Below are 72089 nucleotides of genomic sequence, written 5' to 3' on the forward strand. Positions count from 1 at the left end.
TGGCCCAATTCCATTACTAATATCAGATTCAAGCCAGAGCCCATTATCATGAAACAACCCAAACTTGAACCCATTAACCAATAATCCAAACCCGAGCTAGATCTCCTCTAACCCTTTTTCTCCACCCACAACCAAAACCCCTATTGCATCTTCATCAACCAACCCCTAATTCCTCACCACCAAACTCTAATTCCTCCTTCGTCTAGCCTACCGCGACACTGTCGGCTCCACTGCATACGTTGCCGCAGACTAGTACTAACCCCACTGCAGGCGTCATCGCCACAAATCGACACTAACCCCACTTAGTGAATTGTGTAGCTCTCCACCTCTCATCCTATGTTTGGGCCCCACCACTTTGACTGCAAGACTACTAATGCAATCAGTTCTTACTCTCTCCATCCTAACCATCATCCTTTCTTCATCTAGGTCTGACCAAAGGCACGAGGTATCCTCTTTCGAACAATCTTTCCTAGCATTGATACTTACAGCAGCATCAAGCTTTTATTGCTCAAATTAGTGCCACTATATAGCCTTAATCCTACACCGAGGTTGCGACTTCACCTAAATGGCAGGATGCAATGCAAAAAGAACTGCAAGCTCTTGAAGAAAATGGCACATGGACTATGACTCCACTACTAGCTGACAAAAAACCTATTAATTGTCATTGGGTCTATAAAATCAAACACAAGGCTGATGGCTCAATTTACCGATACAAAGCACGACTAGATGCAAAAGGCTTCACACAATAAGAAGGTGTCAACTATCAAGAAACTTTTTCTCCCATTGCCAAGATAGTCTCTATCAGATGTCTTCTAGCTTTAGCAGCAGCAAGAGGTTGGTCCCTTTAACAACTTGATGTCAACAAGGCCATTCTCCATGGTACACTTAAAGAAGAGATTAATATGTCTTCGCTGCTTGGGTTTCATACCCAGGGGATAGACAACATGGTATGCAAGCTACACAAATCACTATATGGTCTAAAACAAGCATCTTGGTAGTGGTTTGCAAGATTTTCAAAAGCTATTAGTTCAACCGGGTATGTACAATCCAAGGCTAACTATTCTTTATTTACCTAGAATATAGCAATTCTTTCATTGCCCTGTTGATCTGTGTTGATGAAATACTAATTACTGGAAATGATCCTGTGAATATTGCTACACTTTAGGGATTTCTTCGTTCTCATTTTCATATTAAGGACTTGGGAGATTTGAAATATTCTTTGGGAATTGAAGTGTCTACTTCTAGCAATGGTATCTATATCTGCCAATGCATGTATGCCCTAAAGATTATTGAGGAAGCATAATTACTTGGTACTACTCCCGCTAATATTCCAATGGGAAAATGTCTTAAACTCTCAAACTAGACATCACTTGTGTAGTTCATATATCGAGCAGGTTCATGTATCAACCCACAATGTCACTGATACGATCTCCTCTTTTAGGCTAAGGTTCGATCTCTCCTGATTTTTAGAGCTGGACAAAATCTGCCACGGAATTTTAGAAATAGATGCCGAAAGATGCCCCCTTCGGATTGTTCTGAGATTTTGATATGTTGTAGCTCCAGAAAAGAGCTTTCCAATAAATCAAGTTTTAGGCAAATCGGATGTGAGGACCTCAAGATATCGTATGATTAATGGATGAATATTAGGAGGTCTATCTTAGGATCCGTGAATGGAGGCACGAGATCCTAGATGATGGTGGATGGTGGTGGACCGATGTTAATGGGGTGGCACCGGACAATAAGTGGTGGTGGAAGGGTTATGGGTGATGGAAGGGTTAGGGCAAGTGATGGATAGATTGGAAGAAGGGGAAGAAGTGGGTCGCCTCTACGGGACTAGGGTAATTGGCCGGTCGAGGGAGGTCAGAAGCGACGTCGCCGGGGATCGAGAGAACAGGAGAGAAGAAGATGAAGGAGACAAGGAAAAATACTCAGTTCATTAATAATGACTCTATGGTTGCCATCCACATCTTTAGAGGCTAACCAAACAATTCAAAAATAACCCTAAATAGTACATTTTCACCGACCGCGTTTGAATGCACCAAATCGCGTTCAAACGAACATATTTCTCACTTTTCTGGATTTGCGATTGCAATGTAAGCGTTCGCAGCGTGTTTGAATGAACATATTTCTCACTTCTCAAGATTTGCGAACGCGATGCAAGCATTCGTAGGTGCGTTCGAACACACAATTTGTACTCTTTGGATATGCGAATCTGATGCAAGCGTTCACAACCGTGTTCGAACGCACTCCACCCGCGTTCGAACGCGACATACAGAAAACTTATTTTTTTAAGAATTAAATATTAAAGCAAGAAACAAAAACACCCATAAAGTATATCCATGCTTGAGACGTCATCGGTGAAGTTCGAATCGTATCAATCAACCACGCTTCCATACACCTTGTCCTCAAGGTGACTCAAGTTAAACTTGCCGTGTTTGGTGGGTCATCCTTAGTCGAGCTTGGATACTTGTACTCCTACTGGTCTAAGGTGGAATTTGGGTTCGTCTACATTGAGTCCACCTGGTCTCGGGTGGTCGAACCAATTGACTCAATGTTAGTTGAGCAATAAAAATCTAGTGCGTCCGATTGTGCTCGGGAGGTCGAGTTAGATGTAGTTTGTGGATCTAGATTAGGTTCTCCTAGTGACTCGAGATTGGTTCAACTAGCTAAACTGACTGTTGGTTGTGCTCATAATCATTTTGCCCACAGGATCCCAGTCAAATGTATCATCGTATAAGCAAACTTGACTTAAGTATTGTGCCTTCTTTGACTTAACTAAGTCCCCAAGTCTAGAGATGACTCACACTTGACTTGACCCCTTTGGCTTTTAGATCCAACCCAGCTCATGTTTAGCAATTCAACTTGGTCAAGCCCAACCATGTAGCCATCTTGAAATTCTAACCACTTAGGATTTTCAAAAAAATGTGAAATCCCTAATATTTCTCCTATAATTCCATCTCCATCAGCCATTGCCATAGGAGTTGCCTTGGCAGTGGCAGCCTTGGTTGAGGAGTGACCTCTTCCAGTAGTTGCTTTGGTAGGGTTCCCAACGGTGTGGCGGCAGTCAGCGACGATGGAAGGCCAAAGTTGGCCCAAAAAATGAAATCTTGATCTCCTTCTTCTCAGTCCTATCACAGGCACGGCAAGGAGCCTTCGGCCATCTAGAATATGAAAAGCTATTGGTGAGGTCCCTCTTGGGATGGTGGCGGTTGACTGTTGTGGAACATTGAGGTTGACAAAAATAAAATCTTCATCTCCTTCTTCTTCATTTAGTTGCAGCCATGGCAGGAAGCTTTCGGCTGTCTGGGTGAGAAAAGCAACAGCCCACAAGGTCTTTACGGGGTTGTCAACGGTTGGTGCTGCCGTGGGTGGAAGATCACGACCTTCTTCTTTGAGTTGTAGCTCGGCGGGGAGCTGCAACGTCATCGCCAGTGATGACGCTGTCACGGTCGATTGTCGATTGACCGATGAGAATGGTGGAAGGTCACTGGAGGCCATACGAGATTTCTTCCTAGTTGCCGGCTTGCCATAGTTGCAAAGGGAGCTGGTGTAAGGCAGCCCAAGTGCCGGAACTCGCGGTTCCGGATCATCTCCCTCACTACTAATGAGGATTCCTGATGAGGGATATCCAGCGGCTATGTGTGGTCTTCCTTTATTCAATAGTGGTTTGCACGGTTGTCGACACGTCGAAGAACTCTGTTCTAACGTCGAAAGAACCTTTCCAACCGTCAAGCTCGCCAGAGGAAACTGCTACCTTGAAGTTGGACTCTTCGTCGTCTCTGTAGGGATCGAAAAGGGTGTGGCCAGCCTTTCGCGGTTTGTCGGCCAGGTCTCCGGTGCATAGGAAGATGTGGAGGTTCCGAGGGCTGCTACGATGGTTGAGGATCCCATCGTAGCCGATGGCGATTTATTGCAACTGACCATGGGTCAGGGTGTAGAAGCTCGATCTTGCAGGATAGCCGAACTCTCCCCTATTTTTGTGGGGAACGGGGAGGCCGTGGAGGATGTTGGGTATGCTACGAAAGGCTCCCCATACTGCCTTGCGATTGCCGTGCATGTCGAAGATTTCGGCCACGCCCGTATTTCCTACATCATCTCCATCATCATCTGGTTATGGATGGCCATTTGTTCGGAAAGAGACCCCAACACGGCTTGAACACTAAACTCTTCCGTATTCCGATTTGATTGGATGGTTCCGTGGGTGGAAGTCTCGACAACCGTTTCCTCCCCCTATTTCGGGAGAATCTCTTCTTCCTCATCTCGCCGTGCAGCCATGACTCTAGTTGTCGTCATAGGAAGCATGTGTCTAAGGAACGGTGGCTCTGATACCAGCTTGATACGATCTCTCCTTTTAGGCCAAGGCTCGATCTATTCCGATTTTCAGATTTGGACAAGATTTGACACGAAACTTTGAAAATAGATCCCAAAATATGTCATCGTCCGATCGATGTGATATTTTGATATGTTGTAGCCATAAAAAAAAGCTTTCTAACTAATCCAAGTTTTAGGCAAATCAGATATAGAAATCTCGAGATATCGTCCGATTAGTAGATGAACGTCAGGGGGTCTGTCTTAGGATCCGTGGATGGAGGCATGAGATCCTAGATGATGGTGGATGGTGATGGACCAGCGTTAATGGGGTGGCACCGGTGAATAAGTGGTGGTGGAAGGGTTAGGGCAAGTGTTGGATAGATTGGAAGAAGGGGGAGGAGTGGGCCGCCCCTAAGGGACTGGGGTGATTAGCTGATCAAGAGAGTTTAGAAGCAACGTCGTCGGCGAAGAAGACAAGGGAGGCAAGGCAAAAACTCAATTCATAAATAATGACTCCATGGTTGCCATCCACACCTTTAGAGGCTAACCAAACAATTCAAAAATAACCCTAAATAGTACATTTTCGCTGACCGCGTTCGAACGCATTTATTTCTCACTTCTTTAGATTTGCGAATGCGATGCAGGCATTCGAACGCACATATTTTTCACTTCTCTAGATTTGCGAACGCGATGCAGGCGTTCGTAGGTGCATTGGAACGCATAATTCGCACTCTCTGGATGTGCGAATCTGATACAGGCATTCACAACAGCGTTCGAATGCACTCCACCCGTGTTCAAACACAACATACAAGAAAGAAAGACACCCATAAAGTGTATCCATGCTCGAGACGTCATCGGTGAAGTCCGAATCGTATCAGTCACAAGTTGGTTTCCAGACCAGACATCACTTGTGCAGTTCATATATTGAGCAGGTTTATGCATCAACCCAGAATGTCACAAGCTGGCTTACATATAGTTCAGTATATTAAAAATGCTCTCGGTCAAGGGTTATTCTTTTCCTCTAAAGTGATCTCAAATTATAAGCTTTTTGTGATTCTGATTGGCCAAGTTGTTCGGTTACTAGAATATCTACTTCTCGCTATTATATTTTCCTCGGTCCTTCATTAATTTCATGGAAGTCGAAGTACTAGAAAACTATTTCTCTATCATCAATTTAAGTAGAATACCAGACCATGACGGAACTTGTGAACTTTCTTGGCCTCGATATCTTCTTAAAAATTTGGATTTGGGATTGCTACATTCAGAACTAGCCCTACTTTGTTGTGACAATAAAGCGACACTACACATAGCAGCTAATTCAGTCTTCCATTAGCGCACTCGGCATATTGTCATTATGTAAAGGACAAGATATTTGATGGTTCCCCATCACTAGACTCATGAGCTCTATAAACCAATTGGCAGATGTTTCTACCAAAGCTCTTGGAAAGAAACTTTCATTGCCATGATTCGCAAGTTGGGAGTTAGAGACATTCACTCTCCAACTTGAAAGTGAGTGTTAGGAAAGAAATACTCTACAATTGGAATGAACATTGATTCAGGAAATCAAATCCTCCATGGATAGATTGTGTATCAGCTATATTAGGAAGATGCTAATCATCAGGATTTATTTCACCATGTATAACGTAATCATAGCCGTACTATAGATAGCTGTATTATGGGTAGACTTTCCTTATGGAAGAAATTCCTGCATGTATAAATAGTGGCAATGCCAATATGTAATGCAAGCCTCTTGGTATATACTTCTCCATTCTCCTTCTTGCTTTTGATAATCTTGGCCAGCTCAATAATGTCATCCAAGGACCCTTAAATTCAGCCTTAATGGTGATCCTTCCGATGATCTTGAAGCATCATGAATTTCTATACAAATGCTTACTCGATCAGTTACCATGCCACTACAAATCATGTTTGTACGAATTCAAAAGCAGCACAAAGATTTACCTCAAAGTAATTTATTGTGCATTATACTGATGACAAACTCTATTAGAAAATGAGAACAAAAGAATGAAATAAAACATGACAAACAACATCGACAGACTCAACGAGTCATAGAGCACGACGTCGACGAAACAATACACGTCAGAAAACAAATACCAAGTCATATATCCTAAGCAAGCCATCGCATATGCATGGCAAGTCGTACCGAAACTAGCTAGCTAGCTAGTTCACAACCTTGCACATTTTTCTAACCTCACCTTGATTTCCAGTAAGCACCCCGATGTGGCCCATCTTCACCATGGCAGCCCCAAACTTTGCCTTCCAAACTCTCTGGTGCCTCGCAAAGGCCTGCACCAAGGCCGTCGTCTGGGGGCTCCCTAGCAAGGCAACGTCGGAAGAGAACAAGACTTTGTGAGCTATCACATTCTTGTAGTATTGGTTATCCAATCTATTTGGTGTCACAATATCTTGATCCACAACCGTAGTAGGGCTCGCCGTCGGTGGGCATTTGCTCCTCAAGAATGTGATAAAGGATGGTTCGATCGATGGATCCTGGAGCGAGAGCGATGAGCAGTGGGAGTCACCGATGGAGTGTGCTCCGGAGAGGGTGACCAGATCGCCGACGGATAACCCTTTGGATGCAAAGCTAGAGATAAGCTGGGATAGATTGAAGAAAGGAGGGGGCAGATTTTGGAGCGCCTCAGCTGCGATGGAGACTCTTCCGTCTCGCCTTCCAGAGGGGATGGCGTACTTGATACCACCAAGGAATTTAGCTGCATCACGAGCAGCAAAGGCGATAATGTCCGCACAAGAGACGATGCCTGGGCAGTGGTGCTCGAGGGCAGCCTTGGCTTCATCAATCACATCGAAGCCATGCAAGCTAGGGTTGTTTGGAGAGGAAGTTTTCTCAGTGTTGGGGTTGGCTGGTGTTGGGTCAAGGAGTACAGAAGCATCACAGCCCTGGTGCAAAAAAAAAATAAAAAAAATATCAATGGCAATTAGTCTATTCATCTATACATGTGAATTCTATAAAGAATAAGAATTTAGTTGTAAAATATATATATATTTGTAATGTATAACTTACTGACCCTAACAAAGCAATCGTGGAAGAACATCCTAATAAGGGCGGCGCCAAGGCCAGGAGTCTTTGCCACAGCCTTGTGCACCACCTTTCTCACGATCTCCTCAGCCTTTGGGCACTTGCAACCATAGAATCCAACTTGTAGGGAAGCAGAGGAGGTGGGAAGCATGGCTTGGATGGCCAATGCAAAGAGAAGGCAAGAGGCCAAGAGAGGAAGCTGACCTCTATCTCTGCTCATCTTTACTATATATCTATGTATACTCTGATAGAGAGAAAGAGAGCAGTGAGGAAGAGCAGCTAGCTGATGATGAAGAGCTGCTCATGCTGATAGGTATTTATAGATGGGAAGGGTTGGGTTTGAGCAAGTAAATTAACCAATGATAAAATAAAAGAGTCTTCTCTTTTTTATGCCATATTAGGTGGAATAAAGCTAGAACGTGGGCAGCACAAGCTGGAATTTTGACTTTTTAGTTCTCACGAATGAGCTTGCAGAGCATTGGTTTGTTGAGGTTACAATTTTTATATCGTTTTTTTTTGCTTGCATGTATATCCTTAAGGAATCCTTCACTCGTTTTTATGCCCTTATATTTGCATGTTTACCATTCAAAACATATACTATTTGCATAGATATCCAACAGATTATTTTTCAGATTAAATTTGAATAATTAGTAGAAAAAACACAAAAATATCTTTGACTAAGAAAGTTAATAAAAACTACAGTAAGTATATTTTTATCTGTTTGTTCTAAATTATTTAAAATTTAATGCTTATGTAACTCAAAAATCATGTCTTTTCATATAAATAATACATATACAAAAATCATGTCTTTTCATAGATATACTTGTAAATATTAATTTTAGAGGGGCATATAAAAAAATAAGAGATTTTTTATGGGTTATCTGCAAAAAAAAAATTGTAAAACCGACATATTTCCTTTTTTACCAATAAAAGAATGAGAAAATTAACAATAATACCCAGCAGTTTGACTATATTATAAGTAAAACACTATCTTTTCTTTTAATTTATAAATAGGTCCTTTTATTTGGCAAAAGAAAAACCGAGCAACACCTCACTACATGATGAAATGAAATAAAACGTAAAACATTGCGTCTATTTCAAGTAATATTTTAAATTTTCTGAATTATACTTATCTCACTGATATTTGAGATTAAATAGTAGTTTCGAATCCATTGATCTTGTGGAATTTAATGCTTAGATGTTGATGTGATTTTAATCTTTTAGAGGCTCGATTAAATCGAATATATTTTGTTAGAAATTAGTATTCAGGTTTATCTCCATATTACAAACAAGATCTAAACCGAAAATTTAGGTAGTGGTATCCTCATTAGTTAAGATTCTAATCACTCTAGTTTCATCTAAATCATCGCGATGAAAAATTAAAATAAAATAGTGGAGATAGATCAGAACAGAGCAAAACGGTAAATATCCGACGTTGTAGTGGTCGTTAGAGAGTGGCAGACGACCAAGAGCAGTGGTAAATGACCGTATAGTAAGGTGAGTACTAGAGGAAGGTGATGGCTAGGGTTTAGAAGCTTTGGAGGTTCTACGCCTATGATCTACTCCTAGAAATTAAGATAAAGACGATCAAACAACTATGATAAAACGATAAATGCAATAATAAGAAAATAACTAAACTCAATTAATTCTCATGCCTAGAGTATTGGATGATTAACAAAGAAGCCCTGCCCCTTTATATATAGAGGTGGGGTGGTGTTCTACTTAGACTAGCTCTAAAGACTTATATGACTCGAACTATAACTTGTCTTAGACTAACTGTAAATGCTTATACGACTCAAATTAAGACTTGCCTTAGAGGTTTATATGACTTAATTGAACTTGTCTTATTGGCTTATATGACTTAACTAAACTTGTCTTAAGTACTTACATAAGAGATAAATATAACCTAGAGATAAACATAACTTAGCTAAATCAGTATTCTTTATTCTTCTCGGAATGTTTCTTTGTTTTACCCATAGATAGAGTGCGAATTTGGAGAAACCTTGAATAAGAAGGTTATAAATGAGGACGTTACCGATATTCTCCAACTAGTCTACTATTATTAAATATCCTTCAAATATTTTTTTCGAAACTGCGTAGAGCTGAATTAAAAACTAACAAATTTTAACCTAATAAGACTCTAAATAAAGTAAATAAACAGATAAGATAACTAAACTCAATCCATTAACCCCAATCTCTCCTTGATGTGATCCGATTTAACCTAGTTCACATCACTCCTAGTTATTTTAGTTGCTTAATTTTGTCAAATAATTAAATTAATTCAAACAAGAGCTTTGTTAGGTAGAAGGCTCCACTTATAAATAATAAAACTAGATAGCTTTTCTGTAATATACTCAAAATAGAGTATATTATTTATAATTTTCTGTACAAAATTATACAAAATTAATAAATCGAATATTTAAACCAAATTCGACGTTATGTGCTCAAGCTTCCCAATTTTATATTTACGACTAATCCACACGTATTGTAGTTTAGGTTGTCTTTTATAAATAAATCCCAGAAGGGCGATGAAACTAATATTATCTTTGCTCATTCTCCTAACTATGGTGATGTTTCTGGTTAGAGATTTCTCTATTCTAAATTACAGAATATTATTCTAGATTTACAACCAAATATGAAATTATTCTTACTCTATATTAGAAATATTATGCATGTTATTTGAATCTTATTATGCATAGATTTTACCCCTAATTCAACTAAAATTATTTTAATAATTAGAATTTAAAAAAGTTATAAAAAATTTAACTAGTCTAGTTTTCTGCTCAAATTAAAACTTTATACTCAATTTTCTTCTATCTCCTCTCCTACTAATCATCTTATACTTCTATCTAACTAATCATCTTACAGGAACGTGAACATTGCATACCTATAAGAAATAATTACACTTTAATTTAAATTTATATATCAAATTAAAAGTAATTCATGCTATATCAAATATAATTATTACACCATTATTTCAACCTACAATTAAATATTATATTTTTATACTCTAGATTAGAGACATGATTTAAAGAATAAGAAGTTGGAATAGCTGCTCTATAATTTTAAGATTAGCGGCAACCGACTAGGATCTTATATCTATTAATGTTCATGAGTATATTTAAAAAGAATAAGCGATGATTAAATATCCTCAATAATTCAACTTCCAGACTGTGCCTTTCTAATTTCAAGGGTCATATTTTAATTTGGAGCCGGTCAATGATGTCAAGCTGGAAATTGCCACTACTACCTAAAAGCTAGCTGGCATTAATTTCACTGATGTGAATCAGTTTAGATAAGATTATATCATGAGGAAATTAAGCTTGATGGATTGAACATATTTAATTTTAATTAATTTATATTTATCTTATATGTAAGCACTTAAATTAAGTCTTTTTAAGTTATATAAGCCACTAAGGCAATGTTTAATGAAGTTACTAAAACAAGTTGAATTAAGATATGTAAGCCTCTATAGCAAGTCCTAGTTCGAGTCCTATACACATTTAAGGTTAAGCCCGAGCAAGACTCATTGTACTCGACCTCTATATATAGAGACTATGCTTCTTTGTTTATAAATCCAAGCATTCAAGTATTGAAAAATTATTTTAGTTTTGAGTTTATCTTAGGAGTAAGAATAAGATAATATAGGAGTCGAAGTAAGTTAATTATAGCCGTTTATTTTCTTAGGAGTATATCTAAATTAAAACCCTAATTCTACCTCCAACACATAACCACCACCACCTCCTTGAGCCACCGTACCTTACGGTCATCCACCACCATCCTTGGCTGTTTGTCATCCTCCGACGACTGCCGCAATGTCACATATTCACTGTATTATCCTATTCTGACATTGCTCTACTATTTTAATTATATCTTTTCATCTAGATATTCGATTACATAAAACTAGAGCCATTAGAATCCTATATCATAAGGTTACTATCACCTAAATTTTCATAATTTTCTTATGTCCGGATCTGTCCAAATTTATTTCATAACATTAGTATCAGAGTTGACTCTCCAACCTTCATCCACTTTCTAAAGATATCTTCTAATCTACACATCCAATCTATGGGAAATTAGATTCATTAGAAAGATAGTTTCTAGGGCTACAAACTGTCTAAATTTCACATCGATCCAATAATCAGATCTACCAAAAACTCTCTTGATCCGTACAAATTTCTGTCTAGAAGCTGATTTAAATGGGGTCAAGTCAGTTTGTACCAAATTGGTATCAGAGTTGACATTCCTCTGATGATTGTGAACACATGATCCAAAGCTTACCCGATGATGCAAATCGAGTTAGATCAAATCGTATCATGAGGACATTAGGCTCAATGGATTGAGCTTATTTATTTTTTAATTGAGTTTAGTTATTTTCTCATTCTCGCATTTATTATTTTTATTATAGCCATTAGAACATCTTTATTTTTTTAGAAGTAAATCTAAATTGGAAACTCAAATTTTACTTCTAACCTATAGTCACCATAATCTCTAGTAGCCGCCCTACTCTACAGCCGCCCACCACTACCCTTGGACATCCGCCACCCCCCGACGACTGTTGTAACGTCAGATATTTACCGTTTTACCCTATTTTAATCTTTCTATATTATTTTAATTATATCTTTTTATCTAGACATTCGATTGACGTAAAGCTAGAGCCATTAGAACCCTATCTCGTGAGGCTACCACTACCTAAATTTTCATAATTTTTTTACATTTAAATTGATTTAGATATGGTCTGTAACACCTGAGGAAGCAACTATAGAGGATCAATAACTCATATCCATATGGACTAGTCTTATTCGGTGCCACTGCCACCACCAGCAACTGCTAGTGATGAACCACCTATGAGGAGCACTGAGAGGATGAAAAAGACTATTCAAACCTTGACAGCAGCCCTCCATACCTAGCACCACCCCTTGCATTGCCAGTGCCATCGGCCATAGTGGAACCGACTGCCCTCTAATATGAAAGTCTAAACCGTGAGGAAGGCAAAGTGCGAGCCCAGATCACAACCAAAGCACCACCTTTGGTCACAATAGAGATACTACCATCTCTACAAACTATTTCCACCATTGACACGACACTAGAGCGGTCCTTAGCGATGACCCCATCATCATCTTCTCTAGTCGCGGTGAAAAATAAAGGTCGAAACCTAGTTTTCCAGCCACATTGATTAAGACATTTTTGGTCTAAGCTACCACTGTCAACACCTTCCTTAGACCACCAACACTTGAGCCATAATCTAAACTGTATATACTAAGACCCTAGCTTGAACCACCGGCTAGGATTTGGCATGATCTACCCATGATTAAGGCAAACTATGGCTCAAACAAGTGGGCCCTAGAGTAGAACTCTTCGTGGAGCCTTCTTTTATATGGTAGACGAGACCCATATAAAGATCGAGGACACGTAGTTCGAGAGCGACAAAAGGTATGAAAACAACCATCGACACTTTGAGGATAAGGTAATCGAAAGCATGGTGGATTGATATAAACAAGATCAGATTGGATCGTATCATGAGAACATTGGGCTCGATGAATTGAGCATATTTATCTTATAATTAATTTATGTTTATCTCTTATGTAAGCCCTTAAGGTAAGTTTAATTAAGTCATGTAAGTCATTAATATAAATTTAATTAAGTAATGTAAGTCTCTAAGGCAAGTTCTAGTTCGAGTTGTATAAGCCTTTAGGGCTAAGTCCGAGTATGACTCATTATACCCGACATCTATATATAGAGGGGTTAAACTTTTTTATTTATGAATCTATCTATTAAGAAATTATTTTAGTCTTAAGTTTATCTTAAGGGTAAGAGTAAGATAATCTAGAGGTAGAAGTAAGTTAATTATAGTTGCTTATTTTTTTAAGAGTAGATCTAAATTAAAAATCCTAATTCTACCTTCAACTTATAGCCATCATCACCTCTACAAGCCACCCTACCTTACGGCCATCCACCACTATCCTTGGTCGTCCTCTATTATTCGACTGTAACATCCTGGTCAAAAATAAAATAAAATAAAAACCCTAAGTGAGCACATGCTCACCCACATCATCCATTTTCTTCCCTCCACCTCTTCTTCTTCCTTTTGGTTTTTCATCCCCTTAGATGCCACCTTCTTTTTCCTCCTCTCTCTCTCTCTCTCTCTCTCTCTCTCTCTCTCTTAATGCCAATGTTGGGTTTCTCTCCGATATCAAGCACTTGCGTGAGAGCTCCTCCTTCACGACCCAAGTTCGAGGTTTGTGGTGATCGGAGGGAGGCGGGATGGTGTTTGGGGCCGAAGGGGAGAGTGGGATGGCCAAGCTGTGGGGCTGTTGTGCTCTTGGCGTCGTCTTGGCCAAGCTTAGTGAGGACACCGAGTGCTGCTGCAGCCGAGATAGACCATTTGTACATGTTCTCGGTCACTTCGGTGGATTAGGCCGGTGTTGCCTCCAAGAAATTATAGCTCAATTATTCTCCTTTCTCAATTTGCCTAAAAATATATGTTAGTACACTGTGAGTATTTTTTATTGCTAAGACAACCTATTCACCATTTAAGCTCCTAATATGAAGTCATATGAGTTCTATTGTCTAAACTAAATTTTTGTGGTACCTATATCAATTTACTATTCATCTAAACTAGTTCATGCTCCTATTGTGATAGTTTCGTATCTAATGCCATAAATTCTAATTTGTCCTTTTAGGATTCTTTTTGGTTTTTATAAAGCATCTAATTTCAAATAGTGTATGTATGGCCCATGTGAATAACCAAAACCTTCTAGCTAAGGTGGTGGTGCTGCTGCCGAATGGATTCACTAGACTAAATTAGTTGCTAACATATTTGTATAGATGAAGAATTAATTATCATATACTGGCTGCTTGATCAAAACATTTAAGACTCTTTTGGAGTCACTTTCTTTAATTAGTTTATGGTTACTGCAAAATAGTCTCAAACCAAAATATTGAGCTATCAAAGTGATTTACTTGCATGTGTGATATTGATGTACTTTCCCATATATATATATTGATAAACTTAAGGATAATGTTTGCGATTACTTTTAATGATGTCTTAGGCCTTAGTACAGCTATAATAGCTCTACCAATTAATAAAGATAAGAAATCTTAGGTGGACCTACCCAAATGTAGCAGATGTCAATAAAATTATATAATTAATTAGTGTTAGAAATATGATACTTATGTTTTATTGATTTCATTATCAAGATGGATTCCATACCATGCGAGGATGATCTGTGGCCCAATTGGAGTTGATTAACTTGAAAACAATGTTATACAAGTAAATCCTTCTTAGTCAAAGAATAGTGTAATATTGATGTGATGTTTTACTTTATAAATTCATAACATGCAAATAACATGTGTGCAAATATTTATTTATTATTCAGCACAATTATATTTACTTTACTTTATAGTTTTTTATGAATTATTGGTGCATACTTGAGTATGATTACTTTAATGTACATGTCATATGATTGATGATATTGATCATTGCACTACTTGCATGTATTGCCATGTAGTTTAGCCCTGACTAGGCAATGTCCTACACTAACGCAACTCAGGGTTAAAAGTAGAGTTCTTTGTATGGTGCCTTTGAGATAAGCGGTCTACACTTGAGGTCGTTAACCTGAGTGGCATTCAAATAATCACATTGCCTCTTCAAAGAATAGACACCAGTGATATAAAACTATGATTGAGAGTTAAAAGTCTTAGACCTAGCAGTAGCCAATGATGTAGAGTCATGTCATCCGCTAATTAGTTGAGGGCTCTTGATTATCTCATTGTGGGCGGTGATGATTATAGAGAGAGAAATATGGACTTATGACTAAGGTCCTTAGTTTGTTACCCATAAATAACCAATCATTTGTAGCATCGCCAAGCATGTACGGGTGATATGAATCCTAGATGTCCTATTCCTTCTCGATATATGAGATGATTTATGAGCATGCACTTATAACATGGTGGTTAGCTCGATGAGTATATAATGATAATTTATAGTTATGGCTCTTTGGGAGCATGAGAGAAAGGATTTGATAGTTTAAACAATACACATCATGTGTTCTCTTATAATTACATGTGACTTATAGATATTAACATGATAGATGCACTATTATGATCATATTGATATATACGTACATTGTGTGACATCTTTTTTTACACTATTTTTAGATTATAGATATATATACTTGTTGAGATTTGTGCTCATGAGCTTTGGTGAAAATATTTTTTTCTGATTAGAAGATAACCTCGAGTTCGTGAGGAGCTGGTGAAAAGTTGTTATTAATCTCTTTCGTTTATTTTGTGGTTGTAAATAAGTTAGATGGATTGTAGCTTCTATGCGGGCATTTACTCTATTATGATGTATGGATATATATCTTGGAGCTTATTGTGGCCTATGTAATTTGGGTTCCTTTTGTTGTAATATTTATGTAAATGTAAGGTCTTTATCTTATTCTCGTGTAGAAACTTTGACCAACAAGTCACGTGAAAACCACATTGGTTCTACCTATGTGAGAGGCACATGTATTTTGTGGCGGGTGTTCCACCAACGATCGCCGCAATGTCGGATATTTATTGTTCTACCCATTTTGATATTGTTTCACTATTTTAATTATATCTTTTCATCCAGAATATGATTGATATGAAATAAAGCCATTAGAACTCTTATCTCATGAGACTGCTACCATCTAAATTTTTATAACTTTTTTACATTTGAATCAGTCCAGATATGTTCTGTAATATTAGTATAAGAGCTGGCCCACTAATCTTCATCCACTTTTCTGAAGATATCTTCTAATGTAGCCATTTAATCTAGGAAAAATTAGATTCATTAGAAAGATATTTTTCAGGGTTACAATATTTCTAAATTGCATATTGATCCAATTACTAGATTTGTTAGAAACTCTTTTTAAAGATCCGTATAAATCTTGTCCAGAAACTAATGCAAATCGAGTCAAGCCAGTTCGTAGCATCCACCAAAATAATTAGAAAGCCAGAGAGATGAGTAGTAATTAACAAATTCCTTAGAAATGCATTCCGAATTAGTAGTAAACTCATTTGTTGATAAATCCAGCCCTTTATATAAAGTTCCTTTCTTTTTTTTTAGCGAACAATAGGAAAAACTTAGTAGTGGTGTCTCCATCCTTAACCTAACTCACTCGAGCATTATTTTGTTGTTTAAGGCTAATTTGCTTGAGGAGGGTGACACACCACTGATTAAGAAGAGCAAGGGAATAAATTTTAGGCTCACAAAGAGGACTGACTCTTTCCCTGCACCTTAGCAAGACTAACCTCAAGCCGGCATAGGTAATTACGGTTCTAGAAAAAAGATTTTTTAAGAAATCCTAAGATTTAAATGTAAAGATTTCAGAGGAGAAATAGAACTATGTGAATGACTCAAAGAGATTCAGGACTCAATAACAATTTCTCATCGCTAGAACATCAAACCAAAAGCACTCGAAGTTAATTTAAAAGATAAAATAGAATTATTTATCTTTGTAGAATATTTATAACATATGATTATCAAAGCTAACAAATGCATGTAAGCAAAAATACTTGTATTTTCCTTGAAGTATGCAAATATGTATCATAATTTTTTATTATTTCTAACAAGTCAAAATAGTTTTTTAACTAATTTTTTTAATACTACAAGCCTAAAAATGGAACAGAATACGTTTTAACATTTTCAAAATTCGGTTTGCACTAATCTACTAATGAGAAGGTTAGCATGCTTGGTACAACTTAAGAAATTAGTGGAGATAAACCAATTTTATTATATCACTTCCAAAAAGTGGCCTCCCAGTTATCTTGAACGTGGCCTCAAGGATTTTCTGCGAATTGGTCGCAAATTCAAAATTAGGAAGTTAATTTGAGCACACAATGTGGAATGGGGATTAAGGATTAAGATATTCGATTTGTTAAATGTTTTAAAGGAGTGAAAAGAAAAGAGAAAATGGTACAACAACAAGCTAACGCCTGCTGCCGATCGACCACAACTCGTGAGACGTAAGAGTCAACTTTCATCTCGTGCTGTCACGTTCTAACTCTACTTCACATAATTTGGCATAAGAAAGAGGAGAATTATCTATCTTATATCATTGGTTTACTTGCTCAAACCCATCCCTTATCATCTATGAGCAGCTCTTCATCATCAGCTAGCTACTCTTCCTCATTGCTCTCTTTCTTCATATCTCTCTCTCTAAGAGCATAGGCCATTTATTTAGATTTTTCATTTTTTAATGAAATACCAAGAAGTAAGCATCAAATATTAAAACAATGGGAAATGAAACTCTAATGGCTTTATCCAATCTCCGATCTCCCCATATTACAACCTTTCAATAACATAAAAGGGCAAAAATAGTAATTTTGCCAGAATACGGTATAATCTGTTAGGAAAGAAATACTCTATAATTGGAATGAACATTGATTTAGGAGATCAAATCCTCCATGGATAGAATGTCTATCAGCTTTATTGGGAAGATGCCAATCATTAGAATTTATTTCACCATGTATAACATAATTAATAGCTGTATTATAGATAACTATATTATACTTAGACTTTCCTTATAGAAGAAATTCCTGCATGCATAAAAAGTGGCGATGCCAATACGTAATGAAGCCTTTCGGTATATACTTCTCCATTCTCCTTGTTTTTTATGGTATCAGAGCAAGGTTAAATCCAACCTATTGCTACACTCTAAGCTCTCATGTAGCATCTTCCTAGTAGTCATTCAATCTCCATGGCTAGCAACCAAGAAAATCCACCACCTGCTAATGTCGACAAATCATCTACCATTCCTAGTTGGTCAGATCCTTCAAGATCTGATATCTCAAATCCCTATTTCACCCATCACTCAGATCATTCGGGAATAGTTCTGGTCTCTAAGTCCTTAAATGGAGATAACTACACCGATTGGAAGAGGGCTATGACTCTAGCTCTAAACTCCATAAACAAACTTGGATTCGTCGACAGATCAATCAAATCTCCTTCAAAAGAAGCTGACCTTGAAGGATATGCAACTTGGTCGCATTGCAACGACATGGCCCATGCCTAGCTCATCAACACCCTCAATCTAGATCACAGATAGCGTCATCTATTATTCTACTGCTCACGAGGTATAGGAGGACCATTGTGAGTGATTCTCTCAAAGCAATGCACCCCTCATCTTTGAGATCTAACGAGACATAGCCAATCTTCGACAAGAATAGCTCTCCATCTCAGCATATTACTCGAAATTGAAAAGTCTATGGGATGAGTTAGCTATCTATTCTAACTTAATCGAAGGAGCACAAGCTAATAATTAATGCAATTCTTGATGGGATTGAACAACACTTACAATGCCATTCGTGGGCAAATATTGCTGATGAATCCACTTCCTACCATTCACCAAGACTATGTGGTAATTGCCTAAGAGGAGAAGCAGTGACTTCTCAGTACTTCACACGGCAAATCAGAATCAAGCTCCTCTGCCGCGATGGCTGTGAGAAATAGGAGAAGACCAAATCAATTTTCTGGCAAAGGAAAACCAGATTGGCATGACGATCACTCCTCTCACAACAACTGGCAAACTGGTGATCAATCCTCTTCGCAAAACAATCGCGACGATTGCTGAGGCTGGCAAACCAATCAACCTCTCTCTCCAAGCAATCACGGTTGACAGACTGATCGCTCCTTTCCCCAAAACGACCAAGGGCAGCATCGTTTGGGCTCTAGGAGAAATAGGCTCGAGTGCACTCATTGTGGAGAGATGGGCCATTGGGCCCAAACCTATTTTGAATTAATAGGATATCCACTTTGGCACCCAAAACAATTTCGGTCCAAGAGGAATATGAAGCCCAATCAAAATTCTACAGCTAACATGATCTCTAAGGTTGTATCTAAGGAGAATATGCCTATCTACATTATCAAGCATAGTTTCTGAAGCTCAACTTCAACGGATCATGTCAACTTTGAGTATCCAAAATGGGGATAATCACACTCATGTTAATGCAACAACCACTAAAGAAAAGACGCCACCGGTTTTGTCTAAACTTTTTTTAATCGATGGATTATTGATGGTGGTGCATCATACCACATAATATCATCTCCGTAGTTGACATTACATGAAGCTAAAAAATGCTCAATGCCTCCTGTATTGTTGCTTAGTGGAGAGAAGGTTGATATTATTGCAAAAGGGTCGATACCTTTAGATTCTGCCTTCTATTTACATGATGTACTTTATGTGCCCAAGTTCAAGGTTGATTTGATGTTTGTTAGTTGACTAAGAAGAGGACTAAATTGTTTTGTGATTTTTTTTCCTTTATGGTGTGTTTTGCAAGATCTAGACACGTGGATGATTGGTTTGGGTAAGAAGCACAACGGTCTATACTATTTGGTGGCATTAGCAAGGAAGAAACCATTAATCAAGTCCACTTCCACCTCCGACGACCAAGTAACCTGCAATCGCATCTCTTCTACCACTAACCTTGGGCATAATAGATTAGGTCATAGTTCACCATCTCATCTTGCCCTCATTGCTAAAAATTTCAAGAATATTTTCGTTTATTTGAGTAAAGATTGTCAAATATGTCTTTTGGCAAAACAAAGCCATACCTTTTGGTATTAGTTTACTTTCAACAAAATCTACTTTTGATCTTATTCATTGTGACATATGGGCTCCTTATAAACATTCTTCAATTTCTGGCACTTTCTATTTTCTTTCAGTTGTTGACGACTACATACATATTACTTGAGTTTATCTAATGAGACAAAAAGGTGAAACTAAATCACTTTTAAAATATTTTTTTAATTTTGTCATCACACAATTTTTCTCTCACATCAAAGCATTTCATAGCACAATGGTGCCAAGTTTCTTTCTATTCAACATTTTTTTTTTAAATTTATTGTTTTTCAACATTCATGTGTTTACACGTCCCGACAAAATAGGGTTGTGGAACGGAAATGCCATCATATTTTACAAGTTGCATGCATCTTATTGTTTCATGCTAATCTTCCTACTCATTTTTGGGGCAAATGTGTGTTATCTGCTGTTCATATCATTAATCGTCTTCCATCTCTATTCTTTCCTTCCAAACTCCATTTGAATGTCTTTATAATAAACCTCCTTTTTTCTCCCATCTTCAGACCATTAGCTGTCTGGGATATGGTACAAATCCTTGTATCATACATAAATTCTCTCCTCACGCCATTAAGTGTGTTTTCATTGGTTACCCTCTTGGTCAAAAGGCCTATAAATTATTCGATCTTACAAATCGACATGTTTTTACTAGTAGAGATGTTTTTCATGAAAATCATTTTTCCATATGCTTCTAACAATTCTACTTATTACATTCCTCCCTTGGACCACAATTCTGGCCCAATTCCATTACTAATATCATATTCAAGCCAGAGCCCATTATCATGAAACAACTCAAACTTGAACCCATTAACCAATAATCCAAACCCGAGCTAGATCTCCTCTAACCCTTTTTCTCCACCCACAACCAAAACCCCTATTGCATCTTCATCAACCAACCCCTAATTCCTCACCACCAAACTCTAATTCCTCCTTCGTCTAGCCTACCGCGACACCGTCGTCTCGACTGCATACGTTGCTGCAGACTAGTACTAACCCCACTGCAGGCGTCGTCGCCACAAATCGACACTAACTCCACTTAGTGAATTGTGTAGCTCTCCACCTCTCATTCTATGTTTGGGCCCCACCACTTTGACTGCAAGACTACTAATGCAATCAGTTCTTACTCTCTCCATCCTAACCATCATCCTTTCTTCATCTAAGTCTGACCAAAGGCACGAGGTATCCTCTTTCGAACAATCCTTCTTAGCATTGATACTTACCGCAGCATCAAGCTTTTATTGCTCAAATTAGTGCCACTATATAGCCTTAATCCTACACCGAGGTTGCAACTTCACCTGAATGGCAGGATGCAATGCAAAAAGAATTGCAAGCTCTTGAAGAAAATGGCACATGGACTATGACTCCACTACTAGCTGACAAAAAACCTATTGATTGTCATTGGGTCTATAAAACCAAACACAAGGCTGATGGTTCAATCGACCGATACAAAGCACGACTAGATGCAAAAGGCTTCACACAATAAGAAGGTGTCAACTATCAAGAAACTTTTTCTCCCATTGCCAAGATAATCTCTATCAGATGTCTTCTAGCTTTAGCAGCAGCAAGAGGTTGGTCCCTTTAACAACTTGATGTCAACAAGGCCATTCTCCATGGTACACTTAAAGAAGAGATTAATATGTCTTCGCTGCTTGGGTTTCATAGCCAAGGGATAGACAACATGGTATGCAAGCTACGCAAATCACTATATGGTCTAAAACAAGCATCTTGGTAGTGGTTTGCAAGATTTTCAAAATCTATTAGTTCAACCGGGTATGTACAATCCAAAGCTAACTATTCTTTATTTACCTAGAATATAGCAATTCTTTCATTGCCCTGTTGATCTGTGTTGATGAAATACTAATTACTGGAAATGATCCTGTGAATATTGCTACACTTTAGGGATTTCTTCGTTCTCATTTTCATATTAAGGACTTGGGAGATTTGAAATATTTTTTGGGAATTGAAGTGTCTACTTCTAGCAATGGTATCTATATCTGCCAATGCATGTATGCCCTAAAGATTATTGAGGAAGCATAATTACTTGGTACTACTCCCGCTAATATTCCAATGGGAAAATGTCTTAAACTCTCAAACTAGACATCACTTGTGTAGTTCATATATCGAGCAGGTTCATGCATCAACCCAGAATGTCACTGATACGATCTCCTCTTTTAGGCTAAGGTTCGATCTCTCCTGATTTTCAGAGCTGGACAAAATCTGCCACGGAATTTTAGAAATAGATGCCGAAAGATGCCTCCTTCGGATTGTTCTGAGATTTTGATATGTTATAGCTCCAGAAAAGAGCTTTCCAACAAATCAAGTTTTAGGTAAATCGGATGTGAGGACCTCAAGATATCGTCCGATTAGTGGATGAACATTAGGGGGTCTATCTTAGGATCCGTGAATGGAGGCACGAGATCCTAGATGATGGTGGATGGTGGTGGACCGATGTTAATGGGGTGGCACCGGACAATAAGTAGTGGTAGAAGGGTTATGGGTGATGGAAGGGTTAGGGCAAGTGATGGATAGATTGGAAGAAGGGGAAGAAGTGGGTCGCCTCTAAAGGACTAGGGTAATTGGCCCGTCGAGGGAGGTCAGAAGTGGCGTCGCCGAGGATCGAGAGAACAGGAGAGAAGAAGATGAAGGAGACAAGGAAAAATACTCAGTTCTTTAATAATGACTCTATGGTTGCCATCCACAGCTTTAGAGGCTAACCAAACAATTCAAAAATAACCCTAAACAGTACATTTTCACCGACCGCGTTTGAATGCACCAAATCACGTTCAAACGAACAAATTTCTCACTTTTCTGGATTTGCGATTGCAATGCAAGCGTTCGCAGCGCGTTTGAATGTACATATTTCTCACTTCTCTAGATTTGCGAACGCGATGCAAGCGTTCGTAGGTGCGTTCAAACAAACAATTTGTACTCTTTGGATTTGCGAATCTGATGCAAACGTTCACAACCGTGTTCGAACGCACTCCACCCACGTTCGAATGCGACATACAGAAAACTTATTTTTTTAAGAATTAAATATTAAAGCAAGAAACAAAAACACCCATAAAGTATATCCATGCTTGAGACGTCATCGGTGAAGTTCGAATCGTATTAATCAACCACGCTTCCATACACCTTGTCCTCAAGGTGACTCAAGTTAAACTTGCCGTGTTTGGTGGGTCATCCTTAGTCGAGCTTGGATACTTGTACTCTTACTGGTCTAAGGTGGAATTTGGGTTTGTCTACATTGAGTCCACCTGGTCTCGGGTGGTCGAACCAATTGACTCAATGTCAGTTTAGCAATAAAAATCTAGTGCGTCCGATTGTGCTCGGGAGGTCGAGTTAGATGTAGTTGGTGGATCTAGATTAGGTTCTCCTAGCAACTCGAGATTGGTTCAACTAGCTAAACTGACTGTTGGTTGTGCTCATAATCATTTTGCCCACAGGATCCAAGTCAAATGTATCATCGTATAAGCAAACTTGACTTAAGTCATGTGCCTTCTTTGACTTAACTAAGTCCCCAAGTCTAGAGATGACTCACACTTGACTTGACCCCTTTGGCTTTTAGATCCAACCCAGCTCATGTCTAGCAATTCAACTTGGTCAAGCCCAACCATGTAGCCATCTTGAAATTCTAACCACTTAGGATTTTCAAAAAAATGTGAAATCCCTAATATTTCTCCTATAATTCCATCTCCATCAGCCATTGCCATAGGAGTTGCCTTGGCAGTGGCAGCCTTGGCTGAGTAGTGACCACCTCCAGTAGTTGCTTTGGTAGGGTTCCCAATGGTGTGGCGGCAGTCAGCGACGATGGAAGGCCGAAGTTGGCCCAAAAAATGAAATCTTGATCTCCTTCTTCTCAATCCTGTCACAGGCACGGCAAGGAGCCTTCGACCATCTAGAATATGAAAAGCTATTGGTGAGGTCCCTCTTGGGATGGTGGTGGTTGACTGTTGTGGAACATTGAGGTTGACAAAAATAAAATCTTCATCTCCTTCTTCTTCATTTAGTTGCAGCCATGGCAGGAAGCTTTGGGCTGTCTGGGTGAGAAAAGCAACAGCCCACAAGGTCTTTACGGGGTTGTCAACGGTTGGTGCTATCGTGGGTGGAAGATCACGACCTTCTTCTTTGAGTTGTAGCTCGGCGGGGAGCTGCAACGTCATCGCCAGTGATGATGCTGTCGCGGTCGATTGTCGATTGACCGATGAGAATGGTGGAAGGTCACTAGAGGCCATACGAGATTTCTTCCTGGTTGCCGGCTTGCCGTAGTTGCAAAGGGAGGTGGTGTAAGGCAGCCCAAGTGCCGGAACTCGCGGTTCCGGATCATCTCCCTTACTACTAATGAGGATTCCTGATGAGGGATATCCAGTGGCTATGTGTGGTCTTCCTTTATTCAATAGTGGTTTGCACGGTTGTCGACTCGTCGAAGAACTTTGTTCTGACGTTGAAAGAACCTTTCCAACCGTCAAGCTTGCCAGAGGAAACTGCTACCTTGAAGTTGGACTCTTCGTCGTCTCTGTCGGGATCGAAAAGGGTGTAGCCAGCCTTTCGCAGTTTGTCGGCGAGGTCTCCGGTGCATAGGAAGATGTGGAGGTTCCGAGGGCTACTACGATGGTTGAGGATCCCATCGTAGCCGATGGCGATTTGTTGCAACTGACCATGGGTCGGGGTGTAGAAGCTCGATCTTGCAGGATAGCCGAACTCTCCCCTATTTTTGTGGGGAACGGGGAGGCCGTGGAGGATGTTGGGTATGCTACGAAAGGCTCCCCATACTGCCTTGCGATTGCCATGCATGTCGAAGATTTCGGCCACGCCCGTATTTCCTACATCATCTCCATCATCATGTGGTTATGGATGGCCATTTGTTCGGAAAGAGACCCTAACACGGCTTGAACACTAAACTCTTCCGTATTCCGATTTGATTGGACGGTTCCGTGGGTGGAAGTCCCGACAACCGTTTTCTCCCTCCTATATTGGGAGAATCTCTTCTTCCTCATCTCGCCGTGTATCCATGGCTCTAGTTGTCGTCATAGGAAGCATGTGTCCGAGGAACGGTGGCTCTGATACCAGCTTGATACGATCTCTCCTTTTAGGTCAAGGCTGGATCTATTCCGATTTTCAGATTTGGACAAGATTTGACACGGAACTTTGAAAATAGATCCAAAAATATGTCATCGTCCGATCGATGTGATATTTTGATATGTTGTAGCTCTAGAAAAAAACTTTCTAACTAATCCAAGTTTTAGGCAAATCAGATATATGAATCTCGAGATATCGTCCGATTAGTAGATGAACATCAGGGGGTCTGTCTTAGGATCCGTGGATGGAGACATGAGATCCTAGATGATGGTGGATGGTGATGGACCAGCGTTAATGGGGTGGCACTGGTGAATAAGTGGTGGTGGAAGGGTTAGGGCAAGTGTTGGATAGATTGGAAGAAGGGGGAGGAGTGGGCCGCCCCGCCCCTAAGGGACTGGGGTGATTAGCTGATCAAGAGAGTTTAGAAGCAACGTCGTCGGCGAAGAAGACAAGGGAGGCAAGGCAAAAACTCAATTCATAAATAATGACTCCATGGTTGCCATCCACACCTTTAGAGGCTAACCAAACAATTCAAAAATAACCCTAAATAGTATATTTTCGCTGACCGCGTTCGAATGCATTTATTTCTCACTTCTTTAGATTTGCGAATGCGATGCAGGCATTCGAACGCACATATTTTTCACTTCTCTAGATTTGCGAACACGATGCAGGCGTTCGTAGGCGCATTGGAACGCACAATTCGCACTCTCTGGATGTGCGAATCTGATACAGGTGTTCACAACAGCATTCGAATGCACTCCACCCGCGTTCAAACACAACATGCAAAAAACTTATTTTTTTAAGAATTAAATAGTAAAACAAGAAACAAAGACACTCCTAAAGTGTACCCATGCTCGAGACGACCTCAGTGAAGTCCGAATTGTATCAATCCACCACGCTTCCATACACCTTGTCCTCAAGGTGACTCAAGTCAAACTTACTGTGTTCAGTGGGTCATCTTTAGTCAAACCTTAGAGGCTAACCAAACAATTCAAAAATAACCCTAAATAATACATTTTCACCGACCACGTTCGAACGCGCATATTTCTCACTTCTTTGGATTTGCAAACGTGATGCAGGCGTTCGCAGCATATTCGAACGCACATATTTCTTACTTCTCTAGATTTGTGAACGCAATGCAGGTGTATTCGAATGCACAATTTGCACTCTCTAGATATGCAAACTTAATGTAGGCGTTCACAACTCCGTTCAAACGCACTCCACTCGCATTCGAACGCGACATACAGAAAACTTATATTTTTAAAAATTAAATATTAAAACAAGAAATAAAGGCACCCATAAAGTGTATCCATGCTCGAGACGTCATCGGTGAAGTCCGAATCGTATCAGTCACAAGTTGGTTTCCAGACCAGACATCACTTGTGAAGTTCATATATTGAGCAGGTTTATGCATCAACCCAGAATGTCACAAGTTGGCTTACATATAGTTCAGTATATTAAAAATGCTCTCGGTCAAGGGTTATTCTTTTCCTCTAAAGTGATCTCAAATTATAAGCTTTTTGTGATTCTGATTGGCCAAGTTGTCCGGTTACTAGAATATCTACTTTTGGCTATTATATTTTCCTCGGTCCTTCATTAATTTCATGGAAGTCGAAGTACTAGAAAACTATTTCTCTATCATCAATTTAAGTAGAATACCAGGCCATGACCGGAACTTGTGAACTTTATTGGCCTCGATATCTTCTTAAAAATTTGGATTTGGGATTGCTACATTCAGAACTAGCCCTACTTTGTTGTGACAATAAAGCGACACTACACATAGCAGCTAATTCAGTCTTCCATGAGCGCACTCGGAATATTGTCATTATGTAAGAGACAAGATATTTGATGGTTCCCCATCACTAGACTGATGAGCTCTATAAACCAATTGGCAGATGTTTCTACCAAAGCTCTTGGAAAGAAACTTTCATTGCCATGATTCGCAAGTTGGGAGTTAGAGACATTCACTCTCCAACTTGAAAGTGAGTGTTAGGAAAGAAATACTCTACAATTGGAATGAACATTGATTCAGGAAATCAAATCCTCCATGGATAGATTGTGTATCAGCTATATTAGGAAGATGCTAATCATCAGGATTTATTTCACCATGTATAACGTAATCATAGCCGTACTATAGATAGCTGTATTATAGGTAGACTTTCCTTATGGAAGAAATTCCTGCATGTATAAATAGTGGCAATGCCAATATGTAATGCAAGCCTCTTGGTATATACTTCTCCATTCTCCTTCTTGCTTTTGATAATCTTGGCCAGCTCAATAATGTCATCCAAGGACCCTTAAATTCAGCCTTAATGGTGATCCTTCCGATGATCTTGAAGCATCATGAATTTCTATACAAATGCTTACTCGATCAGTTACCATGCCCCTACAAATCATGTTTGTAAGAATTCAAAAGCAGCACAAAGATTTACCTCAAAGTAATTTATTGTGCATTATACTGATGACAAACTCTATTAGAAAATGAGAACAAAAGAATGAAATAAAACATGACAAACAACATCGACAGACTCAACGAGTCATAGAGCACGACGTCGACGAAACAATACACGTCAGAAAACAAATACCAAGTCATATATCCTAAGCAAGCCATCGCATATGCATGGCAAGTCGTACCGAAACTAGCTAGCTAGCTAGTTCACAACCTTGCACATTTTTCTAACCTCACCTTGATTTCCAGTAAGCACCCCGATGTGGCCCATCTTCACCATGGCAGCCCCAAACTTTGCCTTCCAAACTCTCTGGTGCCTGGCAAAGGCCTGCACCAAGGCCGTCGTCTGGGGGCTCCCTAGCAAGGCAACGTCGGAAGAGAACAATACTTTGTGAGCTATCACATTCTTGTAGTATTGGTTATCCAATCTATTTGGTGTCACAATATCTTGATCCACAACCGTAGTAGGGCTCGCCGTCGGTGGGCATTTGCTCCTCAAGAATGTGATAAAGGATGGTTCGATCGATGGATCCTGGAGCGAGAGCGATGAGCAGTGGGAGTCACCGATGGAGTGTGCTCCGGAGAGGGTGACCAGATCGCCGACGGATAACCCTTTGGATGCAAAGCTAGCGATAAGCTGGGATAGATTGAAGAAAGGAGGGGGCAGATTTTGGAGCGCCTCAGCTGCGATGGAGACTCTTCCGTCTCGCCTTCCAGAGGGGATGGCGTACTTGATACCACCAAGGAATTTAGCTGCATCACGAGCAGCAAAGGCGATAATGTCCGCACAAGAGACGATGCCTGGGCAGTGGTGCTCGAGGGCAGCCTTGGCTTCATCAATCACATCGAAGCCATGCAAGCTAGGGTTGTTTGGAGGGGAAGTTTTCTCAGTGTTGGGGTTGGCTGGTGTTGGGTCAAGGAGTACAGAAGCATCACAGCCCTGGTGCAAAAAAAAATAAAAAAAATATCAATGGCAATTAGTCTATTCATCTATACATGTGAATTCTATAAAGAATAAGAATTTAGTTGTAAAATATATATATATATTTGTAATGTATAACTTACTGACCCTAACAAAGCAATCGTGGAAGAACATCCTAATAAGGGCGGCGCCAAGGCCAGGAGTCTTGGCCACAGCCTTGTGCACCACCTTTCTCACGATCTCCTCAGCCTTTGGGCACTTGCAACCATAGAATCCAACTTGTAGGGAAGCAGAGGAGGTGGGAAGCATGGCTTGGATGGCCAATGCAAAGAGAAGGCAAGAGGCCAAGAGAGGAAGCTGACCTCTATCTCTGCTCATCTTTACTATATATCTATGTATACTCTGATAGAGAGAAAGAGAGCAGTGAGGAAGAGCAGCTAGCTGATGATGAAGAGCTGCTCATGCTGATAGGTATTTATAGATGGGAAGGGTTGGGTTTGAGCAAGTAAATTAACCAATGATAAAATAAAAGAGTCTTCTCTTTTTTATGCCATATTAGGTGGAATAAAGCTAGAACGTGGGCAGCACAAGCTGGAATTTTGACTTTTTAGTTCTCACGAATGAGCTTGCAGAGCATTGGTTTGTTGAGGTTACAATTTTTATATCGTTTTTTTTTTGCTTGCATGTATATCCTTAAATCCTTCACTCGTTTTTATGCCCTTATATTTGCATGTTTACCATTCAAAACATATACTATTTGCATAGATATCCAACAGATTATTTTTCAGATTAAATTTGAATAATTAGTAGAAAAAACACAAAAATATCTTTGACTAAGAAAGTTAATAAAAACTACAGTAAGTATATTTTTATCTGTTTGTTCTAAATTATTTAAAATTTAATGCTTATGTAACTCAAAAATCATGTCTTTTCATATAAATAATACATATACAAAAATCATGTCTTTTCATAGATATACATGTAAATATTAATTTTAGAGGGGCATATAAAAAAATAAGAGATTTTTTATGGGTTATCTGCAAAAAAAAAAAAATTGTAAAACCGACATATTTCCTTTTTTACCAATAAAATAATGAGAAAATTAACAATAATACCCAGCAGTTTGACTATATTATAAGTAAAACACTATCTTTTCTTTTAATTTATAAATAGGTCGTTTTATTTGGCAAAAAAAAAAAAAAACCGAGCAACACCTCACTATATGATGAAATGAAATAAAACGTAAAACATTGCGTCTATTTCAAGTAATATTTTAAATTTTCTGAATTATACTTATCTCACTGATATTTGAGATTAAATAGTAGTTTCGAATCCATTGATCTTGTGGAATTTAATGCTTAGATGTTGATGTGATTTTAATCTTTTAGAGGCTCGATTAAATCGAATATATTTTGTTAGAAATTAGTATTCTGGTTTATCTCCATATTACAAATCAGATCTAGAGCGAAAAGTTAGGTAGTGGTAACCTCATTAGTTAAGATTCTAATCACTCTAGTTTCTCCTAAATCATCGGGATGAAAAGTTAAAATAAAATAGTAGAGATAGATTAGAACAGAATAGAACGATAAATATCCGACGTTGCAACGGTCGTCAGAGAGTGACAGACGGCCAAGAGCGGTGGTGAACGGCCAAGAGCGGTGGTGAACGACTATATAGTAGGGTGAGTACTAGAGGAAAGTGGTGGCTAGGGTTTAGAAGCTTTGGAGATTCTGCGCCTATAATCTACTCCTAAAAATTAAGATAAAGACGATCTAGCGACTATGATAAAACGATAAATGCGATAATAAAAAAGTAACTAAACTTAATTAATTCTCATGCCTGGAGAATTGGATGTTTAACAAAGAAGCCCTGCCCTTTTATATACAAAGGTGAAACTTATATGACTCGAATTATAACTTGTCTTAGACTAACCGTAAAGACTTATACGACTCGAATTAAGACTTATCTTAGAGACTTATATGACTTAATTGAACTTGTTTTACTGGTTTATATGACTTAACTAAACTTGTCTTAAGTACTTACATAAGAGATAAATATAACCTAGAGATAAATATAACTTAGCTAAATCAGTCTTCCTTATCCTTCTCGGAATGTTTCTTCATTCTATAATTTAGAGAAACCTTGAATAAGAGGTTATAGATGAGGACGTTACCGATATTCTCCAACTAGTCTACTATTATTAAATATCCTTTAAATATTTTTTTCGAAACTATGCAGAGCTGAATTAGTTAACTAACAAATTCTAACGTAATAAGACTCTAATTAAAATAAATAAGTAGATAAGATTACTAAACTCAATCCATTAAGCCCAATCTCTCTTTGATGTGATCCAATTTGACTGAGTTTGTATTACTCCTGGTTATTTTAGGTGCTTAATTCTGTGTCAAATAATTAAATTAATTCAAACAAGAGCCTCGTTAGGTAGAAGGCTCCACTTATAAATAATAAAACGAGATAGCTTTTCAGTAATATACTCAAAATAGAGTATATTATTTATAATTTTATGTACAAAATTATACAAAACTAATAAATCGAATATTTAAACCAAATTCGACGTTATGTGCTCAAACTTCCCAATTTTATATTTACGACTAATCCACACGTAATGTAGTTTAGGTTGTCTTTAATAAATAAATCCCAGAAGGGCGATGAAACTAATATTATCTTTTCTCATTCTCCTAAGTATGGTGATGTTTCTGGTTAGAGATTTCTCTATTCTAAATTACAGAATATTATTCTAGATTTACAACTAAATATGAAATTATTCTTACTCTATATTAGAAATATTATGCATGTTATTTGAATCTAATTATGCATAGATTTTACCCCTAATTCAACTAAAATTATTTTAATAATTAGAATTTAAAAAATTTAAAAAAAATTTAACTAGTCTAGTTTTCTGCTCAAATTAAAACTTTATATTCAATTTTCTCTCTGTCTCCTCTCGTACTAATCATCTTACACTTCTATCTCTTCTCTCCAACTAATCATCTTCCACGAAACGTGAACATTGCATACCTACAAGAAATAATTACACTTTAATTTAAATTTATGTATCAAATTAAAAGTAATCCTGCTACATTAAATATAATTATTACACCACTATTTCAACTTACAATTAAATACTATATTTTTATACTCTAGATTAGAGACATGATTTAAAGAATAAGAAGTGAGATTAGCTGCTCTATAATTTTAAGATTAGCGGCAACCGACTAGGATCTTATATCTATTAATGTTCATAAGTATATTTAAAAAGAATAAGCGATGATTAAATATCCTCAATAATTCAACTTCCAGACTGTGCCTTTCTAATTTCAAGGGTCATATTTTAATTTGGAGCCGGTCAATGATGTCAAGCTGGAAATTGCCACTACTACCTAAAAGCTAGCTTGCATTAATTTCATTTTTTTGTATTATGTTATTTGCATTGATAAGATTACTTATCTGTACCTCTTCTCCAGTTCACAAAGTTGTGGCAGTATCAGGACTTTTAATATAAAAAAGTAGAAATACATACTTTTAACTAAGGGACATATATGAAATCTAAAGTAAATTATTTAAAGTTTAACTATTAGTTAACTCCAAAAGGTATATATGAAAATAAAAAATAAGTGTTTTAAAGGGTATATATCTAAAAGTTGTGTGTTTTGATATGCATGGTACATATATAGATATCAAGTTTAGACCGGCATATAAGTGAATAAGAAAATCTTGAAGGGATATATGCAAAAAAAAAAATTAAAAATAACCCTAATTTGTTCTTAGATATTGAAGATGGAACTTAGTAAGATTGTGCCCCCACTGCACAAATTTCAAACACCAAAAGCAATATAGTAGTAGGATGTAGATGGTACTAACAAAGTAGAAATTGAGAAATTGTACAAGTAGATATGATGTCATAACATTCTGTTCTCCAATAGCTTATGAGGAAGGGTTTTGCAAGTTGGCTAGGCTTTTTAGTGGAAGAAAGGGAAAGAACTACGACACTAACTTGATGGTCGTAGCATTAATACCTATACAAACTTATAGGGAAGTCCGTATCAAAATTTGTTGGAAATTTATATATTTATTGTAACTCCTCTGCCATGCACCCATGTGTATACCAACACACGATAGGTTTATCGCATGAAGATAAATTTGTACTTAAGATAATTTATTTTAAAAATAAATTATACTATAATCTAAATAAATTTTGTGGTATATGAACATGCAAATTTATCGTAACAATACTAGACTAGATAATATGGTATGACCGTTATAGACTACAATAAACTATCAAATGACGACTAATACTAATGCAAACTAGGTTAGATCATATCGCATTATGAGAATATTAGGTTCGATAGATCGAGTTTATTTATCTTTTAATTAATTTTATTTATTTATTTTTTTTGTAAGCATTTAAGACAAGTCTAGTTAAGGCATGTAAACCACTAAGGCAAATTCAATTAAGTCACATAAGCTATTAAAGTAAGTTCAATTAAATCCTATAAGCATATAAAATAAGTCCTAGTTCGAGTCGTATAAGCCTTTAGGATTAAGTCCAAGTAGGACTCATTATACTTGACCTTTATATATAGAGGGGCTAGGCTTCTTTGTTTATTCATCCAAATAACAAACATCCAAGCATTGAGAATTAATTGAGTTTAGTTATTTTTTTATTATCGCATTTATCGTTCCATCGTAGTCGTTAGATTGTTTGTACCTTAATTTTTAAAAGTAGATCATAGGTGTAGAACCTCCAAAGCCACCACTTTGTTCTAGTACCCACCCTACTATACGGCCGTTTGCCACTGTAACATCCGTGTTAAAAAAAATAGAAGAATAAAAAAAATAACGCACACACCATGCGCGTGCACTCTAACCGCAACGCACACGCTTGGCGCGTGCGCTGACTCCTTCTTCCTCCTCCCCCACCTCTCGTAGTTAGTTGCGAGAGGTGGGAGAGAAGTGCGCCGAAGTGGAGTTAACTCCACTCTATTGCCCTCTCCGCCTCTTCTCTATTTAAACTCCACTTCTTCCCCTCGAGTTCTCTTCTTTTCAAAATTCCTCTTCCTCGCTCTTCGTTTCTCTCTTTTCTCTTCCGAGCCACCGAAGACCTCGTCGCGAATAGCGAGTCACCGGAGCGCCACCAGCCAGCCAAAATCCCCTCACCTCGATCCTCGGATTAGCCTCCATCCCCTCTTTAGTTTAATTTGAAAATAGCCTAGTCGATCATGTTTAATTAGGAATTTAATTATGTCTGCCTTCATCGGAGAAATTCGTCGGTTGGCGACCTCGGGTCGACTACCCATTGGTCCGGGGAGTTTCCCCGCTGCAGCCCCTTGTCGTGGGGGAGGCAATGCCATGTCGCCTCCCACCGCTGGGTTATTTGGACTCAGGCGGCCACCACTGGTGGTGGTGGCCCTACTCGTCAGCCTCAACTGACTCAACTCTTCACGTGGAAGAGGTGGGTACTCGAGATGAGGGCTTCGAGCCCTTCTTTCACTACACTTGGAAGCTCCATGGCCGCCGGCCATGGAGTTCCTCAGCTCTCACCATCGGCCCCACTGGTTGATGGTTCAAGCTCACCTGCAATTCAAGTCGACCTCATCGACTTGGGGAGCGTCTGGTGCTAGGCTGCCAGCGACGAGGATCACTGGCACCAACACCTTTTTATCCTCTGTTTTCTTCTCTAGCAAGGAGACGAGGAGAAGGGGTGGGGGTTGGGCCAACCCCCACCGCACTCTCTCTGGGTTGTTGCGTGGGCCACAGCCCAAGCCCTCGAGCCTTTTCTAAGGCCTCGGTGGACTGGGCTCTGGAGCCTAGTCCACCACCTCAGTTTCTGGTGGGCTGTGCGGGCCCACCTTCTCACCCTAATGGACTAGGCTCTGGAGCCCAATCCACTATCTGAGGGTCTTGTGGGCTGCAGTAGGCCCGCAACCCACTATCTCAACTTGCTGGACCGGGCCCTTGAGTCCAGTCCAGTGCCCCTTTGAACCAGGTGGGCTATAGTAGGCCCATAGTAGGCCCATAGTAGGCCCACAGCCCACCTCCTCACTCTATTGGACTAGGCTCTTGAGCCCAGTCCACTGCCTCTAGTCTAGTGGGCTGTAGGTAGGTCAGCAGTCTACTCTCTCTCTCACCTAAGCTTGCTGGACCTCGAGCCCATCCCAACCTTTAGACCATAGATTGATTTATTATTTGTCTTTTATTTTCTTAATTTTGTTAGCTACATAAATTATAATTATTTTATTTTTCTCAACTATGTTATTAATAAAATTAGGATTAATACATAATTAAAATAGGTATTTGAATTTATTATTCTTTTCAATTATCTTTGACACTTACAAATGTGAACGACTCTAAATGACCATTTTTAAATTAAGACAAAATAATATATTCGAACCTAGAAAATCAAAACTTAATTTTTACAACAAGGTAGTAGTCCTTTAAGTTCATCAATCTTATGTTTATTTTATTTATAAATTATTAGACCCGCTATTATGTTGGAAGGATCTCGAAATTCAGGAAGAGCCAACTGATTAGGAGAGTAAGACGTATTTCAGAGATATTCCAAGCGAGTAGAATTCTATAATAGTCTACAAAAAATGCATACTTATGCCAATTCTTACCTGTATTAATTAAATGTCATTTCTTACTTGTGAAAATTACATGACATTTCATACTTGCATTTAATTACATATCAATTCTTACTTGCATTATTTATCACTTAATGCACATGTATGATAGACTCTATGCTTGTTTATAATACCTGTTATTTTGATGATTATGTTAAATAAATAATAGAGGTCATGGCACCACGTGCACGTATCATTATTAGTCAAGTTCCAGCTAGGTAGTGCTCCTTTCACCCACTCAACCTGGGGTTAAGGGCAAAGTGTATTATATAGTATTATATTAGCGGTCTACACCTGAGGTCAGTAACTATTAGAGCATTCAGGTGATTACACTGCCCTAGTTGGCAGTAACTATTAGAGCATTCAGGTGATTACACTGCCCTAGTTGGAGACTAATCTAGTATGATATTAGAAAAGATGATTGAGAGGTAGGGATTGTAGTTCTAGCGGTACCCGAGGATGTAGGGCCAGGGCGTCTATCGAGCTGTATGCTCTTAATCGTCGTATGTGATGATTTCGCTCTATGCGATGATTACTAGAGCGGTGTTGATGGGCCTACAACTGAGGTCCTTAGTCTGATGGCCATAGACAATCGGTCATATACAGTGTCGCCAGGAATGTATGGGCGATAATACCGCTAGATGACTAGTCCCCTCAATTTTATGGTGCTTTATGAGACATGTCATTGTGACTCGGTTTCTGTGTGGATTTTTATGTAAATTGAGCTATAATGATGAAAGTTATTAAAAGTTATAATGTACACATTCCTTGACATATTTATGGGTTTGCATTTCTATTTATCATGCAATACAATATTCATAGATTTCTATTGATTTTACTTGCTGGGTCCCGTGCTCATCGCTATTTTGGTGAAAATATTTCAGAGCTGATTATTAAGGATGCAGATAGCGAGGAGTGGTAGATTCATTCCTCTATTTTAGTATTTGTCTATTCTATTATTTCTAGTCGGACTTGGCCCCTGCGAGGGTATTTATGTTTTAAATTTTATGTTGGACTTGTATTCCTAGAGGCTTGTTGAGGCCTATGATATTGTAACTTTGGATTATTTGTTAGATTATTATGGTATTTTTTAACTTATCCAGATACTTTGTGAGATTATTTCACAGAAAGATCTCTTGAGAATCACGTGGAAATTCTCCACGTGAGGAACACGTGATTTTTGAAAGTGGGTGTTTTAGCCACCCTCTAACAACTACTGCAATGTCAGAAATTTATCAATTTATCTGGTTATAACCTTCCTCTACTATTTTATTTATAACTTTCATGTCGATCTTTGATTTATATGAAACTAAAATTATTAGGACTCTAACTTCTAAGGCTACCCCCATCTAAATTTTTATAATTTTTCTACGTCTGGGTTGGTCCAAATCTAATGCAAACTAGGTCATCATGGCCATGAGGTTTAAGGTACAGAATGGTAGGTACTATTCACTTATGTGAATCAGTTTAGATCAGATTATATCATGAGGAAATTAAGCTTAATGGATTGAACATATTTATTTTTAATTAATTTATATTTATCTTTTATGTAAGCCCTTAAATTAAGTCTTTTTAAGTTATATAAGCCACTAAGGCAATGTTTAATGAAGTTACTAAAATATGTTGAATTAAGATATGTAAGCCTCTATAGCAAGTCCCAATTCGAGTCGTATAAGCATTTAAGGTTAAGACCAAGCAAGACTCATTGTACTCGACCTCTATATATAGAGAGACTATGCTTCTTTATTTATGAATCCAAGCATTCAAGCATTGAAAAATTATTTTAGTTTTGAGTTTATCTTAGGAGTAAGAATAAGATAATATAGGAGTCGAAGTAAGTTAATTATAACCGTTTATTTTCTTAGGAGTATATCTAAATTAAAACCCTAATTCTACCTCCAACACATAACCACCACCGCCTCCTTGAGCCACCGTATCTTACGGTCATCCACCACCATCCTTGGCTATTTGTCATCCTCCAACGACTGCCGCAATGTCACATATTCACCGTACTATCCTATTCTGACATTGCTCTACTATTTAATTATATCTTTTCATCTAGATATTCGATTACATAAAACTAGAGCCATTAGAATCCTATATCATAAGGTTACCACCACCTAAATTTTCATAATTTTCTTATGTCCGAATCTGTCCAAATTTATTTCGTAACATTAGTATCAAAGCTGACTCTCCAACCTTCATCCACTTTTCTAAAGATATCTTCTAACACATCCAATCTGTAGGAAGTTAGATTCACAAGAAAGATAGTTTCTAGGGCTACAAACTGTCTAAATTTCACATCGATCCAATAATCAGCCCTTAAGGCAAGTCTAGTTAAGTCACGTAAGCTACTAAGATAAGCTCAATTAAGTCATGTAAGCCTCTAAGGCAAATCCTAGTTCGAGCCTAAGTTTTTGGGGCTAAGTCTGAGTAGGACTCATTGTATCCGACCTCTATATATAGAGGGGTTGAGCTTTAATTAATCCAAGCATCCAAGTATCCAAGCATTGAGAATTAATTGAGTTTAGTTATTTTCTCATTCTCGCATTTATCATTTTTATTATAGCCATTAGAACGTCTTTATTTTTCTAGAAGTAAATCTAAATTGGAAACTCAAATTTTACTTCTAACCCATAGTCACCATCATCTCCAGTAGCCACCCTACTCTACAGCCACCCACCACTACCCTTGGACATCCGCCACCCCCTGACGACTGCTGTAATGTCAGATATTTACCGTTTTGCCCTATTTTAACCTTTCTATATTATTTTAATTATATCTTTTTATCTCAACATCCGATTGATGTAAAGCTAGAGCCATTAGAACCCTATCTCGTGAGGCTACCACTACCTAAATTTTCATAATTTTCTTACATTAGAATTGATCTAGATATGGTCTGTAACGCCTAAGGAAGCAACTATAGAGGATCAAGAACTCATATCCATATGAACTAGTCTTATTCGGTGCCACTGCCACCACTAGCAACTGCTAGTGATGAACCACCTTTGAGGAGCACTGAGAGGATGAAAAAGACTATTCAAACCTTGACGGCAGCCCTCCATACCTAGCACCACCCCTTGCATTGCCAGTGCCATCGGCCATAGTGGAACCGACCTCCCTATAATATGAAAGTCTAAACCGTGAGGAAGGCAAAGTGCGAGCCCAGATCACAACCAAAGCACCACCTCTGGTCACAATAGAGATACTACCATCTCTACAGACTATTTCCACCACCGACACGACACTAGAGCAATCCTTAGCGATGACCCCATCATCATCTTCTCTAGTCGCGATGAAAAATAAAGGTCGAAACCTAGTTTTCTAGCCACATTGATTAAGACATTTTTGGTCCAAGCCACCACTGTCAACACCTTCCTTAGACCACCAACACTTGAGCCATAATCTAAACTGCATGTACTAAGACCCTAGCTCGAACCACCGGCTAGGATTTGGCACGATCTACCCATGATTAAGGCAAACTATGGTTCAAACAAGTGGGCCCTAGAGTAGAACTCTTTGTGGAGCCTTCTTCTATATGGTAGACGAGACCCATACAAAGATCAAGGACACGTAGTTCGAGAGCGACAAAAGGTATGGAAACAACCATGGACACTTTGAGGATAAGGTAATCGAAAGCATGGTGGATTGATATAAACTAGATCAGATCGGATCGTATCATGAGGACATTGGGCTCGATGAATTGAGCATATTTATCTTATAATTAATTTATATTTATCTCTTATGTAAGCCCTTAAGGTAAGTTTAATTAAGTCTTGTAAGCCATTAATACAAATTCAATTAAATAATGTAAGCCTCTAAAGCAAGTCCTAGTTCGAGTCGTATAAGTATTTAGGGCTAAGTCTGAGTATTACTCATTATACCCGACATCTATATATAGAGGAGTTAAACTTTTTTATTTATGAATCTATCTATTGAGAAATTATTTTAGTCTTAAGTTTATCTTAGGAGTAAGAGTAAGATAATCTAGAGGTAGAAGTAAGTTAATCATAGTTGTTTATTTTTTTAAGAGTAGATCTAAATTAAAAATCCTAATTCTACCTTCAACTTATAGCCATCATCACCTCTACAAGCCACCCTACCTTACGGCCATCCACCACTATCCTTCATCGTCCACTATTCTTCGACTGTAACATCCTGGTCAAAAATAAAATAAAATAAAAATCCTAAGTGAGCACATGCTCACCCACATCATCCACTTTCTTCCCTCCACCTCTTCTTCTTCCTTTTGGTTTTTCATCCCCTTAGATGCCACTTTCTTTTTCCTCCTCTCTCTCTCTCTCTCTCTCTCTCTCTCAATGCCAATGTTGGGTTTCTCTCCGATATCAAGCACATGCGTGAGAGCTCCTCCTTCATGACCCAAGTTCGTGGTTTGTGGTGATCGGAGGGAGGCAGGATGGTGTTTGGGGCCGAAGGGGAGAGTGGGATGGCCAAGCTGTGGGGCTGGCGTGCTCTTGGCGTCATCTTGGCCAAGCTTAGTGAGGACACCGAGTGCTGCCGCTGTCGAGATAGACCATTTGTACATGTTCTCTTATAATTACATGTGACTTATAGATAGTAACATGATAGATGCACTATTATGATCATATTGACATATACGTACATTGTGTGACATCTTTTTTTACACTATTTTTAGACTATAGATATGTATACTTGTTGAGATTTGTGCTCATGAGCTTTGGTGAAAATATTTTTTTTCTGATTAGTAGATAACCTCGAGTTTGTGAGGAGCTGGTGAAAAGTTGTTATTAGTCTCTTTCGTTTATTTTGTGGTTGTAAATAAGTCAGATGGATTGTAGCTTCTATGCGGGCATTTACTCTGTTATGATGTATGGATATATATCTTGGAGCTTGTTGTGGCCTGTGTAATTTGGGTTCCTTTTGTTGTAATATTTATGTAAATGTATGGTCTTTATCTTATTATCATGTAGAAACTTTGACCAACAAGTCACATGAAAACCACATTGGTTCTACTTACGTGAGAGGCACGTGTATTTTGTGGCGGGTGTTCCACCAATGATCGCCGCAACGTCGGATATTTGTTGTTCTACCCCATTTTGATATTGCTTCACTATTTTAATTATATCTTTTCATCCAGAATATGATTGATATAAAATAAAGCCATTAGAACTCTTATCTCATGAGACTACTACCATCTAAATTTTTATAACTTTTTTACATTCGAATCAGTCCAGATATGTTCTGTAACATTAGTATAAGAGCTGGCCCACTAATCTTCATCCACTTTTCTGAAGATATCTTCTAATGTAGCCATCTGATCTAGGGAAAATTAGATTCATTAGAAAGATATTTTTCAGGGCTACAATATTTCTAAATGGCATATTGATCCAATAACTAGATTTGTCAGAAACTCTTTTTAAAGATCCGTATAAATTTTGTCTAGAAACTGATGCAAATCGAGTCAAGCCAGTTCGTAGCATCCACCAAAATAATTAGAAAGCCAGAGAGATGAGTAGTAATCAACAAATTCCTTAGAAATGCATTCCGAATTAGTAGTAAACTCATCTGTTGATAAATCTAGCCCTTTATATAAAGTTCCTTTCTTTTTTTTAAGCAAACAATAGGAAAAACTTAGCAGTGATGTCTCCATCCTTAACCTAACTCACTCGAGCATTATTTTGTTGTTTAAGGCTAATTTGCGTAAGGAGGGTGACACACCACTGATTAAGGAGAGCAAGGGAACAACTTTTAGTCTCACGAAGAGGAGTGACCCTTTCCCTGCACCTTAGCAAGACTAACCTCAAGCCGGCACAGGTAATTACGGTTCTAGAAAAAGATTTTTTAAGAAATCCTAAGATTTAAATGTAAAGATTTCAGAGTAGAAATAGAACTATGTGAATGACTCAAAGAGATTCAGGACTCAACAACAATTTCTCATCGCTGGACCATCAAAGCAAAAGCACTCGAAGTTATTTTAAAGGTTAAATAGAATTATTTGTCTTTGTAGAATATTTATAACATATGATTATCAAAGCAAACAAATGCATGTAAACAAAAATACTTGTATTTCTTGAAGTGTGCAAATATGTGACATAATTTTTTATTACTTCTAACAAGTAAAAATAGTTTTTAACTATTTTTTTTTGATTCGACAAGCCTAAATGGAATAGAATACGTTTTAACATTCTCAAAATTCTGTTTGCACTAATCTACTAATGAGAAGGTTAGCATGCTTGGTATAACTTAAGAAATAAGTGGAGATAAACCAATTTTATTATATCACTTCCAAAAAGTGGCCTCCCAGTTATCGTGAACGCGGCCTCAAGGATTTTCTGCGAATTGGTCGCAAATTCAAAATTAGGAAGTTAATTTGAGCACACAATGTGGAATGGGGATTAAGGATTAAGGTATTTGGTTTGTTAATTGTTTTAAAGGAGTGAAAAGAAAGAGAAAAATGTACTACAAGCAGCCAACGCCTGCTACTGATCGACCACAACTCGTGAGAAGTAAGAGTCAACTTTCATCTCGTGCTGTCACGTTCTAGCTCTACTTCACATAATTTGGCATAAGAAAGAGGAGAATTATCTATCTTATATCATTGGTTTACTTGCTCAAATCCATCCCTTCTCATCTATGAGCAGCTCTTCATCATCAGCTAGTTGCTCTTCCTCACTGCTATCTTTCTTCATATCTCTCTCTCTAAGAGCATAGGCCATTTATTTCGATTTTTCATTTTTTAATGAAATACCAAGAAGTAAACATCAAATATTAAAACAATGGGAAATGAAACTCTAATGGCTTTATCCAATCTCCGATCTCCCCATATTACAACCTTTCAATAACATAAAAGGGCAAAAATAGTAATTTCGCCAGAATAAGGTATAATCTGTTAGGAAAGAAATATTTTATAATTGGAATGAACATTGATTTAGGAGATCAAATCCTCCATGGATAGAATGTCTATAAGTTATATTGGGAAGATGCTAATCATTAGAATTTATTTCACCATGTATAACATAATTAATAGCTGTATTATAGATAGCTATATTATAGGTAGACTTTCCTTATAGAAGAAATTCCTGCGTGCATAAAAAGTGGCAATGCCAATACGTAACGAAGCCTTTTGGTATATACTTCTCCATTCTCCTTCTTGTTTTTCATGGTATGAGAGCAAGGTTAAATCCAACCTATTGCTACACTCTAAGCTCTCATGTAGCATCTTCCTAGTAGTCATTCAATCTCCATGGCTAGCAACCAAGAAAATCCACCACCTGCTAATGTCGACAAATCATCTACCATTCCTAGTTGGTCAGATCCTTCAAGATTTGATATCTCAAATCCCTATTTCAACCATCACTCAGATCATTCGGGAATAGTTCTGGTCTCTAAGTCCTTGAATGGAGATAACTACACCGGTTGGAAGAGGGCTATGACTCTAGCTCTAAATTCCATAAACAAACTTGGATTCGTCGACAGATCAATCAAATCTCCTTCAAAAGAAGCTGACCTTAAAGGATATGCAACTTGGTCGCATTGCAACGACATGGCCCATTCCTAGCTCATCAACACCCTCAATCTAGATCGCAGATAGCATCATCTATTATTCTACTGCTCATGAGGTATAGGAGGACCATTGTGAGTGATTCTCTCAAAGCAATGCACCCCGCATCTTTGAGATCTAACGAGACATAGCCAATGGTATCTATATCTGCCAATGCATGTATGCCCTAAAGATTATTGAGGAAGCATAATTACTTGGTACTACTCCCGCTAATATTCCAATGGGAAAATGTCTTAAACTCTCAAACTAGACATCACTTGTGTAGTTCATATATCGAGCAGGTTCATGTATCAACCCACAATGTCACTGATACGATCTCCTCTTTTAGGCTAAGGTTCGATCTCTCCTGATTTTCAGAGCTGGACAAAATCTGCCACGGAATTTTAGAAATAGATGCCGAAAGATGCCCCCTTCGGATTGTTCTGAGATTTTGATATGTTGTAGCTCCAGAAAAGAGCTTTCCAATAAATCAAGTTTTAGGCAAATCGGATGTGAGGACCTCAAGATATCGTATGATTAATGGATGAACATTATGGGGTCTATCTTAGGATCCGTGAATGGAGGCATGAGATCCTAGATGATGGTGGATGGTGGTGGACCGATGTTAATGGGGTGGCACCGGACAATAAGTGGTGGTGGAAGGGTTATGGGTGATGGAAGGGTTAGGGCAAGTGATGGATAGATTGGAAGAAGGGGAAGAAGTGGGTCGCCTCTAAGGGACTAGGGTAATTGGCCGGTCGAGGGAGGTCAGAAGCGACGTCGCCGGGGATCAAGAGAACAGGAGAGAAGAAGATGAAGGAGACAAGGAAAAATACTCAGTTCATTAATAATGACTCTATGGTTGCCATCCACATCTTTAGAGGCTAACCAAACAATTCAAAAATAACCCTAAATAGTACATTTTCACCGACCGCGTTTGAATGCACCAAATCGCGTTCAAACGAATATATTTCTCACTTTTCTGGATTTGCGATTGCAATGTAAGCGTTCGCAGCGCGTTTGAATGAACATATTTCTCACTTCTCAAGATTTGCGAACGCGATGCAAGCGTTCGTAGGTGCGTTCGAACACACAATTTGTACTCTTTGGATATGCGAATCTGATGCAAGCGTTCACAACCGTGTTCGAACGCACTCCACCCGCGTTCGAACGCGACATACAGAAAACTTATTTTTTTAAGAATTAAATATTAAAGCAAGAAACAAAAACACCCATAAAGTATATCCATGCTTGAGACGTCATCGGTGAAGTTCGAATCGTATCAATCAACCACGCTTCCATACACCTTGTCCTCAAGGTGACTCAAGTTAAACTTGCCGTGTTTGGTGGGTCATCCTTAGTCGAGCTTGGATACTTGTACTCCTACTGGTCTAAGGTGGAATTTGGGTTCGTCTACATTGAGTCCATCTAGTCTCGGGTGGTCGAACCAATTGACTCAATGTCAGTTTAGCAATAAAAATCTAGTGCGTCCGATTGTGCTCGGGAGGTCGAGTCAGATGTAGTTGGTGGATCTAGATTAGGTTCTCCTAGTGACTCGAGATTGGTTCAACTAGCTAAACTGACTGTTGGTTGTGCTCATAATCATTTTGCCCACAGGATCCCAGTCAAATGTATCATCGTATAAGCAAACTTGACTTAAGTATTGTGCCTTCTTTGACTTAACTAAGTCCCCAAGTCTAGAGATGACTCACACTTGACTTGACCCCTTTGGCTTTTAGATCCAACCCAGCTTATGTCTAGCAATTCAACTTGGTCAAGCCCAACCATGTAGCCATCTTGAAATTCTAACCACTTAGGATTTTCAAAAAAATGTGAAATCCCTAATATTTCTCCTATAATTCCATCTCCATCAGCCATTGCCATAGGAGTTGCCTTGGCAGTGGCAGCCTTGGTTGAGGAGTGACCTCTTCCAGTAGTTGCTTTGGTAGGGTTCCCAACGGTGTGGCGGCAGTCAGCGACGATGGAAGGCCAAAGTTGGCCCAAAAAATGAAATCTTGATCTCCTTCTTCTCAATCCTATCACAGGCACGGCAAGGAGCCTTCGGCCATCTAGAATATGAAAAGCTATTGGTGAGGTCCCTCTTGGGATGGTGGCGGTTGACTGTTGTGGAACATTGAGGTTGACAAAAATAAAATCTTCATCTCCTTCTTCTTCATTTAGTTGCAGCCATGGCAGGAAGCTTTCGGCTGTCTGGGTGAGAAAAGCAACAGCCCACAAGGTCTTTACGGGGTTGTCAACGGTTGGTGCTGCCGTGGGTGGAAGATCACGACCTTCTTCTTTGAGTTGTAGCTCGGCGGGGAGCTGCAACGTCATCGCCAGTGACGACGCTGTCACGGTCGATTGTCGATTGACCAATGAGAATGGTGGAAGGTCACTGGAGGCCATACGAGATTTCTTCCTAGTTGCCGGCTTGCCGTAGTTGCAAAGGGAGGTGGTGTAAGGCAGCCCAAGTGCCGGAACTCGCGGTTCCGGATCATCTCCCTCACTACTAATGAGGATTCCTGATGAGGGATATCCAGCGGCTATGTGTGGTCTTCCTTTATTCAATAGTGGTTTGCACGGTTGTCGACTCATCGAAGAACTCTGTTCTAACGTCGAAAGAACCTTTCCAACCGTCAAGCTCGCCAGAGGAAACTGCTACCTTGAAGTTGGACTCTTCGTCGTCTCTGTAGGGATCGAAAAGGGTGTGGCCAGCCTTTCGCGGTTTGTCGGTAAGGTCTCCGGTGCATAGGAAGATGTGGAGGTTCCGAGGGCTGCTACGATGGTTGAGGATCCCATCGTAGCCGATGGCGATTTATTGCAACTGACCATGGGTCAGGGTGTAGAAGCTCGATCTTGCAGGATAGCCGAACTCTCCCCTATTTTTGTGGGGAACGGGGAGGCCGTGGAGGATGTTGGGTATGCTACGAAAGGCTCCCCATACTGCCTTGCGATTGCCGTGCATGTCGAAGATTTCGGCCACGCCCGTATTTCCTACATCATCTCCATCATCATCTGGTTATGGATGGCCATTTGTTCGGAAAGAGACCCCAACACGGCTTGAACACTAAACTCTTCCGTATTCCGATTTGATTGGACGGTTCCGTGGGTGGAATTCCCGACAACCGTTTCCTCCCCCTATTTCGGGAGAATCTCTTCTTCCTCATCTCGCCGTGTAGCCATGACTCTAGTTGTCGTCATAGGAAGCATGTGTCTAAGGAACGGTGGCTCTGATACCAACTTGATACGATCTCTCCTTTTAGGCCAAGGCTCGATCTATTCCGATTTTCAGATTTGGACAAGATTTGACACGAAACTTTGAAAATAGATCCCAAAATATGTCATCGTCCGATCGATGTGATATTTTGATATGTTGTAGCCCTAAAAAAAAGCTTTCTAACTAATCCAAGTTTTAGGCAAATCAGATATAGAAATCTCGAGATATTGTCCAATTAGTAGATGAACGTCAGGGGGTCTGTCTTAGGATCCGTGGATGGAGGCATGAGATCCTAGATGATGGTGGATGAAGATGGACCAGCGTTAATGGGGTGGCACCGGTGAATAAGTGGTGGTGGAAGGGTTAGGGTAAGTGTTGGATAGATTGGAAGAAGGGGGAGGAGTGGGCCGCCCCTAAGGGACTGGGGTGATTAGCTGATCAAGAGAGTTTAGAAGCAACGTCGTCGGCGAAGAAGACAAGGGAGGCAAGGCAAAAACTCAATTCATAAATAATGACTCCATGGTTGCCATCCACACCTTTAGAGGCTAACCAAACAATTCAAAAATAACCCTAAATAGTACATTTTCGTTGACCGCGTTCGAACGCATTTATTTCTCACTTCTTTAGATTTGCGAATGCGATGCAGGCATTCGAACGCACATATTTTTCACTTCTCTAGATTTGCGAATGCGATGCAGGCGTTCGTAGGTGCATTGGAACGCATAATTCGCACTCTCTGGATGTGCGAATCTAATACAGGCGTTCACAACAGCGTTCGAATGCACTCCACCCGTGTTCAAACACAACATACAAGAAAGAAAGACACCCATAAAGTGTATCCATGCTCGAGACGTCATCGGTGAAGTCCGAATCGTATCAGTCACAAGTTGGTTTCCAGACCAGACATCACTTGTGCAGTTCATATATTGAGCAGGTTTATGCATCAACCCAGAATGTCACAAGCTGGCTTACATATAGTTCAGTATATTAAAAATGCTCTCGGTCAAGGGTTATTCTTTTCCTCTAAAGTGATCTCAAATTATAAGCTTTTTGTGATTCTGATTGGCCAAGTTGTTCGGTTACTAGAATATCTACTTCTGGCTATTATATTTTCCTCGGTCCTTCATTAATTTCATGGAAGTCGAAGTACTAGAAAACTATTTCTCTATCATCAATTTAAGTAGAATACCAGGCCATGACGGAACTTGTGAACTTTCTTGGCCTCGATATCTTCTTAAAAATTTGGATTTGGGATTGCTACATTCAGAACTAGCCCTACTTTGTTGTGACAATAAAGCGACACTACACATAGCAGCTAATTCAGTCTTCCATTAGCGCACTCGGCATATTGTCATTATGTAAAGGACAAGATATTTGATGGTTCCCCATCACTAGACTCATGAGCTCTATAAACCAATTGGCAGATGTTTCTACCAAAGCTCTTGGAAAGAAACTTTCATTGCCATGATTCGCAAGTTGGGAGTTAGAGACATTCACTCTCCAACTTGAAAGTGAGTGTTAGGAAAGAAATACTCTACAATTGGAATGAACATTGATTCAAGAAATCAAATCCTCCATGGATAGATTGTGTATCAGCTATATTAGGAAGATGCTAATCATCAGGATTTATTTCACCATGTATAACGTAATCATAGCCGTACTATAGATAGCTGTATTATGGGTAGACTTTCCTTATGGAAGAAATTCCTGCATGTATAAATAGTGGCAATGCCAATATGTAATGCAAGCCTCTTGGTATATACTTCTCCATTCTCCTTCTTGCTTTTGATAATCTTGGCCAGCTCAATAATGTCATCCAAGGACCCTTAAATTCAGCCTTAATGGTGATCCTTCCGATGATCTTGAAGCATCATGAATTTCTATACAAATGCTTACTCGATCAGTTACCATGCCACTACAAATCATGTTTGTACGAATTCAAAAGCAGCACAAAGATTTACCTCAAAGTAATTTATTGTGCATTATACTGATGACAAACTCTATTAGAAAATGAGAACAAAAGAATGAAATAAAACATGACAAACAACATCGACAGACTCAACGAGTCATAGAGCACGACGTCGACGAAACAATACACGTCAGAAAACAAATACCAAGTCATATATCCTAAGCAAGCCATCGCATATGCATGGCAAGTCGTACCGAAACTAGCTAGCTAGCTAGTTCACAACCTTGCACATTTTTCTAACCTCACCTTGATTTCCAGTAAGCACCCCGATGTGGCCCATCTTCACCATGGCAGCCCCAAACTTTGCCTTCCAAACTCTCTGGTGCCTCGCAAAGGCCTGCACCAAGGCCGTCGTCTGGGGGCTCCCTAGCAAGGCAACGTCGGAAGAGAACAAGACTTTGTGAGCTATCACATTCTTGTAGTATTGGTTATCCAATCTATTTGGTGTCACAATATCTTGATCCACAACCGTAGTAGGGCTCGCCGTCGGTGGGCATTTGCTCCTCAAGAATGTGATAAAGGATGGTTCGATCGATGGATCCTGGAGCGAGAGCGATGAGCAGTGGGAGTCACCGATGGAGTGTGCTCCGGAGAGGGTGACCAGATCGCCGACGGATAACCCTTTGGATGCAAAGCTAGCGATAAGCTGGGATAGATTGAAGAAAGGAGGGGGCAGATTTTGGAGCGCCTCAGCTGCGATGGAGACTCTTCCGTCTCGCCTTCCAGAGGGGATGGCGTACTTGATACCACCAAGGAATTTAGCTGCATCACGAGCAGCAAAGGCGATAATGTCCGCACAAGAGACGATGCCTGGGCAGTGGTGCTCGAGGGCAGCCTTGGCTTCATCAATCACATCGAAGCCATGCAAGCTAGGGTTGTTTGGAGGGGAAGTTTTCTCAGTGTTGGGGTTGGCTGGTGTTGGGTCAAGGAGTACAGAAGCATCACAGCCCTGGTGCAAAAAAAAAATAAAAAAAATATCAATGGCAATTAGTCTATTCATCTATACATGTGAATTCTATAAAGAATAAGAATTTAGTTGTAAAATATATATATATTTGTAATGTATAACTTACTGACCCTAACAAAGCAATCGTGGAAGAACATCCTAATAAGGGCGGCGCCAAGGCCAGGAGTCTTGGCCACAGCCTTGTGCACCACCTTTCTCACGATCTCCTCAGCCTTTGGGCACTTGCAACCATAGAATCCAACTTGTAGGGAAGCAGAGGAGGTGGGAAGCATGGCTTGGATGGCCAATGCAAAGAGAAGGCAAGAGGCCAAGAGAGGAAGCTGACCTCTATCTCTGCTCATCTTTACTATATATCTATGTATACTCTGATAGAGAGAAAGAGAGCAGTGAGGAAGAGCAGCTAGCTGATGATGAAGAGCTGCTCATGCTGATAGGTATTTATAGATGGGAAGGGTTGGGTTTGAGCAAGTAAATTAACCAATGATAAAATAAAAGAGTCTTCTCTTTTTTATGCCATATTAGGTGGAATAAAGCTAGAACGTGGGCAGCACAAGCTGGAATTTTGACTTTTTAGTTCTCACGAATGAGCTTGCAGAGCATTGGTTTGTTGAGGTTACAATTTTTATATCGTTTTTTTTTGCTTGCATGTATATCCTTAAGGAATCCTTCACTCGTTTTTATGCCCTTATATTTGCATGTTTACCATTCAAAACATATACTATTTGCATAGATATCCAACAGATTATTTTTCAGATTAAATTTGAATAATTAGTAGAAAAAACACAAAAATATCTTTGACTAAGAAAGTTAATAAAAACTACAGTAAGTATATTTTTATCTGTTTGTTCTAAATTATTTAAAATTTAATGCTTATGTAACTCAAAAGGTATTCATATAAATAATACATATACAAAAATCATGTCTTTTCATAGATATACATGTAAATATTAATTTTAGAGGGGCATATAAAAAAATAAGAGATTTTTTATGGGTTATCTGCAAAAAAAAAAAATGTAAAACCGACATATTTCCTTTTTTACCAATAAAAGAATGAGAAAATTAACAATAAATACCCAGCAGTTTGACTATATTATAAGTAAAACACTATCTTTTCTTTTAATTTATAAATAGGTCGTTTTATTTGGCAAAAAAAAAAAACCGAGCAACACCTCACTATATGATGAAATGAAATAAAACGTAAAACATTGCGTCTATTTCAAGTAATATTTTAAATTTTCTGAATTATACTTATCTCACTGATATTTGAGATTAAATAGTAGTTTCGAATCCATTGATCTTGTGGAATTTAATGCTTAGATGTTGATGTGATTTTAATCTTTAGAGGCTCGATTAAATCGAATATATTTTGTTAGAAATTAGTATTCAGGTTTATCTCCATATTACAAACAAGATCTAAACTGAAAATTTAGATAGTGGTAACCTCATTAGTTAAGATTTTAATCACTCTAGTTTCTCCTAAATCATCGGGATGAAAAGTTAAAATAAAATAGTGGAGATAGATCAGAACAGGACAAACGGGTAAATATCCGACGTTGCAGCGGTCGTTAGAGAGTGGTAGACGACCAAGGGCAGTGGTAAACGACCGTGTAGTAGGGTGAGTACTAGAGGAAGGTGGTGGCTAGGGTTTAGAAGCTTTGGAGGTTCTACGCCTATGATCGACTCCTAGAAATTAAGGTAAAGACGATCTAACGACTATGATAAAACGATAAATGCGATAATAAGAAAATAACTAAACTCAATTAATTCTCATGCCTAGAGTATTGGATGATTAACAAAGAAGCCCTGCCCCTTTATATATAGAGGTGGGGTGGTGTTCTACTTGGACTAGCTCTAAAGACTAATATGACTCGAACTATGACTTGTCTTAGACTAACCATAAAGGCTTATACGACTTGAATTAAGATTTGTCTTAGAGGTTTATATGACTTAATTGAACTTGTCTTAGTGGCTTATATGACTTAACTAAACTTGTCTTAAGTACTTACATAAGAGATATATATAACATAGAGATAAACATAACTTAGCTAAATCATCATTCTTTATTCTTCTCGGAATGTTTCTTCCTTCTACCACAAATAGAGTGCGAATTTGAAGAAACCTTGAATAAGAAGATTATAAATGAGGATGTTACCGATATTCTCCAACTAGTCTAATATTATTAAATATCCTTCAAATATTTTTTTCGAAACTGTGCAGAGCTGAATTAAAAACTAATAAATTCTAACCTAATAAGACTCTAATTAAAGTAAATAAACAGATAAAGATTACTAAACTCAATCTATTAAGCCCAATCTCTCCTTGATGTGATCCGATTTGACCTAGTTCACATCACTCCTAGTTATTTTAGTTGCTTAATTTTGTCAAATAATTAAATTAATTCAAACAAGAGCTTGAAGGCTCCACTTATAAATAATAAAACGAGATAGCTTTTCTGTAATATACTCAAAATAGAGTATATTATTTATAATTTTCTGTGCAAAATTATACAAAATTAATAAATCGAATATTTAAACCAAATTCGACGATATGTGCTCAAACTTCCCAATTTTATATTTACGACTAATCCACACGTAATGTAGTTTAGGTTGTCTTTTATAAATAAATCCCAGAAGGACGATGAAACTAATATTATCTTTGCTCATTCTCCTAACTATGGTGATGTTTCTGCTTAGAGATTTCTCTATTCTAAATTACAGAATATTATTCTAGATTTACAACCAAATATGAAATTATTCTTACTCTATATTAGAAATATTATGCATGTTATTTGAATCTTATTATGCATAGATTTTACCCCTAATTCAACTAAAATTATTTTAATAATTAGAATTTAAAAAAGTTATAAAAAATTTAACTAGTCTAATTTCTGCTCAAATTAAAACTTTATACTCAATTTTCTCTTCTATCTCCTCTCCTACTAATCATCTTACACTTCTATCTCTTCTCTCCAACTAATCAACTTACACGAAACGTGAACATTGCATACCTACAAGAAATAATTACACTTTAATTTAAATTTATGTATCAAATTAAAAGTAATCCTGCTACATTAAATATAATTATTACACCACTATTTCAACTTACAATTAAATACTATATTTTTATACTCTAGATTAGAGACATGATTTAAAGAATAAGAAGTGAGATTAGCTGCTCTATAATTTTAAGATTAGCGGCAACCGACTAGGATCTTATATCTAATAATGTTCATAAGTATATTTAAAAAGAATAAGCGATGATTAAATATCCTCAATAATTCAACTTCCAGACTGTGCCTTTCGAATTTCAAGGGTCATATTTTAATTTGGAGCCGGTCAATGATGTCAAGCTGGAAATTGCCACTACTACCTAAAAGCTAGCTTGCATTAATTTCATTTTTTTTGTATTATGTTATTTGCATTGATAAGAATACTTATCTGTACCTCTTCTCCAGTTCACAAGGTTGTGACAGTATCAGGACTTCTAATATAAAAAAGTAGAAATACATACTTTTAACTAAAGGAAATATATGAAATCTAAAGTAAATTATTTAAAGTTTAACTGTTAGTTAACTCCAAAAGGTATATATGAAAATAAAAAATAAGTGTTTTAAAGGGTATATATCTAAAAGTTGTGTGTTTTGAGATGAATGGTACATTTATAAATATCAAGTTTAGACTGGCATATAAGTGAATAAGAAAATTTTGAAGGGATATATGCAAAAAAAACAACATCCTAATTTGTTCTTAGATATTGAAGATGGAACTTAGTAAGATTATGCCCCACTGCACAAATTTCAAAAGCAATATAGTAGTAGGATGTAGATGGTACTAACAAAGTAGAAATTGAGAAATTGTAGAATTAGATACTCATAATGTCATAAAAATCTGTTCTCTAATAGCTTGTGAGGAAGGGTTTTGCAAGTCGGCTAGGCCTTTTAGTGGAAGAAAGGGAAAGAAAAATAATTGAGAACGACGACACTGACTTGATGGTGGTAGCATTAATACCTATACAAACTTATATAGGGAAGTCCGTATCAAAATTTGTTGGAAATTTATATATTTACTGTAACTCCCCTATAAGGGTGAAAACAGGTCGGATTAAATCCGACCCGACCCGCTATCCGACCCGACTCGGATTGGATTCGGATAAAAAATTTCTATCCGACTCGGATTCGGATTCGGATACGGATATCGGATATCAGATATCCGTTTACCCGTATTTTTTTTAAATGATTTACAGTTTTTAGTTTGCTTATTTAAATAGTAAGTATTAATATTATTAATAATAATACATTATATATTATTTATAGAGATTAATTTCTCTAATTTTATATATTTGACATTAAAAAAAAATATTTGTTGTAAAACTCTTAATAATTTTGTGTTAATTATATTTAAATAAAATATTATAATTATTTTAAATTTAATCAATATCCGTTTAAGATCCGATCCTTTATCCGAAAATTATCCGTATCCGTTTAGTTAGGATATGGTTTTAAATTTTGCTATCCGTCCAATATCTGTATCCGAATCCGTATCCGAACTAAAAATACGGATCCAGATATGGGTTGAGCACTATCCGATCCGTTTTCACCCGTACTCCCCTGCCATACACTCACGTGTATACCAGCACATTTACACGACAAGCACGATGCAGCGGCATGATGGATTGGTTTATCGTACGAAGATAAATATGTACTTAAGATAATCTATTTTAAAAATAAATTATACTATAATCTAAATAAACCTTTTGGTATATAATATGTACTTAAGATAATCTATTTTAAAAATAAATTATACTATAATCTAAATAAACCTTTTGGTATATGAACATGCAAATTCATCGTAACAATACTAGACAACTAGATAATATGGTATGACTGTGATAAACTATCAAGTTACGACTAATACTAATGCAAACCGGGTTAGATTAGATCGCATTATGAGAATATTAGGCTCGATGGATCGAGTTTATTTATCTTTTAATTGATTCATATTCTTTTTTTTTTGTAAGCATTTAAGGCAAGTCTAGTTAAGACATGTAAACTACTATGATAAGTTTAATTAAGTCATATAAGCTACTAAAACAAGTTCAATGAAGTCTTATAAGTATCTAAAATAAGTCCAAGTTCGAGTCGTATAAGCTTTTAGGGTTAAGTCCAAGTAGGACTCATTATACCTGACCTTTGTTTATTCATCCAAATATCTAAACATCCAAGCATTGAGAATTAATTGAGTTTAGTTATTTTCTTATTATCGCATTTATTGTTTTATCGTAGTCGTTAGATTATTTTTACCTTAATTTTTAAAAGTAGATCATAAACATAGAACCCCAAAGCTTCTAAATCCTAGCCACCACCTTCTTCTAGTACCCACCCTATTATACAGTCGTTCTCCACTCTCCGACAAATGCTGCAATGTTAGATATTTATCAATTTGTTTGGTTCTAACCTTTCTCTACTATTTTATTGATAACTTTTCATCCCGATCTCTGATTTATATGAAATTAAAATTATTAGAACTCTAACTTATAAGGCTACCACCATCTAAATTTTTTTTAATTTTTCTACGTCTGGATCGGTCCAAATCTAATGCAAACTAGGTCATCATCGCCATGAGGTTTAAGGTACGGAACATTAGGCTATTCCTCATTACTATTCACTGATGTGAATCAGTTTAGATCAGATTATATCATGAGGACATTGAGCTTGATGGATTGAACATATTTATTTTTTAAGTAATTTATATTTATCTCTTATGTAATAACAAAACTGAACCGATTTGGTGGTTGGTTCACTAGTTTATCGATCTGACCAATCAGTCTGGTGCAATTTTGATAACTTTGTGTTTAGTTATTATTTAAATTATAGTAATTTATTTTAGCATTTTTATTTATTTATCATTGTCAAACTTAAGCCTTAATTATTTTTCATCAATCATTTTTAGAGGGTAGTTTTGTTAGTTATAATATTAGTTAAAAATTATTTTAACAAATGAGTCGATGGTCTGATTGTATCTGTATTAATTGCTCCTATTGGAGAATTATTACAGATCAACGTAGGGATATCACATTAGGATGTTCTCTTATTTAACAAAGTGAGTTAATTAAATTTTTTCTATTAACATTTTATTTAATGAAGTCAGTTTTTCTGTCAAAGTTAATGGGGTGTGCCCAAAAGACCAAAATGCCCTTTTTATGTTTATTAGACAAAATAGATGGCTTTTGATCTAATTTTTCTTTAATCCATATTTTTCTTGTTTTTAGATATGATATAACTATTAAACTTCATAAAAATTCAGGTTTAATAAAAATTACTATATATTTGGCAGAATCTAGGAAGTAAGAGAAGAAAATATGTAGGTATTTTTTGAAAAGAAAGAAATATTTATATATGAGGAGAAGGATATTTTTATCCATAAAAAATTAAAAACTGAGGGAATTCAGCCCTCCATTCAATTTTTGAAATTTTTTGGTGTGCTCCATTAAAGTACATAAAGGTAATGTGATTTTTGAGCATATGCAGTAGGGGATAAAATGTATTTAACCCATTTAATAATGCGTTAGGCCTTGATTATACTAGCTTTATCTAATTAAAAATAATAATTTAGATACACCTACCCAAGCCTATAGCATTTGTTACTATGATTATTTTAATTATTAGTGGTAGGTAAGTTATGCTCATACTTTTTATTACATTCATTATTGATGTAAACTCAGTACCACGTTAGGTTGATCCTATGGTGTAGTTGGAACTTGTAAACTGGAAAATGATATTAGCCAAGTGAAAGTTCTATAGTCTTAGTATAGAGAATAATATGTTTTACTTTATGGCATCATCACATTCTTATCATACATTCGCAGACACATGTTAATTTTACGTGTGCAGCATAACTACACTTATTATTATACTATGCATATTTATGGTGCGCATGATTATATATGATAAAACATTATACATAATAATGATGTATGCTCTATAATGCTTATTTATATTGTATAATATCATGTTATTAGCACACGTGCATTATTATGAAAGGAGTAATTTCTACATCTCGACAATACCAACACCTCTCTAATCAGGATAGGGGCAAAGCATATTATTACATTTATATGTTAGAGCCCATCTTGAGGTCTCAATATGTTGATCCTAGATAATTAGATAGTCGTTTTGCCAGGCAATGGGCGATTTACTATCTATCGATGAGAGTAAGTCCCTTTGGGTATTTAAGTAAGAGAGCAAAAGGTAGGATGACGTAAACCTAACGGTACCCGATAACACAGAGTGAGGACATCTATGATCATCGACTCATGATCTCTTACACTGTGGTACAATTATGTGAAGCTAAGGGCTCTAAAGGTAATATTGATACAAGATATTGACTCATGTGATGAGCTCATAATTGAGCTCCTTAGCCTGTGATGATAGATTATTGGTCATGCTGTTCACCAAGCGATAGGCGAATGATTTAGCACTATGATCTACCCTCCCTTAAGGGTGTTTGTGTAATTGGTTTAAGTGTTCATATGACCTATGAGCATGTCCCTATATAAGCCTAAATTAAAGATTTGATAGTATAAAATGATGGATATCATATTGACATAGTCTATGAGGAGCTCTACATGAGCTTGAGTTTTACAACATGATAGATTGGATTCATGCATGTTATGTTATATATTGCTAATATATGTCCGCATTAGATATATTTGGTAAGTAGTAGTCCACACAGAATTGCTAATTCTCATTCTTATTCCTCACTAGCAGCACGGGTCAAGAATATGCATTCTTATTCCTCACCAACACCTCTGTCACCAATCTAGAGATCTTCTAAACATGAGGGTAAAGGTAAGGCCTAGCGTTCACTGGTTTGGTGCTCAGCATGATCTCTATGCGATGGTCTACCTTATGTGCTTGTGGTAACCCATTCAGCTTCTCAAAGAGGATTGAAAACTCTTGTAAGCCATGAGCCAAATCATTAGCTATACTTGACTCATGTGTCTACTCAAGCTCTATGGTAGCTAGCTACATCAAGTAAGCTAGGTTCATAGTGCTCAGCAAGCTAAGTAGCTGCTTCAAGGTAGCTCCTTAGTGCGACCGGATACCATCAAGTTGCACCCTCCTACTGTTGTGAATAAAAGTGAGGCACATCTCTCCAAAGTCAAATATGACTGGACCCAAGCTCAAGTGTCATTATGTCCCTAAGACAACATGCGCCCCACGTAGTATAATAAGATACAAGTCCATGACAAAGGTCTATCCCTGGACTCGCACCTAAATAGCACTATAAATATTTTTGGCTCGGAGCATTTTCCTATCGCCAATGGTGACATCAAATCTTACTATTGATTTAGAAGTGGGCCTAATCTTTCAAACTAGCCACTCATCTAGAAAGTTAAGTGTACTCTACCTATCAATGAGGATATGCACTGATGCTTTCTAATGATGTCATCCACTCATATGGTCTTCGGTAGTGTAGTGGCTGTAGAGTAGGCATGTAATAAGATTGCACCCATGTCTCCTCCAAATCAATCTCCTCATTAGCTACTAGTTGTTGCTCATCCTCATGCTCATCACCAATAGTGTGACCTCGTCCGCATGTACATTCTTCTCAGCCTCATCATCGATAAGCATCACCGATTTGGTCTATTGCGCAATGGTCATACCTAAGGGCACCTGAAGTACAATACTTTGGCCTTTCGGTCCTCTACTAAGGTAGGTATTAGAGTATGCATAGTAGGCCTAGGAGCTGTCTTCACATCAATGGAAATAAGAAATGGTGGCTAGTGTTGAGCAGCACCCCTAAGAGCACGTAGTAGGTAAACTAAGTTGTTACCGATATGCGATGGCTTCAATGGTGGCCTACTATTCCATGGCCACCTCGAGTGCCCTCTAAGTGCTCTACATTTGTCCTCCATAAGTAGAGCATCCTCTATGGCTTGAATGTTCTCCAACAAGCCGACGATGAAGGTGAATTTGAATTGAATGTCTAACCACAGTAGCATGCATTGGCTGGACACTCGCTCAAATTCCCCTTGGTAGGATCTAACAATCAGCTTTTTGATTGTCTTTACAAAGATATCATGGAAATCTTTGTAGCTCAACAATCTAAACCGTTTGTAGAGTAAACAATGAAACTCCATCTAGGTTTCAATCTGATGTGATTCGGAGCACACTAAGTCATCTTGTGCATTGATACAACCTATGGACCCTTTTTTATTTTGGTTTCTTAGATTTCTTCAAAAATAAGAATTCTCGCTGTCGCGTTCGAACGCGGAAAGGTCGTATTCGAACACCCTATTCGAACACTTGCATAAGTTTGCACATACAGGAATGCAAATTGCATGTTTAAATGCGTGCAGGTTGTGTTCGAACGCCTACATACGTTCGCACATACAGAGAACGTGAATTGCGCGTTTGAACACGGTTAACCTCATTCAATTATTTTACTTGTTAGGTTTGCCTCTTAATATGTTGAATACTTATTTGGGATTATTAATAAATATTGTGTTTTCCTTTCTTTTTCATGTACTCTAACTCTTCTTCCTCCTCGCTTAAACCATAGCCGTGTGCCACCTCAACGTCGGTTACTCCTATTCCCCCTCATCTATTGAGTCCTCTCTACTCCTTAGGATCTCGGCCACCTTCTCCCCTTTTTCCTTCACCCAATAGCACCTCATGCCACCAATCCATCACCACCATCACCTTCATCATTACCATCACCCGTCATCTCCACCTCTACAGTAACATTACCTATTTTTGCCCTAGCTAAAGTCAGAATCTATGAAGGGCTTAAATATCAAAAATATAGTCGGGAAGATACAAAACGATCCCATCTATTTGCATAATTTTCTCACTACGAATATTTAGAGAATATTTTCTTTCGATTATGCGGATTGATTCCTTGCATCTGAGCTTGATCAGGTAGCTGACGCTCGATTCATAACACAATCGGCCAATGCATGGTAACTCACAAAAACTATCTCAATACCGCATCATCGGGGTGGAAGAATGCAAGGAGAACCTTTTAATCCTTAGCCATTCCCTAGAAAATGAATAATTATTTAGCACAATACAACCAATTAATCGGATCGCCACCTCGAAAAATCAAAAACTCCAATTAAATAGTGTGCCTACAAATGTCGTTATCTTGGTTGGGATCCAATCTTGCCCCAGTCCTAATCAAAAGTGGATGCTCTGCTAACCACACATGATTCTTTTAACGTCCTCTTTTAGCTCCTCAGTCTTCCTCATCATCCATCTCAATCCAGAGATCAACATTATGGTCATCTTCAAATCGCACTCGCAAGCGAGGCCCACCTAGCCTCGGCTCAAGCATGGTCTCCCTCTCATGTCCTTGACTGATCGGTGGGACTTTTATGGGTGGTTTATGTGTGGAGGATTTAGGTAGCACTTGTCCTTGCATTAGCCTTTCTTGGATTACTTGCAAAAACCTGGCATTTTGTTATGCGATCATTTAACTCAAGGTTTCGATGATTTATTGTGCGACTATTCACCTACATCATCATGGAGACACGCTAAGGAAATCTTGCTCAGATCCCGACTTGTTGCAACTCAATCCCAAAGGATAAATAGGCTTGGGTAGGCTTTTGGATGGGATTGATCTACTCTCTAGATCGAATGTTAGAGTACTTTTAAGGGAACTAAAGATCATTATGGATGTGATGATGGTGGTGGAGTAGAGATTTAGGTAGGGTGAAAGGGAGTAAGATGTTTTGGGGAAGTGGGGTAGTTTTAGGAAAGGTTAGATTAATGGAGATTAACCTTGATCGATATAAGATAAGGGTTAATGGCTTACGAATTGGTAAGGATTGTAAAAGAGGAGGGAGAATGGGGATACCTACCAAAAGGAGGGTCATCAAAGTGAAGAGGGAGAACCTACGGAGTTGTAACTCAATCATGGATTGAATCTCAAAGCTGGTACTACGAGGGAGAAAGGATGAGGGAGAAGGTTCGTTCAAGCCTAGATACAAAACAAATGGCCAAATAATTAATAATGTCAACGTGGCTACCATTTCAAATATATAGAAGTTAGTCATATGTCTAAAAATAATAATAAACTATAATACGAAATATCTCAACCGTTGTGAGTTCGTATGGCCGACAAACATTCGAACGCTAGGCTAGGCCATTCAAACACCTAAGCTGTTTTTCTGCTCTTGGGCTATGGGTTTTGAATGTTTAAACTTGAGACTTGAATTCTGTGGGCTTATTCTAGTAACAAGCTAACTACTCAATAATTTGTAAACTACTATAAGCAATAATCTATTTCCTAATACGAATAGCAGCACCAACCTATAAGCATCTAATTATCATCTATTAGGAAGGATCACATGTCTTAGATAAGGAATAAAGAGATATATAAGACCTTCTTTGCAGAAGAATAATTAATTATATTAAGGCCTAGGAATCCAGACTTTTGATTCCTCCACCTCTTCATTTCTATTATTAAGATCTTAATTATCCCAATTAACATGTACTCTTAAGCCTATTGGATACATCACATTCTCGAGTCTATTTATAGTACGAAACCAAGTACCTACATCTACGTACGAAACTGTAAATGTATTTTCACTAGCTAGTAACTTTCCCCTGTTAAATATGAGTTTCGGTTTGTTAAATATTGTTTTAAGGAAAAAAAAACGGGTAATTTGTCGATTGTACCAAATCTTCTATTACGTTAAAAAGAAATTGTAAACGCAACGCCCCTTCGAACTCAGTACAGATTGGTGAAAAATCAAAGTCAAACTTCGAGCTTGTGCTGTCCACGTTCTACCTTACTTCTTCAACTAATTTGGCATTAAAAAAGAGGAGTAGATTCTTTATCTTATCATTGGTTCACTTGCTCAAACACAATCCCTTCGAGTCTATAAATAGCTATCGGCATGAGCAGCTCTTCATCATCAGCTAGCTGCTCTTCCTCACTGCTCTCTTTCACTCTCTCCCGCCCACCTAAGAGCATACATATATATAGTAAAGATGAGCAGAGGAGGTAGATGTCAACTTCGTCTCTTGGCCTCCTGCCTTCTGTTTGCATTGGCAATTCAAGCCATGCTTCCCACGTCCTCTGCTTCCCTACAAGTTGGATTCTATGGTTGCAAGTGCCCAAAGGCTGAAGAGATTGTGAGACAGGTGGTGTACAAGGCTGTGGCCAAGACTCCTGGCCTTGGCGCCGGCCTTATTAGGCTGTTCTTCCACGATTGCTTTGTTAGGGTAATTGACTTATACATTACACACACACACAGACACCCATATATATATATATGAGACTAACTACCATTAATTTTTGCACCAGGGCTGTGATGCCTCCGTACTCCTCGACCCAACACCAGCCAACCCCAACACGGAGAAAACTTCTCCTCCAAATAACCCTAGCTTGCATGGCTTCGACGTGATTGATGAAGCCAAGACTGCTCTCGAGCACCACTGTCCAGGCGTTGTCTCTTGTGCGGACATTATCGCATTTGCCGCTCGTGATGCGGCTAAATTCCTCGGTGGTATAACGTACGCCATCCCCTCTGGAAGGCACGACGGAAGGGTCTCCATTGCGGCCGAGGCACTCCAAAATTTGCCCCCTCCTTTCTTTAACCTCACCCAGCTCATCACCAGCTTCGCATCAAAAGGACTATCCGTCGATGATCTGGTTACCCTCTCCGGAGCACACTCCATTGGTGAGTCCCGCTGCTCATCCCTGTCGCTCCAAGATCCGTCTATCGAGCCATCTTTCATTGCATTCTTGAGGAGCAAATGCCCGTCGACTGCAAGCCGTACTGTGGTTGTGGATCAAGATATTGTGACACCAAATAAATTGGATAACCAATACTATAAGAACGTGATAGCTCACAAAGTGTTGTTTTCTTCTGATGTTGCGTTGCTCGCTAGCCCCCAGACGGCGACCTTAGTGGAGGGGTTTGCGAGGCATCAAGGAGCCTGGAAGAAGAAGTTTGGTGCTGCAATGGTGAAGATGGGCAATATAGGAGTGCTTATTGGAAACCAAGGTGAGGTCAGGAAGACATGTAGGGTTGCAAACTAGCTAGCTAGCTAGCTAGTTTCAGTACGACTTGCCATGCATATGCGGTGGTTTTCTCAGCATAATTTCCTATTTGTCTTCCTACGTACGTATGTTGTTTCGTCATGCAACACTTTGTGGTTCGTTTAGTCTGTTAACGTTGTTTGTCTTGTTTTATTTTATTATTTTGTTCCCATTCATATTTTGTTTGTCATCATGTAATATCCAATAAATTACTTGAAAGTAAATCTTTATGAAAGTCAAGATATGTTTTCAGATATCTCTGTACAATTACAACCTATCTTTGCTCAATGGGTACAGTGCTTCTAAAAGATCTTTGATACTGTGCCCAATCCTGAAGTTGGTTCTATACATATGACCAGCACGTCCCAAATAATCGACCAGTTTACCGGTAAATTCGTGAGCTCGATTGGATTAGTCCTTATACTATATAACATAACAACATAACCATCTGAATTCTGAAGTGTCCTATAATTCATATTTCAGAGTATATCTTTTAACGTATATACGGCTTAAAGGGAGATCCCCAAGGACAAATTATTGATTTACCCATTCAAAGCAATTTAAATGCCATGACCAGTCCATAAATTGTTAAAGCTTCCATAAAAGCTAGACTTAGCAATAAAGTACCACGAATTTTACCGTCGGGTTCAAATACTGATTTTTTTTGTTTTACCCTTCTCTCCCCCGATTGAGATATCCTCTTTTTCGCCCAAGAAATATTGTATTGAGTAAACCATCAACCATTCGGAGCGTAATTTCGTCTTCATCTACCAAAACTATCGGAAATATTTCAAAAAAAAGTAGGCATACAACATACAAGACGCTCATGCCCTTCTTTATCTTAAAGGCTTATGATTTTATTTGTCACTTTGGAATTCACAACCAAAAGTGTCTCCTTGTCTAAATAACTAATTTGTTCCGACCTAGACCTAGGATAGTCTTGCCTAAGAAAGAGACCCAAGTCCTAATTACCCCGCTAAGTGGTTAAACAAGACATTCTATTACTTAAGAAACATTAATCATTTTTTTATTGGACATGATTTGTAATGACATCGAGAAGACACAATGGTGTAATGCCTTCGAGATCTCTATGATTAGATTTATTTTTTTCTATATTTATCTCATTTTTATTTATTTTGGTAAAATTATGATTTTTTTCTCATTTCGATTATTTTCATATTGTTGAAAAGTTATATTCGTAAATTATTGGAGATTGAATTGTTGGAAAGAAATATTGAAAATATATTTGATTCCAACTTAAGAAGGGTGTTTGTTGGAAAGAAATATTGAAATCAGATTTGGTTCCAACTTGAAGGGGAGTATTGGAAAGAAATATCAAAATCAGGAAAGAAATTTCAAAATCAGATTTTATTACTATTATTATTGATTTGATTAATCTGTTTGTTATTTACTTTCCTTGTATATAGTAACACTATCCTAATATGTTGGATAGACAAGCTTAATTATAGGAGAGATTGTTGTAATCTCCTCCTATTTATGTACTTGATTCATCTTAGTGAAACACACAATTCCCTCATTCTAATCCTTTTACATGGTATCAGAGCTAGAACCCTAGCAACCAAGTTTTATTGCAGTCATATTCTAATCCATCGAAACCTTCATTACCCTCAATGGCTGAAGATAATCATTCTTCTTCTGATGGTGTTGTTCTACCAAATCCATCAAAGGTAGGAAAAGAAAAATCCCCTACTGACCTCTCCAATCCTTACTTTATCCATCCTTCCGATTATTCTGGATTGGTTCTCGTTTCCAAGCCCCTCAATGGAGATAACTACTCCAGTTGGAAAAGATCCATGATTCGAGCCTTGAAAACAAGAAATAAGCTCGGATTCATCAATGGGTCTATCTTAGCTCCTTCAGAAGCAGATGATCCTGAAGGTCATGCCATTTGGTCAAGATGTAATGACATTATCCATTCTTGGATAGTCAACACCTGTGATCCAGAAATTGCTGACAGTGTGAATTTTTTATTCCACTACCAGAGAAGTTTGGGAGGACCTCGATACCCGATTCTCTCAGGGCAATCTAGCCCGCATATTTGAGATCCAACAGGACATCGTCCTCCACAAGCAAGAAACCACCTCTGTCTCCACCTATTACACTTGATTGAAAACCATATGGGATGAGCTAGGGATGCATTGTGAAACACCACAATCGGAGCAACAAAAGGTAATACAATTTCTAATGGGTTTGAATGAATCTTATAGTGCAATCCGCGGTCAAATCCTCTTGATGAAACCTTCCCCCTCGGTTCACGAAGCATACTCTTTCATTGCTCAATAGGAGAAACAACGCCATCTAGGAGTTGCTTCCACCTCCACCGAGCTGACCTCGGTTGTTGCCATGGCTGTCCGCAAGCTTTATCCACCATCATCGGGAAGAACGAGAGGAGCGATCGTCCTGATTCTAATCACAGACGTAATGGACCCGGTTCTGGAAAGGTGCAACCCCACTGCATCTATTATGATGCTGATGGATATTGGGTCCAAAAGTGTTACAAATTACATGGCTATCCCCCTGGCCATCCAAAGGCCAAGTCCAATCCGGGCTCAGGCTCTACTCGGCTTAATTACTCTGTAGTCAACCAGGCGAGTTGTGAAGAAGGTGGGCCCAACACCACATTCATAGAGGCCCAATTAAAACAGATTATGGAACTTCTCAATAATCAAACAGAAGGTACCCTTAATCCTAAGGCAATTGCGATCACAAAACCAGGTTTGTCTTAATTAGCTTGTCGAAATTGGATTATCAATAGTGGTGCAACAAATCATATCACCTCATCATCAAAAATACTGCATAAAAACAAAGGTTGCTCGTTATCACCCATATTATTACCTAGTGGAGAGAAGGCCAAAACTATTGCTAAAGGATCTATGCCTTTGAATTCTGTCTATAAATTGCGTGATGTGTTATCTGTTCCTACATTCAAAGTTGATTTGTTGTCAGTAGGGCGATTGACAAAAGATTTAAATTGTTTAGTGACATTTTTTTCCCTTATTGGTGTATTTTACAGGATCTGGATACGAAGAAGATGATTGGTTTGGGTGAAATGCATGACGGACTCTATTATCTGGTGGCATTAGGAGCAAGAAAGTCTACCACTAAACAAGCCACGTACTCAAACCAACCAACATGCAATCTCACCATCTCACCTACCGACCTTTGGCACAACCGCTTATGGCATGTATCATCTTCCCGTTTGAATTTTATTGCCCAAAATTTCTTAAATTTTTCTGCTAATTCTAATAAATCTTGCTCTATTTGTCCACTTGCTAAACAAAGTCGTTTACCTTTTAATGTCAGTAATACTTTCTCTATTAAACCATTTGATGTTATTCATTGTGATATTTGGGGTCGCTATCGATATTCTTCCTTTTCTGGTTCTCATTATTTTCTCACCATTGTCGACGATTTTTCACGTTTTACTTGGATATTTTTGATGCGACATAAAGATGAAACACAACTGCTTTTAAAACGTTTTTTCAGTTATGTTTCTACTCAATTTGAAACTCGCATCAAAACTGTTCGAAGTGATAATGGTGGCGAATTTATCTCTCTTCGTTCTTTTTTTCAAGATAACGGTGTTATTTTTCAACATTCTTGCATATACACACATCAACAAAATGGGGTTGTGGAACGTAAACACTGTCACATTCTTCAAGTAGCAAGAGCATTAAAATTTCAAGCTAATCTTCCTTCCCAATTTTGGGGAGAATGTGCTCTTACTGCTGTTCATATCATTAATCGGCTACCTTCCCCAATTTTAGCCGACAAGACACCATTTGAGCTTCTTTACTCAAAACCTCCTACTTTTTCCCATCTACGAGTTTTTGGTTGCTTGGCTTATGCCATAAACATTTATACCTCTTATAAATTTGACTGCCGAGCTACACCTTCCATTTTCATTGGATACCCGATAGGTTAAAAAGGTTACAAACTTTTTGATTTATTAACACAAAAAATTTTCACAAGTAGAGATGTCCATTTTAAGAAAGATATTTTTCCTTATTCTCCAAATAATACCTATTCTCTACCCTTTCCTTTGATCCAAACACCAAGCCCATCAAAGGGAGATGATACAAGTCCCATAAGCCCATATGACCATTCTTTTGAACCCAACTCTCCACTCGACAATCTAATCCACCTGTGAGGTTCAACGATTACCTCTGCTCTGCCGTCACGCATCCTCCCTCTGATCCAGTCACCTCCTCATCTCTAGATTCGCGCAAAGGGACAAGATACCCACTGACCAATTACCTTTCTTATCATCGCTATACACCTGCACACAAATCGTTTATTACTTCTATCAATCAAGAGCAAGAGCCGACCTCTTACAATGAAGCTATCACCAACCCTCAATGGCGTGATACAATGAAGCTTGAGTTAGATGCTCTTGCTGCCAACGGCACATGGAGTCTAACATCTCTTCTGGCTGGTAAGAAACCCATAGGATGTCGATGGGTTTACAAGATCAAACATCGCTCTAATGGCACAATAGAGCGACATAAGGCACGCTTGGTTGCTCAAGGATTCACCCAAATGGAGGGCATTGACTACCACGAGACTTTCTCTCTCATAGCAAAAATTATTTCTGTTCGTTGTCTTCTTGCCTTAGCTGCTGCCAGGGGCTGGCCACTTCATCAGCTTGATGTCCACAATGCATTCCTCCACGGTGACCTGACTGAAGAAATTTATATGTCTCCACCACTAGGGCTTCGGAGACAGGGGGAGGAACATCTCGTCTGTCGTCTACATAAATCGCTCTGTGGATTGAAGTAAGCCTCCCGTCAGTGGTTTTCAAAGTTTTCTTCTATCATCACTTCTGCTGGCTTTATACAATCACGAGCCGACTACTCCCTCTTCACCAAAAAGAAAGGCAAGTCCTTTACCATTCTCCTAATTTATGTCGATGACATTTTGATCACTGAAAATGATCCAAACAGTATTGCTGCCATCAAGAAGCATTTGCATAAAAATTTCAATCTTAAAGACCTTGGCGAGTTGAAATATTTTCTAGGAATAGAAATCTCTACATCTAGGAATGGGATTTTTATGTCACAGAAAAAATATGCATTAGAAATAATCAAAGATGCAAGTCTATTAAATGCTGCTCCAGTGGACACTCCTATGGAAAGAGGCTTAAAACTGTCGGATAAAGATGAATTGCTTAAAGATCCAGGTAGATATAGAAGATTGGTGGGCCGCCTGATATATTTGACAGTTTCAAGACCTGATATCACTTATTATGTTCATGTCTTGAGTAGATTCATGCATTAACCTAGAAGACATCATATGGAGGCAGCCTTACGCGTTGTTCAGCCGAAGCGGAATACCGCGCAATGATAGGAGCTTGCTGTGAGTTAACATGGCTTCGGTACCTATTAGGAGACTTAGGCCTTATTCACCATGGACTTGTTTTCTTATATTGTGACAACAAAGCTGCTCTCCATATAGCAGCAAACCCAATCTTTCATGAACGCGCAAGGCACATAGAAATGGATTGTCACTATATTCGAGATAAGATTCAAGATAGTTCAATAATTACCAAGCATATTGGCTCAGCAAATCAATTGACAGATTTGTTAACTAAACCTTTGGGAAAGGAAATATTTATACCTATAGTACGCAAGTTGGGCGTGCAAGATATCCACTCTCCAACTTGAGGGGGAGTGTTGGAAAGAAATATTGAAAACATATTTGATTCCAACTTAAGAAGGGTGTTTGTTGAAAAGAAATATTGAAATCAGATTTGGTTCCAACTTGAAGGGGAGTATTGGAAAGAAATATCAAAATCAGGAAAGAAATTTCAAAATAAGATTTTATTACTATTATTATTGATTTGGTTAATCTGTTTGTTATTTACTTTCCTTGTATATAGCAATACTATCCTAATATGTTGGATAGACAAGCTTAATTATAGGAGAGATTGTTGTAATCTCTTCCTATTTATGTACTTGATTCATCTTAGTGAAACACACAATTCCCTCATTCTAATTCTTTTACATGAATAAAGTTGTTAGAGTTTTATTTTATATTGTTCCTAGTATTGTCTTGGATCATCAAGTGTTTGATGCTCTAGTTCATGATAATTTCATTAGAAAATCAACAAGATCATCGGCGTTCAATTCTTATATGCTCCATGATCATGATGATGTTGCTTACTTGACAGATCGGAGCATTAAATTAGTAGGTTGCCATGTTGACTACTTTGGTCCAACAACAACATGACATTTGCCGCCCATCTAGAATACCCATGTATCAGACAAGGAGCAAGCGTATGATTTTGAGAACCCTTTTGATAGTTATCTGCCAAAGGAAAAAAGCCCAACAGTCCATCACAATTCAGGGCAATGGGAATCAAGTTTAAAGATTGAAGTGCCTAAGTTCCATGGAGACCTATAACCAGAAAGTTCCTAGAGTGTATTGCCACGTGGAGGAAGTCTTCAATTTCAAGGAGGTTCCTGATGTCAAATGAGTATCTCTAGTTGCTACTAGGGTTTGGGTCGAGCTACTATATGGTGGCAAAAGTTCAAACTCACTGGATTTCTCCGAGGGAAACTAAAGATAAGAGTTATAAGACAAGTTGAAGAAGTATATGTGCTCAGCGTTCCTACCCTACAACTACACGAGGCTATGATATCAATTTCATCAAAATCTATGTTACAAATCATCTAAATTGGAAGTTTGAATAAAAAGATATAAATAAAACAGTTGAGGGAGGTCAAAATAGGATAAAATGATAAAAATTTAATGTTACAGCGGTCATCAGAAAGTGACGAATGGCCAATGGTGATATGGTGGATAGTTGTATAATAGGGTGGATGCTGGAGAAAGATAGTGGCTAGGATTTTGATACTTAAAAGAGTTCTATAATTACCATATACTCCAATAAAGATAGAGATGATCTAACAGCTACAATAAAAATAATAAATACAATAATAAAAAATAACTAAACTCAATTAATTTTTAATGCTCAAATGCTTAGACTCCTGAATAAGCAAAGATCTTTAGAGATTGCCCCAAGGAAAGTAAGATATACCCTAGGCTAGAGGGGCTGCACATAACTTATAAGACACAATTCTCTATCACAAGAGCTCATTAGAGATCTAATAAAGAGCTAAGGTGCAAATATAGAAAGGAGTGAATCTTATAATCAAAGAAAAAGAGATAACATGGTTTTATGGTTACGTTGAGAGTAATTTCTCCTTTTATGTCTTTTTATAATCCTAATTAAATCGACAAATCAAACAGTACTATTTTTATGAGAGAGATCTTTATTTAACACTTGAAAATTAAGCTAAAGAGAAGTTTAAAAGTATCTCCAACTGAGCTCGAAAACTCTAAATTTGGAGCTCAGTGGAGTTCCAATCGGACTTCAAATAGGGCTCCAAATTGGGAGCTAGCTATAGTGGAGCTCCAAATTTGGAGCCCCATCTAAAAATTTAGAGCCCAGCTCCAATACTATTTAACTTTAAAAAATTTCACTTTTTCTCTACAAAAGCTTAATCCAAAAATTTAGATTTCGTCTGTATCATTTATTAAATAATCTAATTAGTTAAATTAAATATATAATTAATTTTTAACAAAAAATAGTACTATTGAAAACTTCTCATCAAGATCTTTAAAATGAGTATAATATTAAATTATTTAAGTTATTTTAAAATTTTTATTTTTATTTCGTGTAATATAATTTTGATACGTTTAATTAAAAAGTAATAATTTAAAATTATTTATGAAACTATTGAATATTAATCTTATTATAAAAATATCGATCAGAGTTTTCTAACTATATATTTTTTATTAAAAAAATAATAACATTAAGAGAGCTTATTAAATAATTTAAAATATAATATATAAAATATATATATTATATTAATTAAATAATAAATATAAAGCCACGTATTTATAGATCGAGATGCTCCAATAACGTCAGCGGAAGTATGGTATCAAAAAAGCACTTGTAATTGTGCGATTCTCCCTGGCAACATAAATAGCTTTTAATATTTCCAAATAGGCAATGACTTCAGGTTATGATGAGTGTGTTGGCTAAACCATCGGCGTCCAACAAAGTTGTCCTAATGAAAAAGACATTCAACCTGAAGATAGTTGAAGGTGGATGGGTTGCGGAATATATGAATGAATTTAATACTATCATAATTAGTTGAACTCGGCTGGCAACAACTTTGACAGTGAGATCCAGGCACTATTAAATTTATCATCTCAACCTGAGAGTTGGATTGGCCTAGTTACGGCCTTGAAAATTTTGTCAGGATCTTCTACTCTGAATTATGATGTTGTCGTAGGTGTTTTAATTACCCAAGAAATCTAGAGAAGATATCTGGCAAAGTAGTGGGGATAACTCTCAAAAGGAGATGATTATTGGCATTGCAGCATAAAGTGTCACATCAAATGGTATTGTAAGTCTACAAATATTAGACGGACAACATTGCACAAGATACTTAGGGCTTCCAAATAAATATCTATACAAACTCTAATTCTAAGATTTGATTTTATGTTTGGATGGATAGCTTGAATACTCTAGAGTAAATTTAATAGAAAATTAATGCAAAAAGGACATTCTCACTAATTACGGCAAAGGCAACTTTGGTTATGCATATCTTATGGATGAAGAACTTTTTAATAATAATAAAGGAATTACAAAGAAAATTAAAATTTATTTCATTAGCTAACACACTTAACTCTTATGCCTCTGTAAGTGGACGGGTAATTTAATTATTTTATATAAAGAAGTGTAGTATTTTTAATAATTTTTTAATAATTTAGTTTAGGGAAAGTATATAAAAAATAATGATAGTCAAGAAAATAAAAATAAAATCCTAAAATTTATGGGTTTATTTTGTTTCAAACCCTGCTTTATTACATTTTCAAAAAAAAAATCCTTGCATTTTATAAAAAAATATTCATTTAACACCGTTAATTTTAATTCACCTCACCTAAACATATAAGAATCTACAAATTATTCAATTTTAATTCAAGGTTGATATTATATAATTCTTTAATTCTTATTTTAATTTAGCATTTAAAATTTTGAATTATGCTTATCTCACAAGATTTATTCAAATTTTTTATCAGTGGTAGCATTTTGAAGATTTCAGAAATATGGGTTACTTAATTTTCTTGATAGTAGGGTGTTAATGAGATATCCGTTGTAAAAGACATGAATTTCTTTTAGAGAAATCATATTGTAGGATTCGAACCAATAAAAGTCCATAATATCGGGCTTATTTTACAAAAAGTCCTATTTTTAAATACGGGTTATTTTTGTATATACAATGTCCATCTTGATATTTACACATATACCATTGAATATGAATGATTTTTACATGTATACCATTTAAAATACTAAATATCCCCTGAAATTAAATAACCATTAAATTATTTTTAAAATTTAATAATTTAAATGTCAACATATAAAAATATTCTTATTCTAGTTTCCAACTATTTTTCTAAAATAAAATATCTTTTAACTTTTCTCTATAAAATTGTTCATACTCAAGCTGAATATAACTAGGAGGATAGTTATACAAAGAGTATATATGTTTGTAGGGTATACATGTAAATATAATTTTAATAGAGCATACAAGCAAATAAGAGATTTTTTTAAGGGCTTTTCATGTATTAAATTGTTCGGATTTAAACATATAGTAGTCCAATAGGAAAATAGAATAAAATAATGAAATAAGAAAGAAGAAAAACAACGTCAACATCTAAACAAGTCGGAGAGCTAAACAATCCACCAAAAATAAAAAACAAATGCCAGGTCATCTTGCATGTGCATGGCAATGTTAGGTCACAAACCATGTCTTCATTTTGGATACATTAATTTGGTGGAAAATGAATACGCTGAAGTTCCTTACTATGTCTAAATGGTTCATGATATTTTTTTCTCTACCTATAGCCCATGCCTTCATTTGAGCAAAACAATACGTTACAATAAACTGCTTACTCATAAGTGTTAGGTAGGATAGACAAACCATATCATGCCATGAGCATGATAAAAAGAATGTTTCTAAGTACTTAAGGCAGCTCAAAGATTTACTTCAAAGTAATCTACTAATGATGGCAAATAATTAATAAGATAAAACAACTCCATCAGACTAAATAAAACTAGTGCAACTTTAGACAAGTTTGGAAGATATTGATAGTCATAAATAATGCAACTAATGTGTTATCTGAATTTATCTTTTCTACATCTGATTTATTTATTTTAAAATTTTATAATATTAAAAAAATATTAATAGAGGAGTTAAGTTCT

At 37.6% G+C, this 72089-nt stretch overlaps 4 protein-coding genes across 4 annotated transcripts; 1 reads left to right on the forward strand and 3 right to left on the reverse strand.

The window, feature by feature from the left end:
• Positions 1-6265: 6265 nt before the first annotated feature.
• LOC140776330 (peroxidase 2-like) lies at positions 6266-7634 on the reverse strand. The gene is made up of 2 exons (XM_073119995.1): positions 7356-7634; positions 6266-7227 (listed from the first exon to the last, which is right to left on the reverse strand). Exons 1-2 carry the CDS (start codon positions 7584-7586, stop codon positions 6490-6492), a joined length of 969 nt encoding a protein of 322 aa, XP_072976096.1. The 5' UTR covers positions 7587-7634; the 3' UTR covers positions 6266-6489.
• A 19843-nt stretch (positions 7635-27477) lies between these two features.
• Positions 27478-28849, reverse strand: LOC140776327 (peroxidase 2-like). Its single transcript, XM_073119990.1, has 2 exons — positions 28569-28849; positions 27478-28439 (listed from the first exon to the last, which is right to left on the reverse strand). The coding sequence occupies exons 1-2, from the start codon at positions 28797-28799 to the stop codon at positions 27702-27704; spliced, it is 969 nt and encodes a 322-aa protein (XP_072976091.1). The 5' UTR covers positions 28800-28849; the 3' UTR covers positions 27478-27701.
• Positions 28850-47760: 18911 nt separating this feature from the next.
• Positions 47761-49131, reverse strand: LOC140776300 (peroxidase 2-like). Its single transcript, XM_073119963.1, has 2 exons — positions 48851-49131; positions 47761-48722 (listed from the first exon to the last, which is right to left on the reverse strand). Exons 1-2 carry the CDS (start codon positions 49079-49081, stop codon positions 47985-47987), a joined length of 969 nt encoding a protein of 322 aa, XP_072976064.1. The 5' UTR covers positions 49082-49131; the 3' UTR covers positions 47761-47984.
• Positions 49132-60810: 11679 nt separating this feature from the next.
• On the forward strand, positions 60811-61792 carry LOC140776484 (peroxidase 2-like). The gene is made up of 2 exons (XM_073120209.1): positions 60811-60972; positions 61055-61792. The coding sequence occupies exons 1-2, from the start codon at positions 60811-60813 to the stop codon at positions 61790-61792; spliced, it is 900 nt and encodes a 299-aa protein (XP_072976310.1).
• The last annotated feature ends 10297 nt before the right edge of the window (positions 61793-72089 follow it).

Source organism: Typha angustifolia, chromosome 14, assembly GCF_048772165.1.
Source record: "Typha angustifolia cultivar Huaian chromosome 14, ASM4877216v1, whole genome shotgun sequence".
NCBI lineage: Eukaryota > Viridiplantae > Streptophyta > Magnoliopsida > Poales > Typhaceae > Typha > Typha angustifolia.

Bases quoted from the DNA above. Each gene is read 5' to 3' on its own strand.
- LOC140776330 (XM_073119995.1), bottom strand. From the start codon at position 7,586: ATGAGCAGAGATAGAGGTCAGCTTCCTCTCTTGGCCTCTTGCCTTCTC. The intron at 7,228-7,355 runs GTCAGTAAGTTA...TTTTTGCACCAG, and splicing joins TCCACGATTGCTTTGTTAGG to GGCTGTGATGCTTCTGTACT.
- LOC140776327 (XM_073119990.1), bottom strand. From the start codon at position 28,799: ATGAGCAGAGATAGAGGTCAGCTTCCTCTCTTGGCCTCTTGCCTTCTC. The intron at 28,440-28,568 runs GTCAGTAAGTTA...TTTTTGCACCAG, and splicing joins TCCACGATTGCTTTGTTAGG to GGCTGTGATGCTTCTGTACT.
- LOC140776484 (XM_073120209.1), top strand. From the start codon at position 60,811: ATGCTTCCCACGTCCTCTGCTTCCCTACAAGTTGGATTCTATGGTTGC. The intron at 60,973-61,054 runs GTAATTGACTTA...TTTTTGCACCAG, and splicing joins TCCACGATTGCTTTGTTAGG to GGCTGTGATGCCTCCGTACT.
- LOC140776300 (XM_073119963.1), bottom strand. From the start codon at position 49,081: ATGAGCAGAGATAGAGGTCAGCTTCCTCTCTTGGCCTCTTGCCTTCTC. The intron at 48,723-48,850 runs GTCAGTAAGTTA...TTTTTGCACCAG, and splicing joins TCCACGATTGCTTTGTTAGG to GGCTGTGATGCTTCTGTACT.